Source organism: Micrasema longulum, unplaced genomic scaffold (genome assembly GCF_059751315.1).
Source record: "Micrasema longulum isolate JH-2025_06_02 unplaced genomic scaffold, ASM5975131v1 h1tg002041l, whole genome shotgun sequence".
NCBI lineage: Eukaryota > Metazoa > Arthropoda > Insecta > Trichoptera > Brachycentridae > Micrasema > Micrasema longulum.
Genome location: NW_028279209.1, coordinates 5,650 through 77,738, shown reverse-complemented (window position 1 = coordinate 77,738; position 72,089 = coordinate 5,650). Strand labels below are relative to the sequence as shown.

The 72,089-nt window shown below is 32.3% G+C and overlaps 3 protein-coding genes across 4 annotated transcripts; 1 reads left to right on the top strand and 2 right to left on the bottom strand.

Annotated features, from left to right (window-relative positions):
- Positions 1–15,305: 15,305 nt before the first annotated feature.
- Positions 15,306–22,965, bottom strand: LOC148273203 (thiamine pyrophosphokinase 1). 2 transcript variants are annotated; one of them, XM_088239025.1, is made up of 6 exons: positions 22,717–22,965; positions 22,059–22,224; positions 20,315–20,478; positions 19,015–19,105; positions 17,075–17,347; positions 15,306–16,170 (listed from the first exon to the last, which is right to left on the bottom strand). In XM_088239025.1, the coding sequence occupies exons 2-6, from the start codon at positions 22,222–22,224 to the stop codon at positions 16,010–16,012; spliced, it is 855 nt and encodes a 284-aa protein (XP_088095151.1). In that variant the 5' UTR covers positions 22,717–22,965; the 3' UTR covers positions 15,306–16,009. The 2 variants fall into 2 exon arrangements, with proteins under 2 accessions (XP_088095151.1, XP_088095150.1); XM_088239024.1 differs by having other exon boundaries at positions 19,015–19,120; positions 22,717–22,891.
- Positions 22,966–23,784: 819 nt separating this feature from the next.
- Positions 23,785–56,790, bottom strand: LOC148273201 (aminopeptidase N). Its single transcript, XM_088239023.1, has 15 exons — positions 56,751–56,790; positions 40,750–40,847; positions 39,928–40,184; positions 38,914–39,117; positions 37,420–37,578; positions 37,157–37,290; positions 35,979–36,168; positions 34,645–34,795; positions 33,385–33,596; positions 31,026–31,209; positions 30,300–30,501; positions 28,753–29,030; positions 28,085–28,281; positions 25,127–25,441; positions 23,785–24,241 (listed from the first exon to the last, which is right to left on the bottom strand). The coding sequence occupies exons 2-15, from the start codon at positions 40,822–40,824 to the stop codon at positions 23,968–23,970; spliced, it is 2,832 nt and encodes a 943-aa protein (XP_088095149.1). The 5' UTR covers positions 40,825–40,847; positions 56,751–56,790; the 3' UTR covers positions 23,785–23,967.
- LOC148273202 (uncharacterized) lies at positions 50,429–56,719 on the top strand. The gene is made up of 2 exons (XM_088239022.1): positions 50,429–52,688; positions 52,888–56,719. The coding sequence occupies exons 1-2, from the start codon at positions 52,614–52,616 to the stop codon at positions 56,677–56,679; spliced, it is 3,867 nt and encodes a 1,288-aa protein (XP_088095148.1). The 5' UTR covers positions 50,429–52,613; the 3' UTR covers positions 56,680–56,719.
- Positions 56,791–72,089: the final 15,299 nt, after the last annotated feature.

Genomic DNA, 72,089 nt, shown 5'->3' with positions numbered 1-72,089 from the left:
AGTTAAATATTTTTTTATACATTAAACGCCCATAGGGCTTTTACAATACAAATTTGCTTATATAAAACATAATACATAATAATGTTCATAAACAAAAATAGGCAGCAGTTATACGAGTACAGAGGATAAAAAAATAAATTGATAAAAACATGTTTAAGAAGTTATAGTAGAAGTAATTCAAAAGTTCGTAATTTACTTGTTACAATGTGTAGTTAAATATGTCTAAAAGAGTTTAAAAAAAAGAAATAAAAAGCATTTACACATATTTATATAAACAAATAAAGAAAAGTTATTTCATCACTATAATAATTTAGTAGCAAGGGAGTGACTAATTTAAACATTGATTTAACCGGTAACTTATTACATTGTACTTAACAAAAAGCAGGCGAAGTATTAAATATATCAAAAAGATGGTTAAGTTTATTGGCATTTAGGTGAAATCGAACTAACGGAGAGAACTAAGCAAAATTTGTTTATAATGGTTTAGTATGGAAAGCACATCAAAGCCTAGTGGTCTTAAAAGTATCTAATAAAAATATTTGCGAAATTAAGTAATTTAGGTTTGAATAAAATACGGCCCTAATTACTATAATATTAAATCAAGAAATTTAAATATTATTCTCACAGAATGAAAATCAAGTGATTTTTTTATTAAGTGCTTACAGTATTAACCTTTTTACATAATTTTTATGATTACCGATTCTTTTTTCCGTATAATTAATAAGTATGTAGGACATAATAGATTTACGATTTCATTATACTTTTAAATATTTTTTATAGTTCATTTTAGGCTTAAATTAAAATGCATAAGATTGAAAGCGAAAACCTAACAGGTGGGTCGCATAATATCCATTTTGCAGAGCTATTTTGAACAAACTATAAAACTAGTTTGCATTGACACACATTATAAGAATATACGTAATGTGCGCATGACACTGATAACATCGAAATAATATAATTTAGTGCAGTTTCTTTGCTAGCTAATGGCGCAATTATAAGCATTAACAATATTATTCACTAAAGCCTACAAAACTTCAGTGTCCAAAAGAAGAACGATATAGATAATTTGTACATGTGGAGGATCTAAAATTTCAAAATAACGATCCCAATAATTGCATTGATAAATTTATATAAAATATCATAGTGGAAATCGGATATTTAAAACTGGATTACACAAGTTAATAAACACAGTTTTTGTATTTGCAATCTGTACACGGGGAAGATTAAGAATGTCCAACATTAGCCTTCCATACAATGAGGAAGTTCAATGCAACGGGAAATTAGATACAAAAAATGTTTGCCTTCATGCGGTAAAAATTAGAGCATTCAATTGTACGGCGAAGTTTCTTGAAAATGTAAGAAAAAAAAATTAACTACTTTGAAATACATCGCAAGTTCTTAAAAATCAACCAATTATAGAGTGTTGAGATAGATTTCCGTTTTCCGGGAAGCAAACTCACCAGTCAGCAGAACTCACCGACTAGAACTTGTGACGCCACGGGCGAGTAATTTCAAATTCACAAAACTTTCAAATAAAACATATATTAAATATCAAAATGTGTCGTTGGAGAAATTATAACATCAGTTCGGGGCAAATTTTTCCATGTATTTAACGAATATATTGTGTTTTAATTAAATGTTTTTAAAAATTCAATTGAAAAAATCCAAATATGCAGGTATGTGTAATTTATTTGGGTTTTTTTTATACAAAAATGTGTAATATGTGCCACAGTTGCATTTTTACACGCGATATTTTGACTTAACGAAGAGAAAATAATGTAAAATCAATTATTTATAGAAATTCATTCATTATCATATTGCAGCTGGGTTCTGTGTTGCACATGTGATCGTCGTCTAATCCGTACATAATTTTTTTCTTCTATTTAAAATATCGATCTTATGTGTAGATACTCTAGATACTTTTTTTTTTAATATGTTAGTGCATTATTCTTTTACCTTGCTTGTAATGTACAAGATTTATATTTACTTCAAAGCGATAGTTATTTATTTGTTTACTTCAAAAAAAAAATATTATTCTATTAAATTTACTTCAATGAAAAACTTTGTTTGGTAATTTAGTTATTTTATGTAAGGATCGGTGGGATGTTTCGGCTGTGACCTGTTTCAGGAGCTTCTCCGCATTTGCTCTAGTGACGAGGAAACCACAGAACACTCGTCACGAGAAGGCGGACCGTTGTAATTCGTCAACAGATCTTCCGATCCACTTGAAGAGTGTTCAGCATTTGGTGTCCTGCTTTCATTGATACCTTTCATTGCCTTTACTATATCTGTCATGTATAATGTTACTTCTCTTGACAAGTCCTTATGACTAATTACTACATGAACATCGTGTAAATCCTCATTCAGACTTCTGCATCGCGCCTCCAGTTGCATTCTCTGCTCATTCTCTAGTACTCTAGATCTTTTAGATAGTAATTATTTGACGAGGAAATAACGAAAGAATAGAAGGCGGGTAATGAGAAAATAAAATAATTTGCGTAAAAAGAATTTAAAAAAACAATGATGAAAGAAGGTTGAATTTTTTCGAAATGCGATCTCTCGAGCGAATGTGTGGTAAAACGATATATGATAAGTGCACAAATGTCGAGATCCTTGCACTGTGTAAGGCTCAGACAAGTATTATCGACGAAATCAAAAAAAGGGCGCTGCGTTGGTTTTGACATGTAGAGCGAATGGATGGCGAACAACGGCTAAAAGGATCTACAAGGCGAATGTTGACGGATGCATAAAACGAAGAAGACAGAAATACATGGCACGATCAAAACCAACAAATAATTGAGGATGGACATGTCAAGAATAGGAATAATCAACGTGCGTGCATGATAAGATGTATGAATGTAGAGGAAGCGAGCTTTGTATGCAAAGGCAGAGTGATTTAGCGTTTTTTCCTATCTGCGTATCCCTACGGGGAAACGGCTTGATGGTTTGTTGCTGTTGTAAGATATTAATAATATAAATATATTGCGTTTTTATATTTCCTGAATATTTTAATAATGAAGCATAAACCTAAATTAAAAGAAATTACTTAAGTACTAGGCATTTAATTGTCTTTGACTTGCATATTCATTTATTCTACATATTTGTTTAAATTAGTAATGTTTATTGACAGTATTTTGAGTTTGTCCAAATTTTTGTAGACAAGAACAAAAATAATAAATACTAGATATAATAAAGTTTAGTACATTTTTAATGTTCTATTATTTTGTGTAATTTTGCTGAAATCATTTAACCAATGAAATCCTAAAACTGTGACCTTATTGACAAAATAATCCGAATGCTGAATGTGACCGCGGTAAACAATGCATCTTTGTTATAATTCTTTAAAGAACCTAACTTCTACCACTTAACATGGTGACATCATATTTTTTGAATTCTGCAAACATTCTAATGCAAAGGATTGGATGGTTTCTGCATAAGATGGTTCAGTCAATACTAAGGAACTTGTACTAAGCTTGTCCTTTGCTACATAATTTTATGTTTTTTTTTTCAGTTTCTTGTATTTGTGTTTCTTCATGCAACTGTTGTAATTGGCTTAGGCCGTATATACAGGGTGTTCATTAAACCCTGTCACATCCAAAACTACGATGATCAGTATGAGCAAGAAGACATATTGGTACATTAAAATATTTTTTTAGAATGACTAAAATAATAAAAAATAAAATATAGAAAAAAACAAATAGTTGCTAACTTCTGCAGGGGAGAAACGAGAAGGGGGAGAGGGAGTCTGAACTGCACGGCCGCGCCCCCCTCGCTTTTCCCCTGCAGAAGTAAGCAACCATTTGTTTTTTTCTATATTTTATTTTTTAAGATTTTAGTTGTTCTAAAAAATTATTTTAATGTGCCAATATGTCTTCTTTCTCATACTGATCATTGTGGTTTCGGATGTAACAGGGTTTAAATAAAACCCTGTATAATTAATAAATAAACTTAACTGCAAAATGAATACGCTAAAATCAGTTTTTTTTTGTAAGTACGCTTGGGATTCGCACGCGAAATTTCAATTACTTTACATTACACGTTCACAAATTAGTAGTCTAGAGTAATTACTAACGCAAATAATAACAGTGAAGATAATTATTAATTATTACAATTACGATTATTTTATTCACAGCGCCTCAATTAAGGTACGTAAACCAAAAATGTACCAACAAATATGAACGGTTTGAATCACCTTGACATTTGACAAAATACCGAACGGGCCAAAGAAATACCACTTTTACGCACAACAAAGGCATATTAATTTATTCATCAGTATTTGCATAAAAAAACCAAAAAATATATATTTAATAGTACCTTCACCTACTTATCTTCTATTAATTTTTTTAGTTGGACGTATAATATATATTTTTAAAAAAATATATTCGAAAAGAAAGTTTTGCGTTTTTATGATGCACAAAAATATCACAATTTCATGGCCATTTTCTAGTAGTACTAATGCTTAGTAAATGGAAATTCGGTGCTTCGGAAAATTTGATTTTAAAAATGTTTTCTTACACACGGAAAAAATTATAGCATTTAATTGTAGGGCGGAGTTTCTCGAAAATGTGTGAAAAAATAGAACTACTCTGAACTACGTCACAAGTTCTTCCGATTCAACCAATGATAGTGTTGTAATAGATTTCCGGTTTCCGGGAAGCCAACTCACCAGTCAGGATAACTCACCGATGACAACAAGACCTACCACATACAAGTATATTGGATTTATAAATAAATATTTACAATTTGTAAAATATCATAATTACATCTGTATAAAACCTAATTTTAGATTCTTTAATCCTGTCATTATTGTTATTTATATTATACTCAAATAATGTGAAAAAAACACATTACATAATATCATAAAATAAAAGATATAATAACTACACTTTTATTTGTAACTCTTATTAATACTTATTATGTAAACCAGTTTTTCTGTTTAATCGATTTTAAAGATATAATTGTAATAATAAAACTTGTAAAATCTTGTAATTATAATTACTTTACTTCATAAATATTTACAATAAATAAATATGTATAAAATGCATTTCGTATTATTTTCTCCTGATTTTTTAAAAATGTGCAAATTATAAAAGACAAAAATATAACTAAATCACCTATCCATAAATTTATAATTTCATTAAATATACACTTTTTGAATCCGAGTTTGTCAAACGAAAATTCGGCAAAATTTCTCATAGAAATATGACAGCACTGACTTCTTAAGCCGGCGACTGCGCGCCTAGGCCTGTATGTACCTAGTAGGCCTTGGATGACAACTAAAATGACGTCACGGGTGAAGTAATTTCAACATTGAAAAACTTTAAAAAATCATAGCGATGATAGTACGATACATAAAAATAATAAATTATTGGCTTAGTTTGATAGTCTATTAACAATTACTATTTTTTTAAGCACTGAATTTCCTCATTTTGGAAGGTCGGGATGTTCGAACCTCTGCCTTTGCTCTGATCAGAAATATTTATCAATTTAAATATAAATTATCATCACCATTCGTCTATCCGCATTCGTTGCGCGAGTGGTTGGTGGGATTGAGAGGTTTGTGGCTGGATGGACCGCCAGTTGATGAAGGTCCGCCTATCCTACCCATCCTGTGATTTCCCAACTTCCAATGTTTATTTATTCTCCTCGCCGCTATGGCCATGGGTAGCTACGGTTGCTATGGGAACAATTTTCTATATCCATAGCATCCAACATCAACAATCACGTTTTTTTTCTTACTTGATAATTTGTTCAGTCAACAACCGCGTGACCGCAATCCGCACACCTTTACATTTTCTGACCGCCGCGCCGCCACATTCGTCTATATATTCCGCGCATAACTAAAGTGAAAGTGCTGTGCACTGAAAAAAGGATTCACTACCCAGAACTTCCCTAAGGTAGCATGTTTGTCTGCCGTAGTTTGTTTGGTCGCATACCGTTCTTGTCCACATCTGCCATCATATCCGCATACCGCATCTTTTCTCACCCCGCAAAAATTAACACAGATCAACGATACACTCAAGTAATCTCACGCAAATTATAATCGCCACCCCATTTTATGGTCATAATTTTAGAATGTGATGATTTTCGCTGGGTATCAGTGATCATTGGTAATATACACGAAGAAAAGATGATAGACGTCGCTTCAAGCGCCAGCCAGATCTTGCTAAGAATCGAACCCGGGATCAAACGAACTAACTAGCACACTACGAGGCGGACTAATCTTCACTCGCTTTCCCTTTTCGAGATATCAACCTGATACGAGAGTGACCGTCGCGTCGATTCGAAAACGCTCGTCTAACGTATAAAAATATGTATGCATCTTTATTTGGCCATATGCACTGAAATTCTACATCAAACACAGTTAATATTATAACGAAGCATCTTTTCTATATTCTGTTATGAAAAATGTTTACATCGATATAGGTATGTAGTAAGTATTTAGACACTGTGCAGAGTGCAGACTATAAACAAATCGAGATAAACTGTTTATAAATATTTAAACTTGTGTTTATTTATAATTTTCTCTTACACCGATATTTCCAGTATGAGTTTTACATTAACCTGTTATTACTGATATAACGAATAATTAATAAGGCGCCATTTTGGTCATATAAAACCTCAAGCGCTCTACAAAAATGATTTTACGTGGCATTTGAATTAAAATGTAAATAAAACTACTTATTTTTAGAATTATGTTTTAAATTTTTATTTTCGAAACATCACTTCACTCTACACTCTACATACGCTAGGTACTACTACTACATTAGGTACTCCAAGAGAATATCACCCCCCCCCCCCTTCAGCACCCAGCGATGCATAGGGCACTGCATTTGTAAACCAAATGCAAGATGGTTCGATCATCTGTTACATAAAGGCGAGGTGATCAGTCGTACGATTCAGGTGCCGGTCCAGTAACAATGAAATATTGCAGTTCAAAGAACCTTTAAAGCAATGTTTTACATTCAGCTTGCCAGGAATCGAACCCAGGACCTTGTGGTAGGCGAATGCGTCAGCCACTTAACAGCGAGGTGGACTTATCTCCAATCAATTTACTTGGAAAGCACAGGTAATAAAAGCAATAAATGATAACAAGGGACACTAAACTTACTATGTACGTAAGGGGAGTGGCCTGAAAAATGCTAAAATGTGATATTTTGATGGGATATTTAAAGTACTTGTAGTAGTCCTAGCCAAATATTAAAAATACCTCGTCAAAATTTAAACTTTTTTCTAGGGCTCAATATCTTTTGTTTTTTTGTATTTTTATCTTGTAAGTTAATGAAAACAATTCTCAAAGATCATGAAATCACTGAAAACAGTCATCGTTCGAATAGGTATTTAACGTATTTTTAAATATGGTACGACCTTATTTTTTAGTTTATCGTAATGCTTAAATCTTTTCGAAGTCTCAATATCTCGGTTTTCTTTAAAATAAGTTTTGTTGAGTCGTTATATCGTATAAACTGTCGCTATTTTAAGGGTGCAAAACTATACAAATCTTCATACAAAAAAGCCAGATTACAATACAATACAAACGAGTATCTTACATATCTGTAGACCATAATTATCGACGGTTTTTACAATTTGTGTTCCTTGTACTTTTATTTTCTATATGTTGTGTATTTAAAAGCTGTTGTTTTTTCCCAAATAAATAAAAATAAAATACCGTGATTTCTTCAAGTGAAACAGAAGGCCTACTGTTGTATATAAATAGTCCGGCTTCTCTTGAATTAGTTTTCTGTGGTTTTCTCTTCATTAAGCAAATGCGGAGAAGTTCCTATAAAGGTCCACAGCCAAAATATCCTTTTTCCCAACACTTCTTAGATATAGATAGCCAGGCAACAAAATACACTTGTGGAATACAAACCTCGTACATTAAAAGCAAGGTCAAAAATACTGCAACTCCCATGTAATTTTTTTTTTTTTTTAAACTTAATTTCCTTATCCAGGACTTTTTACTGAGAGCAGGCATCGAGTCGAAAGCACTCGTCCGGGGGTTCTGGTTCTTTTTCACTAACAGAACTATATTTTTTACCCGCCCGGACAAAGAGAACCAACCTAACCCAGCAAAAGTACCTAGTAATTTTGCGTAGTAGATGAGGTAGCGGAGAGTAATATCGCACAGCGGCCAATTCCGTACAGCAGTTTCAAGTTGGAAGAAAGCAAGTTACATAATGTATTTTGTATTATGCTTAGTTAACACCACTTGACCTCATTGCTCCTTTTACTAAAGCTTACCTCAGAATTGCCAATACGGAGAAAACTATCAATGGCTTTAGCACTGAGGGTATATGGCCTTTAGACGTTAGTGCGTTTGATCAACTGACTGAGGAAAGAAATAATGAGCTACCAAATGAATTTATTCCTGCAAAAAAAAACAGTCAACGCAGAGTCATAGACACAATGGGTACCTATGAATGATCCATACAACGTTAAGCCTAGCACATTAAGCACGAATAACACTATCCAACTTGACGAAGCTATCGATAACTAAATTCAACGCAATTCCATTCTTCGATAGTTATTTATGTGAATTTTGCCAATGAATGTACATACGTAAAAACTGTAATAGAGGTTTTATTGATTAAGTCATTGTATAATTTGTAAAAATACATTTAATCGTGCTTTTTGAGCCTTGAAAGAATGTATGCAATTAGGCGAACGATGAACGGAATTACACGCAAGGGTAATTCCGTACTTCCTACTTTTTCAAAAACTTTTTTTTAGGGTTCCATGGTAGTCGTGTATATGACAAATGAGCTTTGGTCATGTAAAACTTAATTAGAGTAAATTGGTACGTAATAGTTCGCCTTTTATCGAATAGATTCAAAGATAATGACGTTCAAAGTTAGGTGTACGGCATTACCTTCCGTTCTCCTACCTACTTTACCGATATGAATTCCTTAATTATAATAAACATGTTCTAGTTAAATTTAATTGAACAGAGAGGGAAAACATTTTTGAGAAGGGAATATGGAAGTCTAGGCTTATGTTCTGTCCCTAGGGATGAAATCCAGCCAGTCTGCAAGCATTTGGACATACTCAAACATTGTTGAATGTTCTAGTTACCAATTATTATTTTGAATAACAAGAGACTTCTTTCAAATAACAGCCTTGTAGAACTCAGATATTTTACAATAATATTTTTATCTAGCTTCTAGACACAGCAAAACCAGCGTCGTAGGTAAAAAAAAAGATAAGCATTGCAGATAAACTATGCGGAAATACTATTTGTCAATAAATTAAATTGTATTTATTATAATTTTCTACGTTGTTCTTCTAAAATAAATATTTGTAAAAAGTTAATATGATGTATAAAATTAATACATATTTGACAGGGTTATGGACAGGGTTATGGACAGGGTTATGGACAGGGTTATGGACAGGGTAGTGGACAGGGTAATTATGAAATTATGTAATTATGAAATTATGTTGGACTGCAAAGCTGGGCCGGAATTACAATCGGAAATTAAGGTGATTCTAAACGAAAATATGAAGCTAATTATTTATAGATTGCACTTTTATCATTTTTTATTGAAAAAATGCCATTTTTACGTTTATTATTAATGGAAATTTTACAAAACTTGGTTTTCGGAAACTTTACACTATTTTGATTATAACAAATACCGTAGCGATATAATTTCGGTCCTTTTTCACAAAATGGTGTACAAAACAAAAAATAAGATAAATATTTTTTGTGCGATTGGGTGCACCGATAGTAATACGTTTTTAAAATACAATAAAAATCCAGTGAAAATAAATAAATGGGTCCAAATTACAAGGAATTTAAGGAAATAACTCGATTGGGATCGACCAAAAACGAATGAAGATTGTTAACATTAAAATACAAACTTTTTTGTGCACCAAAAATGAGTATCCTTCAATTTTTGGTAGCATATGAATGCTCGTTGAATGCAGCCCTGCTTTAAATAAACAGTACTTATAGTCCTTAAAATATCCTTAAATATTCGAGTTTGATATAAAAAACAAGCCTATTATAGTGTGTTAAACATAATTGTTCACAAAAAAATTAAACATTTATACTTTTTTCATGAACAACATCAAACGAATAATTTTTTTATTCGATCAATTTACATTGATCAATTTGTTCCATCTCTAACGTTTTTGCAAAATGATGTAACCTTGTAAGAACGTCGTTAATAATTAGGTTTATTTTATTTTTAAAGCTGATTTTATATATTAATGTTGATTTATGTTTCAAGCATTGTAATAAAAAAAAAAATAATTAACACGCCAGATACAAATGATTTTTCGTGTGTCAACATAAATAACTTCTTTGACGTTACTACAAAGTTATGTCGTCACTTTTTCTGACAACTGTCATTCTAATCATGTTACATTTTAAGGACTATAGTAACTACGGGTACGGTTTCGTGTGACTACTTTTTAAAATATTTTACTCTATATGTCTATGTATTATATGTCAATGACATGGTCCGATAAACCAAAATCTGAGTACTGGCAATGTCAAATGCAGACAATAAAAGGGCATGCGGCATGTATGGATGAATGAGCAAGTTCACAGCTACGGAAAATTGGATATAAAAAAAATGTTTTCGTACACGCGGTAAAAATTAGACCATATAATTATTGTATGGTGAAGTTTCAGTAAAACGTTCGAAAAAAAGAATAAAAATGTTTTTTTATAAAAATTGACTACTTCGAACTACTGTCACAAGTTCTTTAGAATCAACCAATGATAAAGTGTCGTGATAGATTTCCAGTCTCCGGGAAGCCACTAACCAATCAGCAGAACTCTCCGAAAATAACTTGTGACATCACAGGCGCAGTAATTTCAAAATTTCAAAACTTGAACAAATTATAGCGCTTAGTTCGATAGTCTATTAAAAAATACATAGTAAAAAAATCACTGAACCTCTCCTCATTGGTGAGGAAGAAGCTAGGATTGTATATCAGGATAGACGCATGTAGTGTTCCATCCTCTATGCATACTCTTACGGGAATGGAATGGTGGCAGTAGTAGTAGTCGAATAGAGAACAGGACAAAAAGATTCCTGATTGAATTTCATGCTTGAAAGAATTAATTATTAAAACGGCGAATTAATCGATAATGAGGTTGATTTTTTCGTATAAAAATTTCAGTCAGTAGTGTGGTAGTATGAACCAAAACCGTGGGGATGGGCGTTGTCGACTCGATGGCCAAACTTTGGGAAAATCGAGTGAAGATTAGTCCGCTTCGTGCTCTAGTCGTTGGCGCGTTTGCCTGCCATGCCTGGAGCTCCGGGTTCGAATCCCGGTAAGGTAGATAGACGTCATGAAATATGTATATGAAAGGTGTTTTTTGACGGCAATTTTTCTAAATAAATAGTTCCTTGAACTAACAGTGTACTACATTACGAATAATGATCGCTTATCCACAAAATTTTAAATAATCCCACTTCGCCTGTTTATCTGAGAGAGCTCTTCCAACCTCTATAAGAGAATGGGCTCTCTAGTAACGAGATAACCCTTTCAATACCCATTCATCGCTCTATTTTTTGCCTCCTTTTTTACAGTAGTAGCTGCTCGATTATGGATTAATCTACCCACTAATGCCAGAGACGTCCTCTCCAAAACATTCAAATCACGTATAAAAAGTCACTTCCTGAATATTTGAGTCTTTCCTTTCTCCCCCCTCTCTTCATAGTATAGTGTAGATATTTAATCAATTTTTATTTCTTAAAAAAATATAATTTATCTACAATATGTTATACGTTTATATACCACTGATTATCTCAAATTGAACGGTTTGGGTAGGTAGGAAGAAATTGCCTAAGGCAATATATCCGCCCTTTTGCATATGTATGTAAACTATATATATATAAAATGAATAAATAACCAGCAAGTACATAAATTATCGGTTTTGTATATAAGTTTAAGTAGATGAATATTCACTAGTCAAAAGGTAAACGGAACAGATAAAAGCAGGCAATGTAAATATTTGCTTGAAAATGTATTAAATCAGAACATTTTTACTCATAACAGTTTATATCAATAAAAAAGGTATTGATTTTTAAAGGAAATTGACCGGAAAGATTGTCAACAGTGACGTAAATTATGAGCATACATAATTTCTAATTAATATATAATACACTTGCTGTGTCCGGGCGGATGAAGAATACAGCTATATCGAACCCGACACATGCATGGTTACCAAGAAAAAAACACTACACCATGAAGATTATTATTTATAAAATATTTAATGCTTTATTTTATGATATAAGTAGGTACCTACTATAAATTATACCAGGAAAAATGTGTCATGATAATTATCTGTTACTTTAACTTTTGTTTATCGATAATCATATTTAAACATTAAATATATTTTATTTAAATATAAGTAGCGTAGTTATCTCAATGTCACAAACCAGGATCATAATATTATATCAATTTATATATCGGGATATTTATTCATGATTAAATAATGTATTATCCAAATGTTTCTTTAAAATTCGAAAAACACACTTGAAAAAACAAATAAACTATGTCCAAATGTCTGGAAGACGATATTTAATTGCATTACTTTTATCCAACGGATAAGACAAAATATTTGGCCAAAAAATATTGTTCGGTAGGAATATTTTCGAAAGTTGTTTAGTACGATTTTTTTCTTCGGAAAGTTAGTATGATAGTAAAATGATAATAGCTAGCAAGAAAAGAATATACCAGCATAATTTAAGCAGTATTGGGAAAATAAATACATTTACATACCTTTATCAGTTAACTGGTTTGAAGTATCGGTTGCTAAATAAACATATTCTCACATATTGAGTTCTGACATACAAAAATAACGCAAGAATTCTCTGAAAATAAATAATTTTCAACTATCGGTATGTTACAACTTGGTCATATTGAACGTAAGGCACTGCATTATTTTCAAAAATGTAAACGTATCACAACATAAACAAAACTACACGCGGTCACAATCAAAGAGCACAATAGAAATCGCCAATGACAGATGGAAAAAAAATGAATGTCGGATAACAGTGCGCGTGCGCAGTTTTGCGAAAATTAATAATTTCACACTTCGCATTAGAGTAGTGTTGGGCATAATCTTAATATTTGATCGACATAATTTGCGTCGATTTTTTCAATAAATGTATTATTACGATTCGCCCTTTGATTTTCGTATGTAATAATTAATTAATAAATGATAAGCATACAAGTATTTTTGTCAATATAAAATATATTTATTCATTCAAAATTACACTCGTTTAGATATTAATGAATTTATTAAGGCTTTAATTCAAATGAAATTATTCAAAAGAATTTACTTATTAAAATAAGCATAACATGCTTATTATTTTTGACCAATTTTTGTTTGATGGATGATGAGGAAGTTCAGTACCACGGGAAATTGGACATAAAAAATGTATTTTTGCGCACGGTTAAAATTAGGTTTTTGAAAATGTATGAAAAAAATGGTCTACTTTGCATGACGTCACTAATTCTTCCGAATCAACCAATCATAAGAGAGTTATAATATATTTCCGGTTCACGGTAAGTCAACTGTAGAATCAGCAGAACTCATCGAAAAGAAGAGAAAGAGAACTTGAGACGTCACATGCAAATTAAAAAAAATTACACTTTAAAAAAATCATAGCGCTGATATTATATATTATTGGCTTAGTTTAATAGTATATTAATAAATAAAAAAAAACACTGAGCTTCCTCATTGAAGTTTTTTGTTTAGTTGAGTAAGGTAGTGTCGCGGATTCACAGATCAGAGGTCTGAGGTTCAACCGTTTTACCACATCTTGATTTTGCTTTTCTAATAGAGTTATTTGGCAGTTTGACCTATGATACCTCGGCACATTTCTGGTAGCAGCTGAAAGTACATATTTGGGCCAATATTTTCAACGACAAATGTGATAGCATTGCTTTATGCATCTTTTCAGAGGTGACATTTATTGTTGTTACATGTGAAAAAAGTGTTACACGATTACAATCTAGATGCACAACGATTAAATTGACAGATTAAAGTGAGCAAAAGCATTTCTTGTCTTGTACGTTGATTATTCCCACTACCTACCATATTTTAGAGGGAAGGGCTGGTAATGTGAAGTAAGTATCTTATCACTCTTATCAGTGAATATATGATTTCGTATGTTGAACAATAATTTCAACATCATCAGAATAGTTACGTAGTTGAAAGAGCCCAGACTCCTTAATATCAAGAGAATGTGCTTAAATTTAATGAGCTTGATAGACATTCTAACTATAGTAGTATAAACAAACAAGAATTTTACCACACACACTGCGAACCTGTCAAACAATATCTCTTGAATTTTATTATTTTTGTAGTTTTTAAATTTTGTAATGAGAAAGTTTAAAGGTACGGGAAATTGGATTCAAAATATGTTTTCATTCGCGCAGTAAAATTTAGAGCATTTAATTTTAAGGCAAAGTTTCTCTTAAATGTATAAAAAAATAATAAAAATAATTTTGAAATGGACTCAGTGCATTTTTGCAAATTGTAGAGCATTTGCTGAACCTCATCAGTAAGTCTAAACAGCAAAATTTTGACTTAATGCTTTTTCACAGAATGCCCATGACATGATTGCTAGTTCATTGCACTTATTCTTATATGCTTAGTGGTAACACGAAAAAATTTCGTCTCAATTTAAACGTGTTGTTTTTACTGCATAAGTCCTTGGATAATGAAGCTTAGAGATAATCTTTTGTTTCCCCTTTTGCGAGAGATATATGATAATTCCACTCCCTTGCTGACCTATTTTGCCTCCAAAAAAATGCTTGAAATGAGGAAATTCAGTGCTACGAGATATTGAATGTAATAAATGTTTTCTGACACACAGGTAAAAAATAGAGTATTTAATTGTATGCGAAGTTTCTCTGAAACGTACATTTTTTTTATAAAAATGAACTACTTTAAATGACATCACAAGTTCTTCTAAATCAACGATAGTGTTGGGATAAATTTCCAGTTTCCAGGAAGCTTAACCCATCAATCAGGATAACTCACCGAAGATAACTAGTGACATCACACGCGGAGTAATTGAAAAATTGTAGTGCTAGTATACAGTACAAAACAAAAACACAGAACATTAGATCTTTTCTACACGATATTATGTAGGCATATACTTTTTTTTAATTAAACCATCAGTTTGAGGATGGATTTTATGAAATTATAATTTTTCAATGATTTAAAATTATAATTTAGAATTAAAAAAAAAAAAAACAACATTTTAACAAGTTATCATTTTTATCTTAATTTAATTGAGGTATCTAATGGATAAAAAAAATTATACAGATATCAAAAATTTTGTAACAAATTTATTAAAAATAAATAGACAATAGTTCAAACAAAGATTAATTTTAAAATTACGTAGCCTGCCAAGAATCTCAACGCTAGAAAGTGAAAATAAAAACATGTTAAAACTCGGGTAACTTTAAGTATTGTTTAAACCTTCCATTTTTTTTCCTTTTCCGCCTTCCAGCATTCCATCTTTTTAAAAAATAAACCCATCAATATAATATTCTATCCATTATCCAATTGACAGATCAATGATTTCCATTTACTTTAGACGTAAACTTGCACCCATTTAAATGGATTGAAATTATTATTTGACTATCATTCCTTTTTCTTAATATATTTTTATTTAAGAGTGAAAATGAATAAAATTATCTAAAATGCAAGACTTTTACTATAATTGGTATAATACAATTTTAATTACGGTAGTAATTATGTATTATACATACTTTTAAGTAAATATGTAAAACTATAATCATCAGAGATTTGTACTAAAAACATAGATCAATAAAACTTTGTGATGAATAATAATTTCTAATGTCATAAAAAGATATTTGAAACTTCATCTGGTAAAACTACTACTCTTCCTAATTTATGAATCATTATGTACATATAAAAATCAGTGTGTACATAAAAACATTGAAACAAACATACACATAAAACAATTTGCATATAATTCTTAAGCACCGTGTTGGGTTGATTGAATTGAATCGATTAACTGTATTCTTCCTCTGATAGTCCATACAAAGTACAAAACAATGGTATTATATTCATTGACCAAAGTATAACATCAGATGTGTCTATACAAACTGAACTTGATCCATCAAAACTGTTTGATGTGCTAACCAGCTTTCCAAATTCAAGCCTGGCACCTTCTGAAAAAAAAAAAATTCTCATAAAAATAAATCCATGTAATTAAGCAGTCTTAAACTAAATCTACCATATGACATTTCTATAAATGAGGGTATTAGAAGCGAACTTAGAAATCTCTGTTGAAGGAGTTACTGAGATATTTGTGAAAAACTTTGAAAAAAGAATTGTGAGATTTATAATTATGCTTCACTAACTCAATGGAGAATAGAGAAAAATTAAAATAATACTTATGCAGCTAATAAGTTCCCAACCTTTAGAAAGGCGGTCTTTATTTTACTTCTTTAAAATTGGTAAAGATATAAATTGTAAATTAACTTTTAACAGAGGAGAACTAGCAGTGAAATTGATGGTGGAGCTGGACAGAATGTTTTATTTTAAAAACGTTATCTTTAGAAGTGGACAATACAATAAATAAGATGATATTGTCTTGTCCCAGTTCCTTGAACAGCCCTGACCGCACAGGACAGAAAAATGAATACATGATGACGTTAATTATGAGCGAGTACACGAAAGAAAAAAAAATTATATCCAAAGATGTATTTGAATTATCAAAGGATAAAAAAAAAGGAAATATTAAAAAGTTTTTTTTGCCGCCGTTTAAGGCAGAAAATAGAAGACACGTGGACAATCAGACCAAGTGGTGGTGGGGGTAATCATTGTTTCGCAAAGATGTTCTGACCATGTTCTGACCTACAAATTGCTGTTTACACGTGGACATTGGTCGAGTTTACATTGGGACCGAACGATATTGTTTTGTCCACATGTAAACGGCCTTTAAATTATATAAAATAGATCATATGACAAAGATTTGGTAAGCTTAGTAAAGAAATGTATCATTCCCCGCAAAATGACAGGTTGAGCTATAACTTTTTACAATGGCGTTAAGATTTGATAATGGCTACTTACTAAGGTTCCATTTTAATCCGCTAGTAGTGATGCTGTCACAGTTACCGCTAAATGGAATTAAAGCACACCATGACTTATTACTTTTCAGCAGCGAATTGGGGATTTTAATAGTGCTTTCACCTTGCTCAAGTAACCAACTTAAAGAGTCATCAGACAAGAGGTAAACGGGGACACGGTTGACTAAATCACAAGCCATGCACTTGTGCATCGTGTTTATGTTGGCCATAATTTGGTCCAAGCGTCCAGAAGTTTGACACAAAACAAATATAGCATCTGAATCAGAAAAAATACAACTCTTTAGAATGACCCTATAAAACATCAGATTGATAAAAGAAATGCAAGCTTAGTACCCGGACCTGTAACAATAACATTGTGGTAAAACATAATTAAATTTATTTAATAAAACAGTGTTATTAAATTTATTTTAAAGCACTACTATAATATAGCCACACAATATTCTACAATATTCCTGTTAAATAACCCCCCCCTCCATAATCAGCCCCTCCCAGTCAGTACCTAGATTTTTTATTTCTGTATATTATCCATGGCTTTATCCCACTGAGTTTCTCCAGGGTATGCTTGGTTACAGCAGTTTGAAGACTAGAAGGAATGTGTATTTAACAACGCACTTCTTTCGATTGTTGCGCGGTATTATTGACAACCCTGAAATTATGCGGAGCATTAGCTTTTATGTTCCTGATAATTACCTTAGACAGCGTCAACATAGACTGTTTCACATTCCAATATACAGGACCAACCTGCCAATGGTTATGCCTGTTGGAAGGGCTATCTCTATGTTGAACAATATCACTTTGGACATTGACATTTTTCACGTCTCTGAGGGAGTTTTTCGTTACAAGATTCTCTTACTTTTTTAATATATTATTCTTTGGATATTATGTATACTAATGTGTTTTTTTTACATATACCTAATTTTACCTAATTATTTATATATGTATGAATTAAGATATTTTATTTTGTAATGTACATATATATGAATAAATAAATAAATGATTAAAAAAAAAAAATGATTATCATTATTATTCGTTATAGGCAGGCAGCCTTTGCTGATGCGCCTTTATCTCGTGTACTGCTTTTTGTCTGCATTCTTCTTCCTTCCAAAAATCATCCAAATGGTTTTTGAACTGGTTGACCAAAATGGAATTGACAACTAGGCTTGGAAATGTATTCCGGTCTGAAACTCCCCTACGGGAAAATAAGTTTTTCTTGGGATTGAGGTGGAATTGGGGATGATAGATCTTCCAGCTATGACCCTGTAAATTTGTGTTAGGATTTAATTGATACATGTTATGCAGGGGGCAGTCATAGTAATTATTGAGTATCTTATAATTTTCTATTAAGTCCCCTCTCTTCCGTCGTTCTTCCGATAAAATGAGTCCTAGTGCTTTTAATCTACCGTGGCAAGGCATCCTTTTGAGTAATTTGGGGATTTTAGTAGCACATCTTTGGACTTTTTCCAGTAACTTAATGTCTTTAGTAAAGTAGAGACTCTAGAATATTTCGTAGTTCCTGGACTGGCATCTGAAGCGTAAGACTGATCATCTAACCTTCATGTAGGAAATTGATTAAGACACACTGCGGTTGGTGTACCAATGCAGTGCCCTATGCACCATTGGGTGTGGAAAGAGGGATGATGATGATGACATAATAGGGAAATATCATGTACCACGAATACCGATAAAAATATATGAAATGGATTGAGAAAAATGAATTGTATATTGAAAACCAATATAGATTCTGTGGAGAAATATTTTCATACATGAGTTTAAAAAATAAATTATTAAAAAATATGTCCCTACGAAAACGCAGCATATTTGGCCTTGATAATTGTGACGTCAAGATTCGTGACGATGTTCTTTTTAAACTTAAAACAGTCACAAAGTAAAAAAACATATTACGACAATATAATAAATACCCACCTAGAACAATATTTTTTACAGAACAATGTTCAGTCAAAAGCCTAAGAGCTTTGGTGAAATCAGTTTCATTCTGATCTGGAGTGTGAATTATCTGAAAAATAGAAGACTACAACTCAATTAGTATGAATTAAAAGCCAAGCCAAGAAAGCAAAAATAGAACGGTTAGCATTCTGAGACTTAAGTCCTACGAAATTTGCGGTAGAAATCATAATCAAAGTTATTTTAGCTGGAGAGGTTCAAATGAATGTTGATTATAATAAACAGAGAAAATATTTTCTTTTTCAATATTGACAGAAATAAAAAAAATATGCATATACAGAAAGACCCAAGAAGAAATTTATTTTATTCAGAAGTCAAATCCGTGGGCACAATATCCATAGATCGATAACTGTAGTGTACATGCACTATGTGTTGGTGTGCAAGCACCAACATACTAATATGTGGATACACTATACGTGTAAGTTGCGAGCGGCGCGATACAGCCGGTTCCTTCATCCGCGTTTTGCCTTCTTTGCAATTCACACATCTTTGTAATTGTATTGAACTCAACTTAATATAGTTATCATAAAGAAGTAATCAGAGTTTGTACATATCAAATATAAGTTTATAATCGAACCTTATATATTGTGATCCCTTGAGCCTGGTGTATTTAAGGATCCAGGCCAAGGATTTCGCAATTACACACACACACGCCTAATTATTTTACCAGATATCTAGAGCGTCAAGCAAAAAAAAAACAAATTATCACACGCACGACATTAACTCGGAATTGAATGACAACTCTAGTGCAACATTCAGAAGACTGCATCAACTTCATCCCCGCTAGAAAAAAAGAACACGACCTATAAAAGAATGCAGTTTATAAAAAAGTGCAGTTCAATGCAGTTATCGCCGTTACTCTCGCGCTTCCAATCAAACTCTGTATTTTATTCAACATGTAATAAATACACATAAAAAATTAACATTGTGTCTTCAGACATATTCATCGGGTGTAAGAGCTCCCCTAACAACTAACAAAATCCTATAAATCTATTCGGAATTCCCACATTTTACTGTTCACAAATTACCATAAAATTGCAAAGCAGGCTCCCCAAAACGGGCACCTTTTTATGCCTATAAGAGTCTGCAATTACTCATAATTTTGAAATTATCAAATTTTAACAAACATAAATAAATACATTTAAATCTTAATATAAAAAAAAACAGACATTGTTATAAATACATTGGTTATCTCAAACATAAACATTGTATGTTCGTTTTTCAAAAAAAAAAAATTTTTACTCGAAACAGTATACATTACCTTAGAATTTTGATTTTCTGCTATCTTCAAACTGTCTTCATGTATCGAATCAAAGTCTCCAGAAACAATATCTATGCGTGATAAATCTTCAGAAGATATTTTGTTTTTTTGTAAATAAGAAAACCACCTGTTTGTTCCACCATCAACAGTGATTCGGAAAGCAGCTGAAAAATAATGAAAAAACTGATAATGTTTTATATATCAACGGTTTTAATCTATTTTAATGAACAAACCCACCATTGCAATCAAAAAGAAAATCTGAATACTAATGTAATCAAATTAAGCGAGGATTAATCATTTGAAAATTCAATAAAATAATGATTCAAAAGCGTGAATCTAGTTGGTTTGGTAAGGCGCATTATGGTATTTACATTACAATGTTAAACAGCATTGACATGTCTGTACCTCAGAGGCAGACGGATGCAAATCCAAACGTGAAATGTTCAACAAAAGCCTAAAGAACCTACTTTTTTCAAATGATTTCTAATAATTTATAGCATTGATTTGTATTTTCTGTATCTTAATTCATTGGTTCTTTCTATATTCACATTTCTTCAAAATCAGTGGACATGATCATAAACTGGATACCAAAATCAAAATGTCATTTCATCAAATTATGGATTTGCATCCGTCTGCCTCTGATGTACAGATATTAATACATAGACATGCTCTGAGCCCTCAAAAATTATGACACTTAACTCATGCTCAGTCATGACCAACGCGTATTTAGTCGTTCTTCGACCGCCAGCTGGGCGTAATGTTAAGAATCGAAAAAAAAAATTGTAAAAACCTTTCGGATAAACATTTTAAAAAGGATTGTTTAACCTTTCATTGATAAATATTTGTTCATGAGTTCAACAAAGCTTAAAACAATTAATACTCTAAAATAAATATTCTTTTCTGTAAACATAAAACTATGCCTAGCGGCACAATTGCAAAGCTTTTTGTAGTTACTGTGATGAACTGATAGGAATACGTTTTAAAAATTTAATAAACATGAGTCAATATTATCTTTTCGTTCCTAAAACTCCAGTGAAAATAAATAAATGAGTCAAAATTATAAGGAATTTAAGGAAAGAACCTGATTGGGGTCCTCCAAATACGACTTTTGATTATTGATGTAAAAATACATTTTTTTTATGTACCAAAAATTAATATCCTTCAATTTTTGGTAGCACATGCATGCTCGTTGAATGCAGTTCTGTTATATAAATAAACAGTAATTAATAACTATGAGTACGTTTCCATGTTTTTAACTGTTTTTAAAAATATTTTACTCTATAGGGCAGTCGTGGCCAGCATTTTGTATAGCATGCGCCAATTTTTTCACATACAATTTCAGATGCTCCATGTGGCTCAATTTTTTTTCAACTTATTACATTCACATTTGGGGTTGTAAAATAGAGATAGGAATAGGAACTGCATCGCTTATGAGAGGAAAATGAATACCTCAATCACGGAATTCAATTAATTCATTTAGGTCATGGCGCCTATTTTAAAATAATGGCCACAAGAATGCAATGCGCAGCGTTTGGTGCATGCGCCACGGTTTGGCCACCACTGCTATAGGGCATGCCTATGTATTATATGTCAATGGTTAAACGGTAAACACTTTTGGCAAGGTACAAATATACCGTGTTAGTAAATATGTTTATAGAATTGTCAGTCCGACACATGATTCGTTTAAACCAGTTCCATCCCCTTTGAATCTTCTAAATATTACTTAAACCTGAGATTTTTTTACCTTTGTTCCAAAATGGAATGATGAAATCAACTGGGTGATCAACTGGTCGATTTAAAATTAAAATAGCGTAAGACAGTTTATTCTCATCTATGGTTAAAATATTTTCGGGATCAAATGTTGCTTTGCGCAAAGCCAAACCATTGGAAACTGATGAAATGGGATTCATCTAAAATCAGTAAAAAATATCAACATAATCAAACTTATGCTCAGAAAACCTGAAGTGAAGTGTTTTGCTATATGGTAAAGGTGAGTACAAGCATTGATCAAATATTGTTTCTTAAGAATTAAGTACCTATAAAACAAAAATATACTGCCTAAATACAATTAATAACTGAATCATATACCAAATAACACAATGGTGTAAACTTGCAATAAATGTGAAACAAATCAAAGATACTTTTGATACAAAATTTGATAAAGTCTTGTCATTAATACCTAAAAGAAACTATTTTTACTAACTTTCATCACAAACTAAAAAAATCATGGCAAGAGTAAATGAGGTTAGGATCAAAAAGATACTGGTTCCACACTGATAAGAGTAAATTATGCGTTTAAAGTTTGCAAATAGTAAAAACCATTTGAATAGAAAGATCTTATAATAAATAAATCAGAGATCAAAACTCAAAACAGGAGGGGAAAAAATAGAACTGATACCTACTTTCAAATTTGAAAAAACTTTTCATTTGTATCGTAGTATATTTCAGTACACCCCGCGCACTTTAGATCAATTGACATGCACAATCATCTACTAATAATAACGGTATGTAAAAATACATTTTCAAAACAAATCCCGCGCTGACCTGACATTTTTTACGTCAATTAAAAACAAAATCAAAGATAAAGATTGCAGATAGCACGTTATTTCAAAGTTGTTTGTGGACAATAAGGATGTACATACGTCGATTATGAATTCCGAGAATCGATCTTTTTTGTATACGAAAATAATAAATTATATTTTACTATTATTTCTGCTGTTACGGTTTTACATTGGTTTCACTCCCTACCAAAATATCTATACTTATTTTTTATCTAAACGTAATGGCATTTATCTTCATGGTATTAATTATAAAATTATTTCATATTTATTCACCATTTTATTTAATTTATAAAGTTTTAAAAATATGTAATTCAAACTCAATAGTAATAAAATATTTCATCTTCAAATCATTTTTTTAACAGAATTTTTTTTTTTAAATCTAAATAAACACATTACACACAAGTTGTTTAGAATGGGTTTCTGCATTTAAATTAATCACTTAAAAAAAATAGATACAGGGCGCAGATTTTGTTTATAAATGTTTTCAATTAAGATGGCGTGTGTATTCATTTATAATTTGAATACACCACTGGAACTTGTTTTGTAATGAGGTGGGTCTTTATTAATCTAAATAATAATATATTTGACTGTCTCATAATACTGTCAATGAAAGCAAATTGTGCGTAAGTCAATAGAATTACCAGATAATAAATTACATTGAATGTTTTCTTATGAAAAAATACTTTATAACCCTGATTCTGGAGCACATAAAAATAATTATATGAATTTTTTTTCTCCTTGATCCTTCGAAATTCGTATTGATTGAACTTGTCTCTTGCATTTTTATTCTCTTGTTTTATGTTGTTTAGCATTTTTGTTATTTTATGATGTTGTTTATCATTTATTTTATTATGTTTCAGATTATTGAATTATTTTCCCCTTTTACTACGGAAATGAAATGCAGTTATAATAAAGTACAAATGCTTTATTATTACAAAGTGAAAAGAAATAAAATAAATACAATGTATATTCACAATGTGATAATGTTAAATTAAGAAATTATTTTCTTAAACCATGAGTTTATTTAGAAACCCAATCACCTAGCAATCTTTATACATCTGCAACATATCTTACAATAAATACAATTTGGGCTCATTGTTCATATCCAATAAATTTTTTGTCTTCAACTTTAACTACACTCAAGTAATTGTCGAGCCATTTTTCAATAACTGGTAAATTGTCATCACTCCATTTGGTTTCTTCTCTAATATTTTTCAGAGACTTCTCAATAATATGCTCCGCACTACCAAACTCTCCTTGGCGATCTACATACAACTTTGTGACCATATCAAGTCCTTCCTGTGTGGTAAATACGCTAGTGGCTGATGAAATAAGATTGTCCCAAAGGTTTGTTTTGTTTTCAAATCTGCAATAATGTGGGAAATGTACAAATTATTTTACAAATCACTTTTTGTTACTTATTAAAAACCGTATTTTAATAAATTGAAAACTATATATTGTTTAAAAATATTATTGTGTAGAAATATAGTGAGTTACATGAATGATTTACTTATATAGGTAACTAATTAACAAACAATAAAAGTAGTCAAAACTAAACAAAGTATTTTTCTTATTTTCTTACTTAGTAACTTAATTCTTACTTAGTAACTTAATTTACTTAATAAAAAAAATCATTTCAATTAAACAAGTTAAATGCTGTGTAAATTTGAAATCTATGAATTTGTTTTTTGTCTGGTGTGATCATATTTTGGTAAAAAGCTTTTTGAAAGAAAAATAACATTCTGAAAGATAAGAAAATGTGTATGTGGGTAAGTACGCACATACTTCCAATTTATTTTCAGCTAGTAAGTATATAGGTAGTTGATTAAATTCAAATAAAAATTTAATTATGGAGTTCACAGAAATTCAATCAAAAGTAATGTTGAAAGTATGCCTACTCATCTTTTGCACTTTGTGTACTCAATTTTTGACAAAACCATAGAATTAAGAATAAAAACACTTAATGCAAAAATTTCAGCTACCTAATAATATTATAGAATAAATAAAACCTTTTATCATTTTTGTTTTTGTTTTGCTTTCATGTAAATTATTCAAATTTGGAATAAAATAAATGAAAAAAACAAAAATATTGATAAAACAATATGTTTTATTAGTTTTCCAGTTTTGAAAATGAGTGAAGTACTGTAAATTGTATAAGGGATTGTTGTATGAATAGTAAAGTGTTTGGTTTTTAGTTTGCATTATTACTTCAATAAATGTTAAATAAGTCATTTTTGTCATCATAAAATACCTTTGCTTTATTGTATCCCAATTATTTTGAAGGAAATCAAACAGTGTAGTGTAACCTCTAGATCCTCCAGTGAGCATACTAAATATGAGATAAATGTCATTTTCTGTGAAATTGCCATTTTCTTCCAGAATAGTGATATTGAGCAACTTTTGTATTTTCCAAGATGTAATTGGGCAACCTGCAAGAGTCTTTAAGAGATAAGTCCTTTCACTGGCCTTTCTACTAGCAGGGAAGTTAATAATTCTTTGCAGACCAAAGATCCATTCTTCTTCAGTTCCCCACTTGAATACGGGGCAAATGTATTGGTTCGGAACTCTGAAAATAAACATTTTAATTCAGCTATCTTGCATGGGATTCCATGTTCAACTCTCAACATAAAATTAAATTGATTTAAAGCAATTATTTTTTCAGAATTATGATGTAATTTTCCTGGACCGGTATCTGAATGATGACCATTTAATGACTATTAAACGAAGTCATTTTTTTATTATTATTTCCAAATATCGTATTATCAGCGCTATGCTTTTTTAAAGTTTTGTATTTCTAAAATAACTCCGCGTGTGACGTCAAAGGTTCTTCTCTGTTAGTTCTTCCATTGGTTCTTTTAAGGTAAGCTAACCGGAAATCCTTCAAAACTCTAATTTCATTCAATAGTTCATATAAACCAGTGACGTTGTTCAAAGTTGTGGGTTATATTAAAATATTATCTTTTTTGTACATTTTCAAGAAACTTTGCGGTACAATTTAACTCTCTAATTTTTTCTGCGCGCAAGAAAACACTTTTTGTATCCAATTTCCGGTAAGTCTGAAGTTGCTCATTGTAGTGAATGACTGATCACTTTACATTCAGAATAGGGGAATGAGGACAACATTGAGATGTGGCAGATATACAAAAATTCAACATATGTTGACGCTACTGAACATGCTTTCGGTAAAGCAAACAGTAATTTTAAATATTTTAGTGTTAATATTTGGATTAAAAAAATAATTATTGCCCAAATACATGTTTAGTGATGTTCTGCGTTATAGTGAAATTCATCGCTAACGTACGAGGGGAGGTGAAGGTTCAAGACTCCCCAAAACAAGAATCAGAGCAACTCAAAACAATCCGTATTATAAAGGACTTAAGATGTTCAATGAGTTGCGATGCTGGGTCTATCACATCGTTTCGTGGGATGGCAATGATCTTAGTTAACCTAGCCGGATCGAAGCGGGGGACTCGACTCCCCCAGAAATCACATTTAATTCAATAACTTGAGTATTAGTGGAGCGAATTATTTAATATTTTCTGTTATCCTTGGAGAAAAATTTTTTTTTTGGTAATTTCAATTTTTCAACAACTTAATTGAATAAAATAAAGGTAAAAATTAAAAATGAACAAACAATATAGATAGATAGTGTCATCAGAAAGCGTCTGGATTTTATAACAATGTTTTATTTTTGAAATTATTGTCATAAATAAACAAAGTGTTAATTTTTTGTTTTTTTACAACTATCTAAAATAAATACATTACATTACGTTCATGGGAAAAATATTGAAACGCTCTGCAACACAGAGAGGGGAATAATTTAGTTGGAAGTTTTCTTCATTTTAATTACCCTTATCCATATCAAATATAGTATGTGTAGGTATATATCTATATAATATTCTTCAGAAGCTAGTTCAGAAATGTGAAAACATATTTTTTTAATCAACAACTGCTGCTCTGACAAGGGTGAAGAGTGGGGAAAACAACATTTGTGCACCTATCACACATTCGCCTGAGAGATTGCATTTTGACAGCATTCAGCCTACTTTTATTTTTTATTTTTATTATATTAAATTTTCACGCCTATAAGACTTTTACATACAATGAAGTTATATAAAACATGAGTATATAAACAACATAATTTTTTTTAAACACAATATGAGCAATAAAAGATAAATCAGTGTTTACAAGTAAAGTTGGTATAAAAAAAGAAGATGAGTATATAAACAATATAAATTTAAAAAAATAGAATATAAATAAATAAAAGATAGGAACAGTGTTAAGAAGAATAGTTGGTATAAAAATTAAAATAAAAAGATGAGTGTATAAACATAAATTTAAAAAATACAATATAAAGAAATAAAATATAGAACTGTGTTTAGAAGTATGGTTGGTTTTAAAAAAAAAAAAAAAAGTTGTAGAAGCTAAATATTAAAAAAAAAATAGATACACAAATAAAAAACAAACATATCAAAGAAATGCAGTTTAAAGGTTTAAAGCAGCTAGGTACATAGTTATAAAATACAATATAAACAGAAGATTAAGTTCTATTTGATATGGAACGTATACATTTATTTATTCCTGTTTTACCAATTCCATACTTCGCTCCCATACATAAGGGTCAGCACCAGTATTCAAACTATTAATTTTGCCTCCTGCAATAAGCTTTTTTTTTGCACCACAACAGGCCAGGTGGCCCAATTACAGTGGTGAATTATAACACAAAATACCCAGGCTTAAGAAAATCACATTATTTTTTTATGTTCTCACCGAGAATCGAACCCGGAACCTTCCGGGCGTGAGTCAAGAGTCTTGACCCCTACACTACGAAGGCCGCCATTTATTAGCTAAGTTTGATTTAAGTGCACTATTCGCCCTGTTTCCGACACTCACCCGCCTTTCAATATCTTTCTCAGTATTTCCATCCCTTGTAAACATACTGCCTAGATATACAAATTCTTATACCTGATTCGGAAAAATCTTCATTCACAATGACGTTACATTAACTCATACTATCATCCCTTTCAAAAGCCACCACATTTGATTTATCAACAATCATCAGCAAATCGCTCCAGTTACATACATCATAGCCCTTTATTACCAACAATTTCAGGCCTTGATTGAATATAATATATTATATAAGACATTATTTTACTAAATTGTATTATTTAACATTATTTATCTGTCTTTTACATTGAATTTAACTTACGGATTTCCGTCGTCGGGGTTCTCAGCATCCATCCATTGCTTAAAAGCAGTTTGTGCTTCTTCAATACACGGTCTGTATCCCGCTCTACAAAGGAATGTCTTGGACAAGCTTCTAAGGTTAATCTTCCATCCTTCATCATCATTAGTTTGGATTCCAAGCTCTTCATATAACGGAGTAAGAAGCATGCGGACATATGTCTGTAAAAATACATAACAAATATTCTTAATAAACAATTTTGACTGTGCTGTAAAAAAAAAGAAAAACTTTTTTACAAACATGAATATTTATTCAGTTATCCTAAGATTTTCAATAAAGCAAATAATTGTATACCGTAATACATAATATCTATATTTGTGTGTGGTTTATTTATAAACTATGAAGTTTCTTGCTTTAAGCATCGTTTAAAATTAGTGATATTTCATGGTAGTAGTTAATTAAAATTTTTAATACAATCAAAAGATTAATAGTCTACATGTGGATCAAGATACGAGTATTGGGTAAAAGTTCAGATTTATAATAACTGCCTTGTAACATGAAACAAGTGTTTATTAACTCTATAATGTAACACCAGTCTACAAAGGATACAAGACTTGATATATGGCGGTTTAGTGGTAAGGCACTTGACTTGTAGAGCAGCCGGATTCAGTCATTATTATTAAAGTAGGCACCTCAAATTTCTTGTGAACTTCAGAAGAATCAATGTGTCTTCCAATGTGGTCAATCATTGTGAATACTGGATCCCACACAAGGTGATTTCTTTCTTCTTTCAGGAATAGCGTCATGTTGAGAGCAGTGCCGAAACTGAGATCTCCTGCATAAGCAAGATTCCAAGCATCGTGAAGTAGTTTAGCTCTGGTGTACACGGGAATTTCAAGACGCGAATCCGAGGATAGATACTTGGCCAGCATATTCCAGTTCCTTACATCATAATTCACTGGGAATGGTCCTGTAATTCCAAACACCAATAAATATTACATCAATTTTATACTGGGACTTGTGACATTATGAAAGTTTTAAAAAATCTCATAATATGATGTCTCTTGTTGCAACATTTTTTCAAAACTATTGTTTTTTATAGTTATGTATTACGCGAATTTCGTTTGTATATCTGCATCTAATTGCGTCTAAGTTGATTCAACACAAATTCATCACTATTTTTCATAGCTAAAATCTGGGTCGCCCGCTAAGCGCATAATATTCTAGAGAAATAATGTTTTAATCATATTTACATACCTAATTATCTTTATTTATTATTTTTCAGACAACTTTCAAACCTTATGGAAGATGAAAATTAATTTAAATAAAATTCGTTTGGGTTTTGTTTCTTGTGTTGCATTATTTATTAAAAATCTTTAAAAAGAAGCCCTATTTTCATAAAAAAATCACCCACCTCAAAAGTGTGTGGGCACTGTGCTTTATACATACTACTTACATGGTGATGTAAAACAGAATACTGTTATTTATTTATCAATTTATTTTTTGAACAATAACAGATTTCCAGCAATATGTTCTTATGTAGAAACAGACAAATCTAGATACCACTGGGCCAGTAATCCTTTATAACGGTCCACAACATGCAAGTTGCAGGAATCATAAGACCGAGAAAAAATTAAGTGCAAAATGAACTAGGACAAAAATAGTAAGTTTTTTTTTAAAACATAAGTTAACAAAAATGATCTACGTTGACAATGAGGAAGTTCATAGCTACAGTGAAGTTTCTCAAAAATGTAAGAAAAAATTAATGAATGTACATTTAAATAAAAATGTACAACTTTAAAATGTCACAAGTTTTAGTGAACAGCTGTTAAGATAGCCAATCAATTACGTATTTTGACATATTTTTAGTTTCCGGGAAGCCACGTTTAATATGTTTATATACCTACAGGGCTCTCTTTTTAAATGTCAGGACAACCCACCGACGACAATCAATGATGTCATGTCAGAAAAATTTAAAAATTACAAAACTTTGAAAAATCATAGCTTGAAAAAGTATTTGGTTTAGTTTGGTCTATTAATGAACATATTTTTTTTATTTTTATAACCACTGAACTTCCTCATTGTAAGTCCCTTCTTTTGAAAACTCAAGTCTCAAAAATATCAGTGGTTTTTGCGGTGTCTTTACATTTTAATTAAATTATATAAATAGTTTATATTATTTAATATTGTGGAATTTTTGAATTTACATTATGTAATATTGTAGAATTTTTTGATTTACCTATTTCCTCTGGATTGACAATTATAAATTTGTCATTGGGCGGCATTTTGGTGAGCTTAATTTCTTTTTCCTTTTTCATCCACACTTGGGGAGTTGTGTCCGAGAAGTTTAGGTTATCTTCCTTTACAATCACCAATGGAATCCACCAGATCAGCTTGTCTTGTCCGGGGACATCATGCGGACGTTCGCGCAAGTAAACTCGCTGTTGAAATATTGGTTATCGATTAATATCTAGCTCAAATTCTTATAGAACCTTTTTATATCAGATAAAACATTAAGTTTTGCGGTAAAAATTGACATTTCTATTGCAACTACATTTCAAGATAGTCTTTAAGAGGTTCAAATTTTTTGATTACACACCACTTTCTAATGCCATTCGATTCATAGACCGTTAACTAAATATAATCCTTAATTTAAATAAATATCTTTAATTAACTTTCCTCAGTTTGATTGTTCAACAAACTTTGTATTCTGGTGAAATAATTGATACGTAAATACCTTATTGGTATTAAATGTGTGAACAGTTTAAAACTATCAAGTTGAAGCATTTTGGGCAAGGAAAATTGTAATAGTGATGTATGATCAAAGTTTTAATATTTTTTTTCTAGCAGTTTAGAACAGTGTGATTTAGAAAAGCAAAAGTCTCTAAAATTAATTTGTATTTTTCTTCTTTAGTTGTAAATAGAAACCGTGATAGGTATTATTAATTATGAACTCTGTACTTACTTGACGAACTATGGCAGTTTTCGACTCATAATTTCGTTCAACAGATATGACTGGAAGGCGATCTTTAGTAATCCAAGATGAGCCTATATCTACAACACTCATGTCTTTTGAGATTGACTTTTCTTCATGAGCAATATTATCTAGCGCTTTCCAAATGTCATCCGATGTAAAATTGGCATATTTTCTAAAATGAAATAAAACTTTTGAGCTAACTTAGCTGAAACCTATAACAATCCTTCTAACATAGTTTCTAGATTGGCATTAAACTAATTTTTAGGTATGTCATCATAATTAGTTAAGCTAAAGAAGTTAACTTATCCATAAATGGAATCAAGCTTAGATAGAGTGAGCTATAATTTTAGTGCTGAATTTCCTTTTTGTAATTGAGTTGATTTGTTTGCCATTAAATGGTTTTAATAATACTTAGATATGCAAGAACTAACTGATTTTTTTACATTACTTTGATTTACAGGACCTCGACTCACATGTTTTATACGTGTATGATTCATATCATTAATTGTAGTGCTTTCACACTTATAGATTACGCATACAGGGTAAAGTTTAAGCTTATAACCGAGTTACACAGTTTAAACCCGCGCTGTGCCAGCGGGTACCCTGCAAGACATCGGACCCTTACAAATTATAATAGAGATAGAGAACATTTTAGAGAGGGATATATGGAAGTCTAGGCATTTACAGGGCTGACGACCTGGTTTAAGTGGAAACTTTACACACTGTGTAACATTCACCATTTTGCCTATGTTTAATTATCGATATTTCTTCAATTCTTTCATCTATTTTTCCAATTTTCCAACTTTTAAACTCTTGGACCAGTTGGTTTCATGTATAAAGTGCTATCAGCCACAAAGGCACAGGCCTCGACGTCCATATTTTCCTCTTTAAAATGTTCTCTATCTCTGTTGTTATTTGGATCACGGGGGGTTCCGAGAGTTTATTTAAGTAAAACAGTGATAAAATTTATTCTTCACTTTATATTCATGCAGTTAAGATTTTTAATTCAAAGTTTTCTTTTTCTTTTCAAGTCGAATATTATAACTTGCAAGCAATAAGGTGTCACGGGTCTTAAAAATAACATTTTTGTTAATTGACATGCTCAATTTTTTTCACGACTACAGCTCTACTCAGTCGCTGCCACGCCGTTGAAGATTGAGTATGTGTACGCTATTGTCGTCGGATTTTAGTTTTAACCAAATGACAGAAAAAGTTAAACAACGTTACTGCATCAAATTTTGTTTAAAGCTTGGTGATTCTCAAGTGGAAACTATCCGCAAAATTTAAAAAAAGTCTTCGAGGCCGAAGAAATAGGCACCACACAGATAAAAGAGTAGTACAACCGCTTTAAAGATGACCGCTCATCAGTGGAGAGTGAAGCACGATCCGGTAGGCCCTCAACATCCAAAACTGATGTTGTCATTGATCAAGTAAGGACCCCGGTCATGTAGGATCGACAAATAAAGATCAGAAAACTTGATGATGAAGTGAACATAAGTGTTGAATTCATTCATTTAATTTTAATTGAAGATTTGGCCCTTAGAAGGGTCTCAGCAAAATTTGTGCCAAAGTTGCTGACAATTGAGCAGAAGCAACTTTGTGTGAAGATCGCACAAGACATGCTGGAGACTGTGATCAATGATTTCAATTTCAAATTATTTATTTTATTTAATATACAAAGATGGTAAAATAAAAATACCCAGCAATTGTAGAAAAGGGATGCTCTCCTCTCTGAACCTTTTTTCACTAATATGAAAAATGTCGATATCTGAAAAAATATGGTTAAGTAAAGACATTGCTCTGATCCCAACTTTCTCAAAATAGTGATTACTGGTGATGGCTTTCCCCCCAGCTGAAAATGCCTTTGGAAGGGACTAGATTTCAGACCAGGGAAGACATCATGAACATTGCGACGGACCACCTGCGCGCCATACCAAAAGAGTCTTTCCAGCGTTGCTTCCAGCAGTAGCAGAACCGTTGAGAGAAGTATGTAGCAGCTCAAGAGGACTACTTTGAAGGGGATTAGTTTCATTTAATTGTATCTAAATAAATGTTGTTTTTATGAGTAAAAGTCGGATACTTTTTGAACAGTCCTCATATATAATACTGATCAGGGTGATATAAAATAAATATGTGAATTGGGTTGTGGTCCCATGGCTAGTGTCGTAGACAAACGGATTAGAGGATCAAGGTTCAAATTGCGCTCTATAATAACTTGATTCCCATTTTACAAAGATCAGTTATTTACAACTCGTTGAAAATGCATTGATAAATAATACAAACACAAATATGTTTTTCGATATATATATATATATATATTACAATAATTGAATATTAACTATCTTACCTCTCACTGATGAACTTCTGTAACCCTTTGGAGAATGTTTTCTCTCCGAGAGTATAGTTAAGCATACGGAATACAAGCTCAATCTTACTGCAAGTTGTTTCTTGCTTCATTCCCGTGATTCTGGAGTGTGGGTAGCGTTTGCTGAACTCATAGTACAAAGAGTACAGAATTGTCATTGGCCATTTTCCATCCATCTCTAAACCATTGTCAATCTAAAAAAATTAATCACCATATGAAAATAGGATAATATATTATTGTAAATTTATACAAACCCTGAAGGCTTCTTTTGCTATAAAGAATTGTTAGTAAATAAAAAAGTACAAACAAATAAAGATTGCAGTTATGCATCTTACATCTCAGTAAAGTTAGTTAATGTAATGAATTGAAAAGATATATTGTTTTAAACAAAATACAACAAAACTTATTGTTGATAAAATAGCAGTTCCTGCGCAATACCAAACCAAAAATATATTGATTTCATTAGTTTTGGTAACTTCAATATCTTGTTTCACAAAAACTTACTAAGTTGACACACCTAAATCTGATAAATATAAATAATATTTATACAATAAAAAAATTGCATTAATTCAACTTCCAGGACAAATGCATAATATTACGTATTTCTTTTTTGAGGATCAGTGCAAAATTTTCAAAATATATTTTAATTGATTATGAAAATAATTTGTAATTCACAAATAATGAATAAATTAATTCTATTTTAAATAACAGGAATAAGATACTCATTTTTATTTATTATGCAACTGAATTATTTATTATATTAGATGTTTGATATGTGTATTATTTTAGTGATTCCACGGCTAGGTCAGAGGTAGGGACGAAGGAGCATAAAAAGCAAGTGAGGCTGAGCCTCACTAAGAAATCATTGCTATTCACCAGTGCCTAATATGTATTTTAATTCGCATTATATCAACACATTATGAAGATAAAAAACTAGGAACCTATATAAAAATGCTCAAAGATTCCTACAAACATGGTCCATACTGGGTTATTTACTATGGGTACCTACTTAACATTTACACATATTATACTTATCCTTAAAATCTGAGCTTTAATAGAAACTTGGTATCAAAGACGCCACTAATCAGAGGTCCAAGGTTCGGACCCGGTTTTACCAAAACCTGATTTGCATTTTTTAATAGTGAGCTATTTATTTTCTCTTTTTTAAAAAAAAGTGTGTTCTCAGTTCGATACTCATAAAATAAATCAGATCAATAAAATGACAAAATATGATTACAAAACCTTTATAACTGTAGCTGCAGACAAATATCCAACTAGAGCCTTGTTAATATGAGCATCACTCCACCAGGCTGGAGTAACCAGACCCCCTAACCATTGATAATTTAATTCTTGAGCAATCTGAAGGTAACCTCTGGCAGCTAATTCACTTTCCCTAAAATAAGACAATAAATTCAGTTCAATAACCTGCCACTACTTATTTAAGTACATTGGTAGTAATATTAATTTTACTTTCCAGAAAAAAGAAAAATGAGAACTTAACGTGTTATGATCTTTTGAATAGTGAAAGACAAGAGCAATTAGTTTCAATTCCTCCATTCACTTAAGTAATGAAATGTCAAATAAATAATATTAATTTGATTAACATATTATTGAAACAGAGATGGAGAACATTTTTGAGTGGGGAATGAATAAGTTTAGGCATTTACAGGGCTTATGACTTATCATTAACTGGTTAATGTGGCTACTTTAAACGTTGCACAACATTCACCATTCAAGTGCTGAAACATTTATTGATGTGGGTAAGATTTATCTAATAAATTCATTTAATGTTAATTTAGTCTTCATGATTATTAATATTGCTGTTTGAAAATAACTAAAAAAATATGTATGTTTGTTTATGTGCGCACATTCTAAGTGCTCAACTTCTTTTTTTTTATCATTATGTAGCTGCACATTGAAATTATAAAAATATTATTTTGCAAAAATATACACTTTGGGCCTTACTTATAAACTTGCTATAAAGTTACGCCAAGGCATAGTGGTAAAATAAGTGGTAAAATAATTATAGTTGTAGAATAAGGGTGGTATTCCTATCCTTATTTTACCACTATGCTTAGACGTAAATTTATACCAGGTTTATAATTAAGGCCCTTTTAGTAATAAACCACGATGTGCATGTTGTGTTATTGACTACATATTTATTTATATGCACATTAAAGCACACCTGCTAATCACAATGTAGGTAAATTTAAGTATTTAAAAAAAACATGCTAAAAAGAACATTATGGAACAATCAAAGGTACAGCTGTTAATCCAGGCATGGAAAATATCCATCTCTCTTGGTAGGTTGTTCAACAGATCGATAATCCTTCTCACAGGCATCATTAACGGTAATTGATCCTGCATTTGAGAACAATAAATCATCTGTGTTGCCCAGTTCTTAAGGAACTGCTCCTTGTTCATAATTTTATGCACTCCAAAGTGTTGGGATTATAAATGTAATCGTTCAGAAGTTTAAAGGCCACCATCAGCAGGGCAATGCTCCTTCTGTCCCGCAAACTAGTGATAGCATACCTAAAAGGCACAATGATGGGTACTGCAATGTATGTACTTACTTAAAGATGATAAGACCCCAGTTATCAGCAGGCTTAACTCCTTGGTAGTTTGGCAAAGCTACAAGGTCTAGTTTGCTCATGGGTAAGGGCAGCTGCCAGAACTCTGATATTTCAGTAAATGTACGTTCTATCTTTTCAATAACTCCCTCTAAGGCAGGAATAAATTCAGTTCTGGCGTAAACTGTTATGTCTGTAAGAGAAAAATTTGATGCTCTGTCAAGTAAGCCCAAAACAAAACATTCATTTTGTAAAATGGGTATGTTTATTTTGAATGAGAATTTGTTTGGGCGAATGAGACAATCCATTTTACTTCTACCCACCTCCACTATCCACGTTTTTAAAGCCTTTTGGAACATTTTCTCATTACTGATCCTTTTAATGGACAGTGGTAGTAGGTTATAGATTTTAATTGCTATTATTCAAAATCCCTTCGTCCGGAAGTGGTCTCAGTTTATATTTGTTTAAATTGTCTTTGTGTTGAGGATCTAGATTACACTAGTGTTTATATTATTTGTATGAATAAAATGAAAGATAATTATTTATTACAATGTTATTTGTAGTTTTAACACAGTGGGTAGAACCTTCAAGACTGTAATATTATATAATACACAATTTATAAACATTAAAAAAAATATATACATATTAAAACCTTATTAAAAGACAATTGAATTATGCCCTTATAGAAAGGTACATGTGTTTTTTTTTTTATTATAGTAATCCAACAAAAACTCTTTCAATTTAATTTTTAATAAAAACAATGCTTATTCCTCAAAATTCAATGATTGTCGATAGTACCTTGTTGCCATATATAATTTTACGTTGAAATAAAACTGATTTTTTGTCTTTTGTATGGTATAATATGGCCTTCTACGTGGGCACAATTCAATTAGTGTTCTAGTATGTAATATGTTGTTAACAAAGTGTTTCTTAGTTTATTATAAAATAAAATGATAAGTATTTGTAACTTTGTAAATAAAATGATAATATATATTATAATCATTTTATAAAACAAAAAAAAAAACAAAAAAATATAAGCCACAGGCAAGCTTCAGCTTTGCGGGAACAAAACATGCTACATGTATGTTAGTTTTAAGGTATTATTTTGGATATAAAAAAAATTGAAAATTAAAAAAAACACCTCGAAACTAATTTAATATTATTTACTTATTTAGACTTACTAATTTCCTGGCCAAACATGGTAATCTTTGTGGAATTAACTGCTTCAACATCTGCCATAACTAATCCTACAGAAAATGTAGGTATTGGCGGCGTTCTTTCAAAGTGGTCCCACACATAAACGGAATCTTCATGTCTAAAACATTCATAAATTTTCACAATTACTGGATCAAGTTGCTGAGATCATCAATCAATTGTTACGAAACAATAAATTTAACAACTAACAAAATGAAAGACATGTAAGTCAAATATCTAGTTAACTTACGTTTCATCGGTACAGCGAGCGCGGGGCATATTGGATAAGGTTGTCATATGCGCTGGTCTTAAAATGCTAATATCAAATGGTGTTTTATATGCAGGCTCATCGAAACACGGGAATACTCTTCTAGCGTAATTAGGTCTTAGTTGAAGTGCAACAGTGGATCTATAATTTAATTAAGTGTTTACATCTGTATAATTTATTTAAAAAACCCAAATAAGCGTATGATACAAAGAGATTAAAATAATTTATTTATTGGCGTTTGTAAAAAGTAACATTATGCGACAGAACGGATATGGTGTAGGTACCAAGAATATCTTTTAATTATAGTTAGTTTAAAAGACATGCTTACAAAATTTAATTTTATGATCCAAATAAATGTTTTAATATATCCAAAAATTTCATAATAATGTCATAAGTAACTTTGTACGCTAGTAAAAATAAATCGTATTGTGATGAGTCCAGGACTACCACGGAACCATGATCCAGTTAATACAACATCATCATCATTCCTCTTTTCGCACCTAATAGTGCATAGGGAACTGGATTTATATATCAATGGCAGCATAACTCGATATTTTTTCCCATTAAATGAAGGAAAAAGTACTAGTCTAACGCTTCAGTCCAGGGACAATAAAACATTTCAGTGTAAAAAAGACATTTTAAATAAATATTTTATGTCAATTATGTCGGGAATCAAACTCGAGACAAACGTATGCTAGACAAATGCGCTAACAACTAAACCATGAGGCAGACATACTCGTATATTATTATCACACCATATCTATTCGTAAAAAGCTTGTCTTTCCATCAAAACGTGATAACAATTTCTCACCATGGTTGTTTATCGTATTCGCGATCACAATGCAACATCCGTGAACAATGTCAAAATATTTACAATATTCTAAAACTGCTATTTCTATTTATTTATTTATTATTTATCACGCTGTTTATTGCACTTACCCGGCGTTTGGCAAGCCAAATGTCAAGAAAAGCAGTCGCCATATAAATTTTAATTTCATTTTCACTTTTTTGTATTAGATACTCCTTATCATTTTGCAAATGCAATATATTGTATTATTTTTTATAGTAAATGCCGATTTTTCACCAATGAACTGTATTTATTTACGAGGAAAACAAAAAACAAATCGACAAGAGCGTTGACTTAGAGATTACACACGCGTTGACTTATGACTGCGATAACTTAAGCATGTTCATTATTGTTCATTGTGATTGCTCAAATGCTTAGCGTATTTTTAAGCACGTCGATAGTTATTTCTGATTGAGCTACAGACGTTGATTAATTTGTTAGCATCCATGCTAAAATGATTAATAAAATATAAATTTTCTACGTAAAAATGTAAACATTCTTTTACAATTCAGAGTTTTCTTCATTGGTTACATGTTACTATCGTAATTTTATAAAAACATTTAAAAATATATTGTTAATAAAACACCATCTTAAAATACAAACTCTGACACTAGACTAAGTTAACTGACCTGCTAAGTTTATCGTCTGCAACTGACGGTGCTCTGAAGAAGGCCTCAGACTTTTCCGTTTCTAGTTTGCCCTCAAAGGACATTTCAATATCTCCCACTGTCCCCTTGACGATTTCTTTTGATAAATGTATTACATATATTGGTCGTTTTGGATTCCTATCCGCACGAGTTACAGTAAGAGAAGTCATGTTCTCATTAGGAATGCTGCAAAATTGAAAGAAACATATTTATTATAATTTTCGTCACCTTCAAATGTTTGTCTCGCCGGGAATTGATCCCGAAACTTTATGGGCGTGAGTCAGGCATCTTAACTACTACGCCACGGAAGCCGCCAACTGTTATCAGTTACCACATAATAAGGCAATGAAATACTAAAGTAAATATAAAAAAAAACAGAGAGAAGAGTAAGAAATATATTTTGATTTAAAAATATTTTTAAAATTTCATTGATGGTATTGATCGTAAACTATAAAAAGCTGAAATGCACTTTTTTAAACCCTATAATAACAATTATAGGCTAACATATTATAAAACAAATCCTTGAGGTACAAAAAAAATCATGTGAGAGATTTTAATACCTATGGAAGACATGCTAATTTCCCTGTCCATACTCGGTGGTGCACTGGGCACTGCATGCCTTCTCTAACTGCAGCTTATTGATCATTTTTGATCATGGAAGGTAAAGTAATCAGTTTTATTCATTAAGTACCAGTCCAGTCCAATGTAATATTACAGTATTTTTTAAATCAATATTTCACGCAGGGTGCCAGGAATCGAACCTAGGACCTCAAGCGCGGTAGGCGAATGTGCCAACCACTACAATACGAGAAGGACTTATTTTCACTAGATTTCTTTATTCCGGATTTTTATCCAAGAGTAGCCATCGAAAGCCAGTGAAAATCGCTAATTTAGGGTTCTGGTTTTATTTCACAATTAGAACCATAGTCTTCTTTTGCCCGGACACAGAAAATGTAAAAGTTGTGTTTTTAAATGAATAATGAAAATTTAGCATACTTCGGATCATTCAGCTTAGCCCGGACTTCTGTGAAAAGGATCTGCAAGTCCTGATGAGCGTGAAGGGAGATCTCGTCACTGTCTTTAGTCCATGTAATGTTAATGAGGACAGTCCCCTTAAAGATACCATCTCCAATATATGGTTGGAGATCCAATTTATATCCAGTAGGAACAACTTCCCCATCCAGCTTTGGCTCATTGATCAGACTATGTGCCGCGCTGAGATCTATACTGCGTGGCATTCGAATTACATTTGGCTAAAATCAAAATAATAAACAAAATTAATTTTCTAATAAATGACATCGTCATTCCCAAGATGCGCAAGATGAAACAGTTCTCCACTATTATTTCCACTGCAGACCTTTTCTCGAAGCGAGGAACATGTGAGGACAAAACGTAAACGATGATAAAAAGAGGCTTAATATCAAAATGCGATCTTTCAGCCAAATGTAATATAAAACTATCTACGACAGGTGCAAAAATGTCAGGATCCGTATACAATGCAAGGCTGACACAAGTATGTATTATGTATAACTAAAAATCGAAAAAAATAATTATGTGGTTTAGCATTGATTTGAAAAAGGAACGGACAGCAAAAAAACGTAAAAAAATATATAATGCAAATGCACATAAATGCAAAAAAAGAGAAAGACATAGCAGAATTAAATCCAAGATATGATTGAAGATGTACCTGTGAAAAGTAGGAATAATGAGATGTATGCATGTAAAAGAAGCGTGGTTTATAAGATTCGTTAAGACAGAATGTTATATTTATATTTTTTTTTTCATATAAAAAAAAATATATATATATTATAAACTTACCCTATTAGCTTTTAAAACACTGCCTAATGTGCTAGCCAAGCACAATAAAACAAATATTAGACGCGTTAACGTCATTTTCGGGATGATCTTCCTTTCTTCTGAAAATAAATTAAAAAATTACTCCAATTAACAATTTGTTTATATTGATATAGAAAAGGTACCAAAAAACTTGTAATCTGAACCTTTCCGAGCCTAAAACAAGGAAACTAGACCCCTACCAGGGCCGCGATTACAAATGGATATCTTCATCTGTATTACTGAGACTGTATAAAAACTATTTTGTCGTGCCGCGAGAGTGGTTCAGAATAGCACCCCTGGTAGCAAATTTGATAAACAATTAGACATCCTTGTCAAAAATAACGCTGATGTTTTGTGGGTATGTATGTGCATACCTATCTTATAATATATGTGCATATTAAAATATATGGCGGCGTTGATTAATCTCTTAAAAGCTTCCAGAGTATCAACCTGCCCATCCATTTTATCGTGATGTTTTTCATTGAATAACTGTCATCTTTAGGAGTATTTGACACCGATAGTCGCTTTCAATCGTTTTGATCAATATCCGATAAGCGAAAATCAGAAGTTTCAAGTAGATATCATTAGCGGTGTTTACGCTAGGTATTTTACCAATTCAGCTTTCGAACTAAAAGCTCAACAAAATGTCGGCAACCATGCTTTGTATAAGATATTGCGTGTGCGTGATTTGAACACAACACACCGAGTGCCCCAATAAAGGTCATATTCATGATCAACATCCTGTCAACACATAACAGGACACTAGAGATACACAATAATAAATTGACATAGTAAAAACGGTATTTGGACGAGTACGTACGTTGTTTATTGACTTTTACCCTTTATGTTTGTTCGCCTACCACTCTTGAGGTCCTAGGTTCGATTCCTGGTAAACATTAATTTTAAAGGTTGTTTAAACTACAAAATTTCACTGTTCCACCTTACATCATATAACATATGATCCAAATATGCTGCATTTGGTTTACAAATGCAGAGCCCTATGCACTTTATACAGCACTGGTTGCCGAAAGGGGACCAATGATAGTTTTAATTTTATTTAACAACAGTATAATAACGAGGAGTTCGGTGTTTTTAAAAACCTGTTTTATTTGTTTATAGACTATCAAACTAGACCAAAATATTTAAAAAAAACATGTATCGTATTATCAGCGCATTGATTTTTTAAGCTTTTGTAATTTTGAAATTACTCTGCGAGTGACGTCACTATCACAACACTCTACCATTGGTTGATTCGGAAGAACTGGTGACGTCGTGCAAAACCGTTTTCATGTGATGTTTAGTAACTTCGCCGTACAATTTGATGTTCGAATTTTTAACGCACGTTATTATTCTATCCACTTTATTTATATCCAATTTCCTGTGGCGCTGAACATCCTCATTGAGATGTTTTTCTGGGTTGACGTGTCGTGAATTGTTTCTCCTTCTTGCTGACGCAACATTTCGGACTGCGTTACAGTGTCCATCATTTGGGCTTCAAATCCAGGGACAATGAAATGTTGCAGTGTAAAATCCCCTTTAAAACAAATGTTTCACCTCGACCCTGCCAGGAATCGAATTCGGGACCTCGGGCATAGTAGACGTAAACGAATGTATCAACCACTATACAAGGCGAATTTGCCGTAGAGAAAAAAAATTGTACCCACTGAAGGATATTTACAACATTTTCACCATGGCTCAGTAGGTAGCAATGAATTTAACACAGCAACCTAGTAAATGTGTAACATATACTATAACATAATACATGTGGCGCAACCAAACGTATTCCCAATATTTATCCTTGGATTACTGCATCAGATCAGTAATTATTTTTTTAATGATATAAACATTTACCATTTTGTCTCGATCAGTTTGCTTTTCTCATAAATTTAGGTAGGACCATAAAAAAACCCAAGAAAGCGCCCTGCTTTATCTGCTGTCTTCGAACATATGGTATTCAAATATGATAAATAATTTTGAAAAACTGAAAAAATACCCACACAGGAAATTTTATTTTGATACTCTTTCTTGAAAAATATAACCAAATCGGTTCAGTTTTGGGGCGCGGGAACGGGACAGCGAAACGTCGATTTTGTCGCTTTTTGCTAAGCAAAATTAGTCCGATATGGAGGTATTTTTTTGCATAGTATCGGGTAGGCATTGGCCGATTGCAGAATGTTGTATACGTTATAGCTTTGATCACATAACCGAATATCACACTCAACTACAATGGCACAGAAAACAGCCAGCCCCAGTAAAACTGATGTATTTTTGTCTCATTGTGTATTGAACATATTCTTTTATATATACGGATATTAGGGTACTTAATTTTAAAAATCACTCAATAAATTTGTTATAATAACTTTAGAAATAATGTCATTATGTGTTACTGGAATTTTTGTGTTTTTTAAAGTCTAGCTGAAATCATTATCATTCCCTTTCCGCACCTAATGGTGCATAGGGCACTGCATTGGTGGAGCAATCGCAGCGTATCTTGACCATTTTTTGTCACACGAAGGTTAGATGATCAGTCTTACGCTTCAAGTACCAGTCTAGGGACTATGAAATATTATAGTGTGAAACACCCTTTTTATGTAAATATTTCATATCAAACATGTCGGGAATCGAACTCAAGACCTCGTGCATAGGAGGCCGACAAAACACAACCTAAAATATGCATTTTACAGAAAACAGCTAGATCTAATATTGAATGATAATTCAAACTTTGAATGCGTGAGGTGACATTCTGTATTAAAACATGTTTTTTATTATAGATATTTTTAAATAAATAAATTTATAAAATTAAAGTACATATGTGTTTTACTAAATACAATAAAATATTTGTATTTAATCACTTATTGAATTTTCTATGTTTAACGGTTTCGAGACGTACCCATCTCTTCGTCAAGACACCAATTAAACCAGCATGCAAAACCCACACACCTTCACCTCACTTAATTAAACTCACGCCCTTCCCTTCATCCCTTCCCTCTTTTTTCAAGTATTTGTCCCGCAACATAAATTACTTTAATAACCCACTAAACACCTTCACCTCATTTTATTAAATTCACGCCCCTCCCTTCATCCCTTCCCTCTTTTTTCAACTATTTATCCCACAACACAAAATATTTTCATAACCTAATCAGTGCATGTAAGGTTTGCTTATTAAAATGTATGTCGTGTTGGTTTTATATTTTTGTGCAACAACTATGGTGAAGGTTTTCATGTTGGTTTAATTGGTGTCCTGACGAAGAAACGCGTACGTCTCGAAACCGGTAGACACAGAAAAGTCGGTAAGTGGTTATAAACAATAAAGAATAGAAATATGCCTACTGCCGGCTGCGACACAGTACAAATTACTAGTACATAAACATAATTATTCTTTCCTACAAAACTAGAAATGTGCCTACTGCTGACTGTGACACGGTACAAATTACTAGTACTTAAACACATACATTTCTCTATAAAACACACAGTTTTCCTTGAAGATGGCTCCTTCAATGGTAGCCGAAACGTCGGATCAAATCCAACATACACGGTATCACCCAAAAAAGATACATAATATTGATATTTTTTATTGTTCTCTAAAATTTTATTGGACACGCGGAAACATTGATTGACGCAATAGAGTAGATAAGGAAAGGGTCATTTAATAAAAGTAATTGAATGAATGAACTTTGAACTAAAAAAATGTAAAAAAAAATATTTTACAAAAAGCTAATATTTTTATGTCAAGTTAAATAATATATGATGAGAAAAGTAGCGTAAAAAAATTGATTACCCTGGCAACACTAACAAAATGTCCATTTTGTTTTATTTGACAATCTGACAGATGGAAAAATATTTACATTTTTAAGTGATGCATTTGCTACTTACTCGTGCATTTGTTACCTACACATGAAATGTGATCCCATCCTGTTTCTTTTTGATCCCAGCAGTATTTCTACACTTTAAAACGACACAACACGGCATAGTTGAACTCGAATTGGGAGTTGTGTACAGAGCGACGTTTACAAAGAAACTTATGGGTCAAAACTCAAAACATAAAACTACTCCTTTAAGAGTAGTTACTACCCGTATGCAGAGACAAAACTTAAGGTGGGGAAAGCACATTCTAATTTCAAATGCAGAGAATAACCCGAAGGTGAAGACAATAGAATGTACTTTCCTCACCTTAAGGTTTGTCTCTGCATACGGGTATTAGTCGCCTTCTGTTTGATGCGCGTGGGCGGTTTCTGGACTATTCTTAATTCTATGGTCGTCGCATTGAAAACATTAAAATATTCAAATTAAACACTCTCTAGGGGGTAATGAAGATCCAGAATATCACCCCTGAATGTTTTTAGCAGAACATAGAATTGACCTTACTGCACCCGAAAACATCAGCATCTCAGTTTTTCTAAATCGTGTACTCCGGAAAACCACTCAATTATTTTACCACTAGTTGATAAAAAATGGTTTTCTGGAATTATTCATTCACAAATATCTTATCTTATATAGCTTCACAGAAGTGAATTTTTGTGTATGGCGAACATCAATTGTAATGCTTACATTATCATACCAATCGGTTACAATGTTGTATGTTATTATATCACCGTATTTAAGCTTTACCATGGCTAAACCTAACTCTGTCGCCGACACGCAATACTAAATAAAATAAAAAAATATTTATAAAAGCACACGTTACATGTGTATTAAATGCCAGACATTAGAATATATTTTGGCTCAGTACTTCATTTTTATCACATCTCCGGATAAGGTAATAAAACAATGTAAACATGTATAGAGATTTGTTATCTAACACAGGAGTACTCGGATCTCGGAACACTACGATACATGGCACCTCCCATTACAATGGACACGGTCAAACTATTCGCCGGCTTTTTAAAAAAATTCAAGTAAAAGTGAATATCAACAATTCGGGCTACAAGACAAAGTGAAAATTAGCATCGGGATATCTTTAAAAAAAAAAGGTACGAATTAAAATTTTTGAACCACAGATAGTTCAGGATCAAAATAAAGAATTATACGGCATCAATTATAATGTTTTGGCTAGTAAATTATGTAGAACATATGTTTTTCAGTTACACGCATGAAAACTTAAATTATCATTAAATAATAGTCAAGATTGTGTTTTAAATGATGCAAATTGGGAACTCTTTAGTGGTTTTATAAGAAAATTTACAAATCAAGTAGTTGAGCTTTTCCCTTCTGTGTTTATCACCATATACCACGTGGTTCATAGAGCACTGCATTGGTGTATTAATTAAAGCGTATTTTGAAAAATTGTTCCATTGATGTGAAATGATTTTAAAAAATTAGGTGTTCTCATAACTGTTTTTTTTATTTACTCAAGTTATGTTTCTTTTTTACTATTACTTTCGCTATGTACATTATTATGTCGTTCATTTCTTTTATTTTTTTGTTTAATAATTCTTAATCGAACAAGCGAAATTCGCAGAGGGGCCGAGACCAGTTAATATGGTGGCTGGCGCGCCAATGCGGTCTGGGTATTTGTCAGAAAGTCGCAAACGAGCCGGAAGGTGTAAAATAACTATCTATTTAATGTAAATTTAATGCAACAGAGAGGGAAATCATTTTTGAGAAGGGAATATGGATATCTAGCCATTTTCAGGACTAATGGCCTGTCATTGACTGGATTATGTGGCCACTTTACACACTGTGTAACATTCACCATTCTGCCCAAGTTTGAACAACATTTCTTTTCTTTCAGACTTTTTTTATGTAAAGAAATCTACAATCGTATACACAATGATGCAGTTATAATAGATACTTAATGCTAGACTAAAAATGTTTTTGAACTTATAATTAGCAATGTACATAATCTGTCATTTAAACTTTAATAAAGACAATTTTAAGACATTTCCATCAAAATCCTGATAGACATAATGACGGCCAACAAATTTACGACACTAGGCAAAGACAAAAGACAATACTTCTGCTCCCAAAGAAAAAAACAAATTATGGACAAAGGCATTATACTTTTCTGGCCCCTAAGCTTTACAACTTTTTAAGCAAGGACATATTGGTGAACAAAATGAAAAACAATATTTTCAAAGCTCGAGTCCATGAATGGATTTCTAAAAAGACTAAACAGGAAGCTGAGGAATATGTTTCATATATAAGAATATAATTTTAGTTTCTTGAAAATCCTTTTTCGTTTTATTGATGTAGGTATGTTTTAATTTTTTTTTTAATATTTCTTTTGAATTTCTACCCATCGATGTGAAAGAATGTACAATTATGTATTAAACAAATAATACCCTGATACTCCGGAACGTGCCTGTGGGCCAGTGCAGTGGCTATATCCGTATGTAAAAATAAAATTGTATTGGATGTACATACCTAGTGTATAAACATTTTTGCAAACTATGTATTTTGTATTGGATTAAAAAGTTTAAAAAAAAAACTTTTGTGAAGTAAAGGAGCTAAAACCTTTATCATGTGAGTGAGATCCATCCGGCTGAACCAATTCACCTACTAGGCAACGCCTGAAAACAATTGTTTCATTGTCTTTCTTATATTCTATACCGGTAAGTTTAATTGAATTAACAATGTTTTAAGTATGTCCAAATACATACTCAAAACATTATTGATCTATTTGATGGTTTATAATAATTGTGATTCGAATAATCTGATAATCAAACAATAAAATTATTTAAGCGATTCAGTATGTCTGTGCACCTAAAATTCGTCAAATTCCATAAAGCGGTATTTCTTTATCCAGGGCCCAGTAATAATCTATTCTACCTTGGCGATGAATTCCTAAAATATTTTGAAGATTCGTATATTTCTTCTCGTAAATAGTTCATACTGCAGATATAACTGCGGTTAGAATAAGTAAATATAATTAGTACGTCATAGCCATATAGGTATGTGTACCTATTTGATCAAGAACGATTTATCAATGAAAGTAAGAGTTGTGATAAAAATACGTAGTGCTAATGTTTAACGTTTTCATGAATCAATAAAGCCAAATTATTAAAGATACGTATTTTGTTTCTATTTCAAAATAATAACGCTAGTGAGAACATTACAAAAAATGCATTCAAATCATCCTCAATCCTTGAATAGATAAATTAAATTTAAAAAAAGGCACGTAAAATTAACTTACATTACAATTTGAAAAATTGCTTTCCTAAGAGAAATCCCCCAGTCATAAAATATACGAGGTATTTGAGGCTATACGAATCACAAGATTACCAGCTTAGTTCTGCGCGTGGTAGATAGAACGACCTTTGCCGAAGATAATCAGGAACAAATATATCTAAGGCAGGAAGTTGGGTGGTTTTTTTTAATTTGTCAATAGACTATTAAACTAAACCAATTTTTTTTATTATTAATTTTTGTATATCGTAGTATTAGCGCTCTGATTTTTTAGAGATTATTTTTTCTGAAATCACTCCGCATGCGACGTCTGAGGTTCTCTTCTGCATTTTTTCTGTTAATTGCCGTTGAAGGTAAGAGTACCTTTCATAGTTCTCTTATCATTGGCTGATTCGTATGAACTAGCGACGTTGAAAGTGGTTCTTTTTTATAAAAAAAAATCATGACTTTTTTCGTACATTTCCAAAAAACTTTCCCGTACAATTAAATGCTTTATTTTTTACTGGACGTAAGAAAACATTATTTGTATCCAATTTCCCGTAGGGCTGAAGTTTCTCCTTATGTATGCGGCCACCAAATTAATATCCCTTAACTTTCACAATGATTGTTAGATCAGCAATTGTTCTATTGGTCATTTGTTAAAATATAACCAATGATTTTTTTTTTACATATCATTGTAGTTCCGTAGTAGCGTTGCGGGATCCGGGTGCGAAATTTGAACTATGCCTTTTCACAGCGATTTTTATTAGTCACGACTGTTAACCAAATAGATAACTTTGATATTTATTTTTAATATTTATTTATGAATATCGCAATTGTAGTCAGCATTACTAACATGTTATTTGACCAATAACTTAACTTAATGATTGATCGTGAATCTTAATAATTACAGTTAGTGAATACACAAATATATGTATTGTATAGTGTATAAACACTTAAACAAATCTATAATCAACAATGTTTGATTATGTCCAAATGCTTGCAGACTGGCTGGATTTCCTCCCTAGGGAGTTGTTCATATTTAAATTTATTTCAACAGAGAGGGAAAAAGTTTTCGAGAAGAAATTTGGAAGTCTAGGCATTTACAGGGCTTATGACCTGTCATTGGCTGGTTTAAGTGGCCACTTTACACACTGTGTAACATTCACCATTCTGCCCATGTTTGAACATCCACATTTCCTCAACTCTTCCATCTGTTGACTTTTGTGAAGTGAAAGAGCTGAAACCTTTCTGTAAATGCCTAGACTTCCAAATTTCTTCTCGAAAACTTTTTCCCTCTCTGTTGAAATAAATTTAAATCTATAATCAATTACATAGAAAAAAAAATTATTTTACCACATATTATTTATTTGATCACAGACCGGTTTCAGAGCTATTACGTGCTCCCCTATCAAGGCACAATTGGGAAAATTTTCTGCACTATTAAATCATATAAATAATAAGTGATTTTAAAAGATTTTTTTTTGTTCTAATTATATATAATGAATAACTACAAACTTAGTGCTTTACATACTAATTTTATGATTCTGCTTAACAGCCTTATGTACAGAAAAATATGCATATGGGCATATTATTTTAGAAGCCATACCACAAAGAAATTTAGTTATTGGTAAAATTTTTATGTATTTTTTTAAATACTACCTACAACAGGCACACTCCGTCGTATAGTAGTTAAGACGCCTCACTTACGCGGTAGGATTCCACGCTCGATTCTGTGTCGTGTATAATAATTTTAAAAATATATATTAATATGACAGAAAAAAATCTGCAGAAATGATTTATTTTTTCGAGTTTGTTCAAATACTTGTAAACACGGACTAGATTTCACCCCCTTGTGAGTTAGGGAGTTATTAGCATAAGCATATAATGTGTGGGGTATCTCGAAGGAAACTAAAACGTTCATAGTGCATACGCTTGTGTTCCCAATATTCTTATATGGTGCAGAAACACATGAACAGGAGATAATAGATGCGTACGACATGCGGTGATAGCGTCGAATGCTGAGAATACCATGGACAGCCAGAAGAACAAATGTCTCCATTCTGGAGGAACTCGATGTAAAAGTTCGCCTGTCGGCCATATGCTGCAGTTCTCCAGAGATATAGCTAGACGTGACCCAGAAAATCTGGAGAAAATAATAACCACGGGCAGTGAGCCAGGACGAAGAAGCAGAAGCAGAGCGGCAGCTCGATGGATCGACCGGGTGAAAACAACGCCACGGGTGACCCTATACGGTGGAGATGCTTTGTCAATGGAATAGCTGGAGAGAGTACCAATGATCACGACCCTCAAAACTGAGGAACGACAGAGAAGAAGATTATGTGTTATTTATAACAGAGTGTTAACCTTGTTTGAGCCGGGTTGTGGTCCCGTGGCTAGTGTCGCGGACTCTAGGATCAGAGGTTCAAAGTTCGCAATTTCGCACCCCGCTCTACCACAACTTGGTTCCCATGTTCTAATAGTGAGTTATTTAAAACTCATTGAAAATGGCCCCAAAATTGAAATATTTGGGTAAATCAGAACGCGAGTATTTTTTTTTTTTTTTTTTTAAACCCATACGGGTAAAACCTATTCTACGAATATTGACCACGAAATTAGCTACAGATTACAGCAATAGAATCATAGAATTGAGAATTTAGAGAATTGCGAGCGCTAACGGAAACCGTTAATTACACGTTTGTTGTTAAACTAAAAACCAAACCAAAACCAAATCGAAAATTTGGAACGCTTCTGTTCAGAAATGGAGCTTATGGGCTTCTCTAAAGAATATTTACTCTGAGGTTTTAACTAATATTTTCAGGGGTTACCCAGTAGGGGGGTGAAATAATTCAATCAGATGAATTGCACCCCCATCAGTGAAGGTTTCTGCTCTTTAACATCACAAAAATCAACAGATGACAGGTCGAAAGCTATGTAAATGCCCAGAATTCCATCTCTGTACATGTTTATTTCTGTTTAGTTCAATAGATACAACGAATCGTCTTATATCGGGGAAAACGCTTTGTCATAGTGATTTTTACTACAGGGCCCGTATTATTATGGAAAGTTAACATTTATCTTCAATACGCACATGTTTTTTTCTCTTAACATGTTCAATTACAGGTTACCGACAAAGATATTTAAATTTTTCATATAAATATACACGTTTTCTTAGATATATACCGATTTTACTTCATACTTTATATCGTCTCGGTATGTACCGACTAAAATTGCATTTGAAATCCCGGCCCAGATTTATGTAAAAGTAAACATTATGTACCGAATTGCATATTTTACTTATTTTGCACAACCAAAAGCCAAGATGACAGTCGTAAATTCGCCATTCTCAATTTCCACTGGCGCAGAGACCACTCCATTTGAACTTTTATTCAATACAACGTATCTTAATCATTTGATAGACGAAGGCAAAATGATCTGTTTTGTACTTTAGAGCCAGTCCGAGGACTTTGAAATATTGTAGGGAAAATCACTTGTTATTATTTTCCATGTAAACTCTTCCGGAAATCAAATCAGTTAAAGCATATTGAGTAAACAGACGAATCCCCACTAGTTTTCCCCCTTCAGATTTTTTTATCTGAGAGCAGCCATCGAGTCGAAAACACTTGTCCGGGGTTCTGGTTTTATTTCACACATAGCCTGTATTCTTTATTCTGTCCTGACTCGGGAAGCACAGCACATAATTTTCCAGGCATATTAAAAAGCACGTAATTACTGTGATCTATCCGGAAACTTCGCGATTAAGGCAAAGGTCTTGGCCACTACGCCAGTGAAAACACTCCTTCCAGAAAACTCAGCCCCGCCCCGAAGTGTATTTTCAGAGATGAGAAAATTGGTGTAATTTAATGTACAAAAACGGGAATCTTTGAAGTGTGGAATTTTCTTGCAAAAAACGTCTGGTTATAGACAGGGTATCGGGAACGTTTAAATACACTAACTTTCACAAGGTATTTTAAAGCCAGAATGCTGCCAGTTGAAGTTTTTTTTAAAGTGTTATGACAAGTACCTACGTCTCAAGGAATGTCAAACAAACGCAAAATTGTGTCACTCCTACAGCAAGGCCATTTGTGGTGAACACAACGTTTTACACAGATAATGTAAGAAGAGTTTTCAAGTAAATTTAACTGCATCTTGTCTAACGCGAGAGACTTTTTCACTAATAAATAAGTAACATAAAAAATTTCAATTCATTTCATCATCTGGGTCTCTCAGATTAATATACAGTGACGCTGTCACTTAAAAATATGATAAATAACGCAGGCATAAGACTCACTTACTTATAAAATTAAGTACAGTAATAATATCAATGTATTAAACAGTGTATTTACCCATATTAAAAAAGATAGAGTGCTCCCCACTCACTTTTATCAGTTAAATGATAAAATTATAGGTACTCTGAAAGCTTTCACATTTTGTAGCTAGCTTTACTTTTCAGGACCTAGTTGTAAATAGAGTACCTCTAAACAAAGCAGATTTACCCAGCAATGTAAAAAAAAATACTTCTGTATCAAATATACATATTTTTAAATTGAGGTAGGAGATTTCCCCAAAACCAATGTTTACATATCGCTTTTTATGCTTACCTTTATCTGTTACTCGAGCATAGAGTACTTCGTATTTATATCATTTGCATGGTATTTAATAATGTATTACTGTCACCCAACAATCATTTGTAAAAAATATGCCTTTTCGCTATTTTCAATATTATTTTATTTATTTCAGAAATGATCTTTCCTAAGAGTTCTCTTATTATCATCATACTGGTTGGATGCACTTTGGCAGATCTGGATACAATCAAGGTCAGAGTACATATTGCGCAGTAAAATATAGGATTTTAGCAACAAATTACTTGCGTTTAACGTGTACAATCATGATAAGATCGTGCCGTATTAGATAAAGGAAATCAGATGCATTACCGGCTGGGATTTGATATAAATTTACGTCAATAAATAACTGTGATATTGCAGAGTATGTATTAATATCTTTATCTTTTTGTAGATCTGTGCTGAAGAGTCAACAAATGAGAAAAACCCCGTTTTGTGGCCAAGCACGATTGGTGATACCGATAAATTAGTTTCTTCGACTCCGCTTTGTATATCGGAATCACAAGAACTCATTACTCGATCCTGTGACCTTTCAGGATGGAATCCTAAATATGACGAAGTCCCCGATTGCTTTACGACCCAATCGAAAGCCGCTTTAGAGCAATGCTCACCAGGATTTAGTTCTATACTTAACGATTACGGAAATATAAGGTTTTGCTATCAATTGTCAGAGCCAAATAGTTGGCAATATCCTTGCTTCAACTCAGGGTCATCATTTACCATATTTGACCTAGAATCGGAAGACCAAGAAGCGCTGCTCAGTAAACTGAACTTCGAAGATAGAAAACTTGTTTGGTTACCCGCTCAAAGAATTATTCCGTTCGGACCTCTCGTCTGGACAATCCCCGGAGATAAGTGGGGAGATGACGTAAAAACAGGAAATACGTATTTTGGTCGCTATCCCATCAATCAAAACTGTGTACTATTGGAATTAGACAAATTCACGTTAAAGACAGAAAATTGTTCGTTTAAATATCCTGCGTTGTGTTTATCTAAAAAGCAACATTTGCTACCTTTACATTGCCCAAAAGGTTACAGAGCCACAAAGTATGGGCACAACGACGGTTTGTGTTACGGTCTCGAGATACAACCCAAAGGTGCAACGTGGAAACAATTTCTGGATTCCAATTGTTCAGAGCCCTTGCAAATATTAAGTAAGGTCGAAAGTCACTTAGCTGGTGAACTATCGAATATCTACGATTATAAAATGGCTGATATGTGTTGGACCGGTCTGTCGCGATCTGAAAATAAGTTTGTGTGGTACCCTAATATTACTTTATCTTACTATGATTGGGATTCTCAAACAAAATTCAAAAATACAACCCATATGAAAGGTGTACTAGTAAAAGATAATAGATGGTTACTTTTAAACGAAAATACGAAGGTGTCGTGTATGGCTTGTCAAGTTCGAGCTGATTTCAAAGAGGCAGAAGTATCTCTTCAAGTGACCACAGATCCTGACATAATTCGTCTCACTATTTACAGTCCAAAAAGCCTTTGGAAAGAAGATGACAAAGATCCAGGTGTGCAATGTTTTACGAACGCTAAAGGGTTCGTACATAGAGTTGAGATTGATGACGAACCATACAGAAAAGTGAAATTACTTTTCAGTAGAAATTTAGAGGGTAATCGCACTTACGAAGTGGAAAAAACAGTTTACGAAATAGAAAGGATTAACGAAGAATCGGGAGAGTATTGGTGCGAGGGGCATAATTCTAATAATTTCAACCCCGTATTTTCTCCGCGAATCATTGTTCCTTCTAGAAAAACTGATAGGCACGATTTTGTATTGAATGTAAAAATGTATTCTATTTGCTCAGAAATATCAACCTGCAAGCCGGATTGGGAAAAGGAAGCTGAAATCATAAAACAGTTACTAAATGTGAGAAGCGTTAAATTTATGACAATAAATTATATCGACGCCGATTTGTCAATAGACGCAACGTTACATTTAAGCGTTAAATTGATTAACAGTAATAACTGTGAAGACAAACAATGTAGGATAGTAATAACTCACTTATTTTTATTGGAAATGTGTAAATCGATATTTTTTCTGCACAGTGGATATGACTTTATATCTATACGAAGTACAGAGTATTGTTTACCGTTTGCTGATAGCGAAGGATGCTTACTCCACTGGGAACTAACTTCGATCGGGGAAAATGTGGCACCCAAGGAGTTTTGTATGCAGAGTAATGGACTACCAGTGACAAGAATGTGCACGGGAACTTTCTTAGATGGTGCGTCGTGGGGAGTTGTCGAAGGAAACTGTAGTACAAATTATGAACCGACTAACAGAACAACATTCTTGTACAGTCTCGCTATGGGGAATACCGACATGGAAACGGCGTCTTTATTTCTAACGAATGATCTCTTAGTACTTTTTGAAGACAAAGATGATCTTATTCCGGCTGACATATATTTTTTGGCAATGTCACTTAAAACAATAGTACACATGTCGGACTCTAATAATAGTCTCATTGAATTAGGCGACTCGATGAATATTGCCAAAGTTATAGACAGTTTAATGGACATCGACGAGAACTATCTTAATTTAGCTCAAACAATGAACTCTTCCAATATGCTTCTCGATTCTGTAGACGTAATTTTATCCAAAATTGCACTTAACGGTTCCGGGTCGGAACTCGACATGACGGGTATCGATCTTGCAGTTACACCCCAGTTTTTAACACATATATCGTGCCCGTTCATAAACAATATATCAGGCGTGGCCCTCGCTCGAAGACCCGGGGTAAATTCATCGCTTTTTACCGATTTAGATGTTATTTCGTTGCGATCAAACTTATCAATATTTGACGTATTGGCTATTCCTAATTTAGAAATTGCAACTTGGATGTCTCAAGATTTACTCGAATCTATTCAACAATTGAATCAATCAAATAACACATTTGACGTCATAACACATCCTAAAGTTTTAGTGGAAGTATTTTACAACGACATTATCTTTCAAGAAATGAAATCTGAAAAAGACATTATTAACAGTCGTATAATAAGCGTTACCGTTCCAGGGTATGATTCGGATCTACCGCTACCCGTGTTGATGATATACAAACGATTTGATAAAAGTAATAGTACAGAAAGAGCATGCGCATATTGGGATTTTGGAAATCGCCGCAATCCTGGAGGTCAATGGTTAAATCACGGTTGCTATCACTTGGCTAGTCACGAAGATCTCGATGTTTGCGCGTGTTTACATCTCACTCACTTTGCGCAGCTGGTACTCGGATATCGCGGGGGCGGAGAAACTCCGGGGGAGATTATCATCCTTTACTACCACGGCCGGGCTCTAAACGCTATAACTTTAGTAGGATGTTCACTTTCTTTAGTAGGAGTCGCCGGAATTGCAGCTACTGCGGTAGTATTTCCAGCCTGGAGGCAAAAAGCTGGATCGAAGGTGCTGCTTCAGCTTTCTGCCGCTATAGCGTTACAGTCTATCATGATGGTATCGCAGGACGTACCGCACGAGAATGATACGGAATGCATCGCTTTGGGTGCAATGCTTCACTATTCAGTACTAGCAGCATTCATGTGGATGTTACTGACTGCGATCTTACAATTCGCACGTTATGTGAAAGTCTTGGGAACACAGCGTCCTGTTAGGTTTATGCTGAAGTTTTCGTTGGCGGGTTGGGGACTTCCTGTGATCCCGGTGGCGATTCTTCTTATTATAAATCCTCTGGCTTATTTGCCGCCAGAAACGATTTCTTCACCCGAAAGTATAACTCCCAAAAGCGAGGTTCCTCCAGAAATGGCTCGAGATCCATCCGCTTTGTGTTATCCTCAAGGCCTGTATCTTTATTTCACGGTACTAGTTCCTGTCGTGTGTATCGTAATAACGAATCTAATAGTGTTTGTGATGGTGATGCGTTCTATTCTTCGTGGCCCAGATGGAAAAAGACGATCTACAGATCCCGAATTGGTGATCTCTCAGCTTCGACTATCAGTTCTGCTCTTTTTCCTATTGGGTCTATCTTGGATATTTGGATTATTGGCCGTCACGGGGAGTCAAATACTATTTTCCTATCTGTTTTGTCTTACGGCAACATTGCAAGGATTTGTTCTTTTTATTTACTTTATTGTGTGTGACCCGGCGACTCGTGTACTTTGGGTTTCTTTAGTTAGGGAACGATCTCGGACATCGACCACTAAAGAAGTCAGTGGTTAGGACAAGGAAGCTTTTACGCGATAAAAGTACAAATAAAGGAGACAATGTAATTAGTTAAATATTGACAATACCTCGAGAGAAGGATCAGCAGCGTGTGGCAGTTGGCGGCCTAGTGAGAGCGGTAGCGGTCGCAATAATCTGGTCAATCAAACCAACTATAATTATCATTGTGGTTCCATCTCATCCCTCTACAGGGAGACTGAAAAGTCCTCGATTGGTATCCCAAATTAAAATGACAAAACATAATGTATATATATTTTGAAATTTTATACCCGTAGCAATTTACTTACTTACATAATTAGGAATGCTAGTGAAAAATTAGTCAGTATAATTTAACTAAGAATTTTTAAAATAGTCGTTATTCAGGTTTTTTTTTAAGAAAAATAAATATTTTCGTTCTTATAATTTACCCAAATATTTAATTTTGTGGGCCATTTTCAACGGGTTGTAAATAACTCACAATTGGAAAATGGGAATCAAGTTGGAGTAGAGTGGGATTCGAACCATGGACCTTTGAGCCGTGAGTCTTAGACACGAGCCACGGGACCACAACCCGATTCAAATATTGTAACCAATATTCTATAATTGCCATGTTCCTACCCTCTTTATTTTATAAATAATCATATTTTTAACAAAGTATGTATTTATTTAATTTATTTATTAATTTGAACAAAATGTTTATATGAATAATATATTTATGTAATAACAAAGTTTGTGTGTTTAAAAAAATTATATAATAAAATATTAACAAAAACACCTGGTCATTTACAGATTTAAAGGTTTTACTACAAATATGTTTTCGAACAATAGAGATAATCTTCTTAAATCTATAACAGCACTAAAGTTATGAAGATTTGAAGACAGTTTTTAACACATATGTGCAGCAATCATATACCTAATTAAACAATGAAACATATAATTTACTTCAGCTAATATTATCAAAAAGTTTACTTAGGTATTCCAATCCTATTTCTTTTTCTTCGTCCTTCTGAATGTATATCTTATTTATTCGGAGTCAGCCCTCCCAGTCCTCGGTCTACATATCCAACTAGAAGATCTGTTGTACGGCCGTTTGCCACCTGACGCCGAGACAGCAACCCCTCTTGCTGACTGGGACATAGGATGCCACCGTTGACTGTTGTTCCTCCGCTGCCATCCTCGACACACCGTCCAGCCCGATGCCGCTGTCTCCCAACAGCCCACAGCCCGAAGTATGTCCGGCTGGCCTGAGAGAAGATTTGTGTCCCTTCCGCCTGTTCCGCCGAACAGATGCACTTCATCTCCGCCATCACACCCGTTGAGGTCTTCACCCGTAGCTCTGGGCAAGGGATCGCGTTATACTCCGCAATACTGGGTCCTCACCCAAACTTAGCCACCTAAATACATCGGTCTTTTGAAGCGAAAGGTGCCCACTCCCTCCATCTAGCCCTATTTAAATAAATAAAAAAATTGCTACAAAATATAATTTGATAAAATGCCTTCTGAAGTAAATATGGAAAAAAGATATTGCCAGTCAGTCAGAAGCAACGATAGTATGCACATTAGTGTTGTAGAGCATGCTCCAAAATACAATTTTCACTTCATTAGAAATTTGTAATATTTTCTTTATTTTTACTTTATTTTGCTCGTGTTTTTTCTACTCCATTATTCTCAGTGATTAAATATTATCATTATTGCCATACAGATTTTTTTGCTTATTTTTTTTCTTGTGATTCTTGTATGCCACGCGTTGTATTTTAGGCGGTAATATTTTATTTTGTACATTTATAAGCATTTAGAAATCATCCTTCTTAGGATGGATTGCCTAAATATAAAAAAAATTATAAGCATTACTGGTAATCTATAATTCTTTCTTAAATAAATAAATAAAAATCTATTCTGCAACTACAAATAAATTAATTATGTTCTTTTTACAAAATACCCTGTTTTTTAAGTGAAGAATCACTTTTAAAATCAAAAACCTCAAGCAAGGTAGGCGAACACGCCAAGCACTACACCAGGTTTCGGAGGAATATGTCAGGATTGGCTTAGTCAGAGTTTTGTACAGTTTTATTTTAGTGTTTTTTTGTATTAGATAATAAAACGTCATTACTTAAATAAATAAGAGAGATATATCAAATCTTGCAATCTGGATGCATTCGTGTTATACGTTACACCACACCACTACAAGAGTTAAAATGTCTTTCAAACGCCCGTCATATCGTAACCATATGTGTGTCCAACTTTAGGATTCAAAATAAAAATAAAAAAGCATAAATACATATAAATATATCTCCGTTATTTTAATACTTCGAAGGTTGACAATTTTTCGGGTATGTTCAGATCATTGAATACACGTCATAAAATCAGTAAATGTCTAAAGTTCCATATCGGAGGTTGACGACACTTTGTGTTCGCCGTGTTCGCAAATTCCGCTGTATGAAATCAGATCATATAAGCACTCTTTTCATTGAAAGAGTATGGAAATTGCCCAATCATCCCATTAGATTGTCCGAGGGGACAACTCTCGGTACAATGGGGCAGGGGCCAGAGGTCCAGAGTAAGGAGAAGTGTACGTGAGAAGTTGAGGAGATAAACAAGACTATTGCCCGCTATCCCATCATCAGGGATGACAAGAATACAGAAGAAACTGTTTCTAGTTAGACAGATATCTACTTTTTGTGACCTTTTTTCTTCTGATTTTTATTTATTTATTTTTACATAAACGGCATAAATTGCCTTTAACGTATATTGAACATAAAAGTGAAAATAACAAAAAATTATAAAATTGCATACCTTTAGCAATAGTAACAAGTGGGTAAATACACATAAGCAACGAAAAATATCAACGAAATAAATACATAAATATGAAAAAACAAAAAAAGGAAAAACAATACAAAGAAAAGTTTAAAAATAATACTGCGAGAGAAAAACAGAAATCAGACTCGTTTTATAACTATCAAATCCAGAACCAAGTATATCAGCCTTGTCCTCATAAAAAAAAAACAATGTTTTTATATTCTTCTTATTATTATACGTATTTGTACACAGTGGGGGTGTTGTATTTCCATGCAATTTCACATATCAAATGGGGGGTTTCCATGCTTTTATTGTTTGTTTTTAAATAATTAAAATATTGCAATGATAAAGGTACTAATATTTTTTTTGTGGAACGTTGGATAAATTTCCTAGAAAGGTTTAAGGTATGCATATTACCCGAAAACGTGACGTTTCGCGCCCTGTAGAACAAACGGTAGGCACTTAAAAGAATTCATTTAATTGTTGGCTTCCGTAGTGTAATGGCTAAGACGCTTGATTCACGAACAGAAGGTGCCGGGATCGATTCTGGACGAGAATACCGATTGTATAATAGAATTCACCGTATAAATAGATTGTACCGAATAATAGATTGTACATGTTTCCTCACTTCTTAAGCCCAACAAATGCTTCTAATTGTTTTTTTTTGCTTTTTGTACATAATATAATATTTGTGCATTAGCGGGTTTATTACCAATTGTCAATTCCTTCCAAACAACAAATTGATTACAGGTGTGATTGTGTGTGACACATATGATTTAAATTTCAAAACGTAATCGAGAGAAAATAAAATAGACATAAAAATAGAAAAAGCAATATCAATACTAATACTATAAATGTAAAAGTGTGTTTCTTTCACGTTTCAACGGAGCGACCGATTGGCATATTTTTTGGTACAGAGATAGCCTCTAGACTAGAGGTTGGGCTTATCCAGAGACCTGTATACGTATAATGAGTTAGAAACTACCTTGAAAATATCTTCTCTTCAAGACCGTCGAAATAAATTCGACCTTATAGTCCTATTTAAAATTCTCAACTCATTTTTTGATGCGCCTGAACTACTGAGCTCAATAAAATTAAATATCATAACTAGAAACCTCAGACACAACTTACTCTTTTATACCGATAACCATAGAACTAACTATGGTTTTCATTCCCCTATGCCCAGAATTCTTAGGTCTGCTAACAAACATACCAGTCTTGATTTTTTTTATAACAATTTGTCTTCTTTCAAACGATCACTGAATCAAATTCAATTATAAACACGTCTCTCCCGCTTCCACTCCCACAAAGTTAACTATAAACCATTGAGTCTTTCTACTTTTTTTATAATAATTTTCTATGTATAAATGTGTCCATAAAAATGCCCATTGGGCGTATATATAATCAAATAAATAGCCGAGAAGGTGAAAAGTAAAATAGGATACTTATTTTCCATCCCAAATTTAAAAAATACAATGAAAAAATATATCATATTTCAACAGTGAGCAATATTATTTGAAAATTAGTAGGCGGTAAGGTCATAAAAATAATAAATTAGAAATTAATTCTTTAAATTTCTACAATTGATTTGCCAAGTTGATTTTGTATAGTATTAGGATTTGTGAAGTGAAAAGGCCAAAAAAAAAAGAAGAAGAAGGATTTGTGAACAGAATAACGAAGCTACGTCACCATCGATTAACGGATCTGCGTATTTCTTGCATAGCGATAGTTGTATCGGGAAAATTCTTATTGATAAGCGACACAACTAATTAATTACTAAAATAATTTCTCCTTAATACCACGTGAGCACTGCTTCGGGAAAAAATTAGTTTGTATTTATATAAATTAATTTATATTAGTACTGACTAGTCCAACTCGTTAGCGTCCACGTCGTGAACCATGGGCAATAGGATCACACTCATAACGGTGTGATCGCAGCAGATAACGAGAGGATAAAATGCGAGTTTTTGGCGCCTCAAAACCAAAACCAACCTGCTAAGGGAAGGTAACACCGACAGAAAATCCACCAGAGAAGGCAACGGGAAACCACTCTGGTCATCTTTTCCCAGGAATCACTACGGCGAGTACATCAATAAGCAGTCGTCCTGGCTGCGAAATGTAAAATTAGCGCAGGACAGATACATATGTTTTCGCTGTAGTGATCGCCAACGTCGGGGGACCCGGCAAGGCACTAGAAGAAGAAGAATTAATATTATACTAGTCTTCAGTGGGAAAAGAGAATAATGGGAGAAGAAAGAGGAAGAGTTTAAGGAAGGGTAGAGAGGTGTTTCTGCCATCGTGATTTAAACAGAGATACTGTAGAATTAACTTTTCAAGATTTAAATGATTAGAAAAATAGAGAATGATAGACGATTTCACAGCCGAGCCGCATGGACACTTAACTGTATACGTTAGAGAAGAGAGAGGAGTGGATGGGAATTAAAGGGGTGCTTTGAGAATAAGAACGAAGAGGTAAATCTTGAACAATAGCGTTGAAAATTTGCACGAAGATGTTACAGGTACGAGTATATAAAGGCGTTAGGACTATAAAGGCGGCCTCCGTGATGTAGTGGTCAAGACGCTTGACTCACACACGATAGGTTCCGGGTTCGATTCCCGGTGAGAACACAAAAAGTAAAATATGATTTTTCTCAAGCCTGGTGTTCTTTGATATGTAATTCACCACTGTAATTGGGCCTCCTGGCCTGTTGTGGTGCAAAAATAAATAAATAAATAAAGTACAACGGTGAATCGAAGAGAGGGGGTGTGATAGGTTTTGACAAAAACGCAACAATGACATATTTACATATTACATATAAAAATATAACTACATTGAATTACGTCACAAGTTCTTCCGATTCAACCAATGATAGTGTTGTAATAGATTTCCGGTTTCCGGGAAGCCAACTCACCAGTCAGGATAACTCAACGATGACAATAAGGCCTACCACATGCAAGTATATTGGATTCATAAATAAACATTTACTTTACATATTACAACAGAGATGAAGAACATTAAAGAGAAGGTAATATAGAAATCTAGGCATCTACAGGGCTTATGACCTGTCAATGGCTGGTTTAAGTGGCCACTTTACACACTGTGTGACATTCACCATTCTGCCCTATACATCCTTTATGAACATCTATATTCCTTCAATTCTTTCATCTGTTGATGTTTGTGAAGTTAAAGAGCTTAAACGTTTATTTATGCGGGTGAGATTCATCTAATTAAAATATTTCACCTACATACCCGCATACATAAAGGTTTCAGCTCTTTCATTTCACAAACATCAATAGATGAAAGAATTAAAGGAATATAGATGTTCAAATATGAGCAGAATGGTGAATGTTACACAGTGTGTAAAGTGGCCACTTAAACCAGCCATTGACAGGTCATAAGCCCTGTAGATGCCTAGACTTCTATATTACCTTCTCTTAAATGTTTTTCATCTCTGTTGTAATATGTTAATATAAACAGCTCCCCAGGGAGTTGAATCCAGTCCTTGTTAACAAAAATTTGGACAAACTCAAAATACTGTTGATGACATATTTAAGTGATCCAGGGTCTACAGTACTCTATAGTTAAGAGAATTGTACCAGCAGAGATTTACGGACAGAGAAGTGATAATGTTCTCCTGTACAAAATACTTCAAACTCTGCCTATTCGAGGATTACTGTGGCTTTGCATTTAAAAACAATTTAATAGTGAATCTTTTTAAATTCCTCTCAAACTGAACCATAATACACGCTTCACGTATAGTAATGGTTTTATAGTACCAAAAGTATGTAGTAAGTATGGTAATAGAATTCTCAATTATTTAATACCTAGCAATTTTAATTTATTGCCGAAAGAACTTAAATTTAACACACAATGTAACAAGAGCAAAATAAGAAAGTGGCCACTCGATCAAAAGTGTACATATGAATAGTAGCTTACATAATATGCTAAATCTTTTAATTTTTCATTTATTTTCTTGTGTTTAAAAAAAACATTATTTTTATTTGTATTAACATGTAAATTACTGATCTTTCCGTCTGTTTGTGATATATGTGAATTCATTGTTTTTATAAATTGAGATAATATTATACAAGTTAGTATAAATATAAATCTCCACCAACAAGCTACATTACATGCATTGACTTGGTGGGATTTCAATTTTAGTAAAAAACAAGAAATTTGAAATATTAAAACTATAAGAATGTTTAATTATATTCATAAAATATAAAAATATAAAAAAGGTTGAAATATTTTTGACTTAACTTTTTTTAGCGCAACTGGCTTGAAATAAATAAGAAGGTAACCCTAATATGATCGAGAAACATCTCTAAGTAATACTACTCGTACATGACATGTGGCGAGTTCTAGTCACGGATGTTGACCACATCACCACTATTCAGTGTAAATAGGTCCTTATCTATTTATTAAATATTAAACAATACATTACCGACAAGTATTCGGTTGATCAAAATATTTGCAAGGCTCAACTTCCGTTTTTCATGACCCATTACGTCACAGGAACTTTGATTGTGACGTAAGCACTTTGACAATATTTGGAAAATATTCTTTTTCGTTGCAGCATCTTCCATCCATTTGAATTTGCAGCAACTTTGTTTAAATCACATCCGAAGAAACATTTTTAATATCATACTCCTCTTTAGACTAGTAACAAATATATGTATTGTAATATATGTTACCAATACTCTACAGACAGACTTTTTATAGAATTTCCAGTACTAGACATAAGACAAATATACATAAAGACAATTTTAAGACATTTCCATCAAAATTCTGACAGACATAAAGACGGAAAGCAAATTTACGACACTAGGCAAATACAAATAACAATACTTCTGCTCCCAAAGAAAAAAACAAATTACGGACAAAGGCATTATACTTTTCTGGCCCCTAAGCCATGCAACTTTTTCAGCAAGGACATATTGATGAAGAAAATGAAAAACAATATTTTCAAAGCTCGAGTCCATAAATGGATTGCTTAAAAGACTAGACAGGAAGCTGAGGAATATGTTTCATGTAATATAATTATAATTTTAGTTTCTTGAAAATCCGTTTTCGTTTTATTGATGTAGGTATGTTTTAATTTTTTTTATTTCTTTTGAAATTTTACACAATTGATGTGAAAGTATGTATAATTATGTATAAAATAAATAATACACTGACACTCCGGAACGTGCCTGTGGGCCAGTGGAGTGGCTCCATCCATAAATAAAAGTAAAAATATATTGAATGTACCGTACCTATTGTATAAACATTTTTGTTCACTATGTATTTGTATTTTATATTGGATTAAATAAATAAATAAAAATAAGAATAAATCAATAAAAGTATTTATTTTATATAGTTTTACAAATAAAATGTGAACGCCTACAACATACAGGAAACAATATACAGGCTGGCCGGAGAAGTGACGTCCAAAGGTAAAATGGAGGTGCCTGTTATTAAGGCGTATCCGAATCACCCCTATGTATTTTCTGCGATTTTGCCTAGTTTTTGAGTTATGATTTTTTACTGAGTTTTTGTAAATTTTCGACCAGTTTGGTTTTAATTTTTTATTTTAATTTCTCGAAGGTTTTTTCAGTATTGCTTTTTGTAAATTTAAATTGTACTCACACGCATAAAATAATAAACTTTGTAACATTAATGGAAGCTACAAAAGTTTTGTACTAAAATGCAGAATTTAAGTTCGAGCGAGTCAGACTTGAACTTTCAACTTAAAATTAAAAATCTAAAAAAGCAATTTATTAGTTTTCGAGTAACTTTAAAAACTGCGTTTAACTTTAAGCTTTTGTAATATACAACAAAAATAGTACTTAATAAGCTTAATATACTCAATTCGCTGAAATCAGCCTTCAAAGATACTGAGGTGGAATTTTTACTCGAGAGTTGCCATACGTTTATAAACACTTGCCCAGGATTCGGGTTTCATTTTACTTGCAGAACTCAATCGACAGACACTAGGCAAAGACAAATAACAATACTGGAATATGATATAAATATTTTTGTTGAACTCTTTGGGCATACATGTTTGTACATTGGCAAGCGTATTGCCAAATGGCAATTCTTTCCAACCATCCGATAAAATAAGAGTTGTTATTTGCATAATTTAAGTTTCTAAGCGTATGCGAATTTTTTCAAAAAAAAAATAGATATGAAAGTAGAACTAGCAATAATAAATTAAACAACATCTTCAATGAGAAGAGGGAATAAAAAGAGGAGAGATTAAGGAAGAGAAATGAGATGCTTAAGGGCCCCAATTACAATGGGAAGTTTACTTCAATTTTATCTTATTTATTTTATTAAAATGTATTTTTTCTTAAATGTTAATAGGGCAGAATCTAGCAACATTATTTTTTGCATCTAGGCGCTCGTTTTCTAAACTGACAGTAATGTGAGAATAGTAATTAAAGGAAAAATTTCTCAGTGGAATAATATTTTTGTCACTTTTAATGCGTAGATAAACGTATCGAGGAGTTCTAGACCCGTCGGTACAAATCGATATTCTTGCATCAAAACTTGATGGTAGAGGTATTGGTAGTGTATCTTTGTAGTCGGTCAGGAGAATTTTATCTTCAACTATACCGTCAAGGTGAAGGTATGACGACTTTATCATCCCATCATAATCGAGGCCCTGGTCTGATACTGTAGAAACATCTTTGATGGTGGATGGGAGGTAATTCTACATTCGAGTCGCATGGACACAATATGAGTTAAATAAGAAGGGGGAATTATGGATAGGAATTATGAACGAAGGGGAAACCATGAACTTCATTTATTTACAAACCTAAGGATTTACATAAATAGAAAACTTATGTATCTTTTAATTTAATAGACATACAATTTTTCACGTGTACATACTGTATATGAGAGACATCTAGCGAGATATTTATTAAGCCAAAAAGAAAAACATTGAAAAGCTTGAGATAAACACGATGAACGAGGGCCAGTTACTGAAATAATGAATATTTTTTGAACTCTTCATGGATATATTTTTTAATGCCCTCAGGATTAAAAATTATTTCAGAACTTAGTTCGTCGACAAATACGTATTTGAAAAAAAACTAGATAAAGTCCGAAAGATCTAAAAAAATGGTAATTAAAAGCGCCAACAACGGCACGAGAAAAGTTTGAAAAAATGATCTTGAAAAATTCTGAAAAATCCAAAGAGATCTCATAATTATAATTACAAAAAAGCTCAGTTGATGTGTTCTAACATAGAAACTGTTACCGATAAAAAAAATAATAAAAACCTCGCTTTTCCATAGACGATACCGACAGGGCGATGTCGTTTGTCTGAGAAAATAATTATATTTTTGTTGTTAATAGTTTAATATTCTTTTGAACATATTTTGTAAAAAAAAATAATCTCCCCAATAAACTGAAAACTGATAAAACTATATCACTAAATAAATCCAAAGTACCTAAATTTAAAGCATTTTTTGAACCGAAAAAGTATTCGATTTTAATTACTATTACTGTATAATCGGGTTGTGGTCCCGTGGCTAGTGTTGCGGACTCACGGGCCGGAGGTCCGAGGTTCAAACCCCACTCTACCCCAACTTGATTTCCATTTTCTAATAGTGAGTTATTTACAACTCGTTAAAAATGACCACCAAAATTGAAATATTAGGGTAAATTATTAGAACGCTAATATTTCTTTAAAAAAAAAAAATACATATATTTAAAAAAAAAATACATATATTTTCTGTTTTTCTCTTTCTTTCGTTTTTTTTCTCATGTATATTCGAAATTATCTAACTTGAAATTGCTAAATAACTATAATAGTGTAAGTCATTCTCCAGGCCCAAGAGCTTTTCTCTTTTTTGGAAAGTTTCATTTTTATAAGATTAATTAAATAGTATAAAAGTAGATTGTTATAGAAAAAAAACTGTATCATTTCATGTAACTATTTTAATTTATAATAAAAAAATTATATCTTATTAATTAATAACTATTTGTATACAAATCCAATAAAATGCTTTTTTTCATCTATAGATATATTTTACATGCCCCTTAATTTATTTAAAAATAAATTAAGACTCCTTATTTCTAGCTGCGATACGATCCCACTTACTATTTAATGATGCTCACACTTACACACACCTGAACACTTACTCCTACACTAATACACATAAACACACATCTACACTAACTCTCATACAAATACACGTAAACGCACCCTTTTGTTGTAACACAATTTAATAATATGTATGATTCTTATTTAGAAACTTTGCTGGTCTGTCTTTAAACTGTGTTTTTTTTAATGTTACTATATCATTGTCGACTGTTTGTTTCTTTAAAATAAATAAATAACAGTTAATTGAATAAACTTGTTGATTGGTTAATAATGTTTTCTTATTATTTAAAAAAATCTGTTAGTTGATTATTTTTTTTTAAATTTCATATTCTAAGTTGTCAAACTTTACATGCTAATAAAAATAAATGTTTTTAAATTATCTTCTGGTAATTGCCTTCACTAAGTAAATGTTCTTTATCAATCCATTCTAATTAGAATATATTCTTAGTGGCTAAAATTATTTCATCATTATCATAATTTCCTTACCTCACCTAATGGTGAATAGGGCACTGCATCGGTACACCAATCGCAGCGTATCTTGATAATTTTTGTTACATGGAGGTAAGATGATCAATCTTACGCTTCAGATACCAGTCGAGGGGCTATTAAATACTCTAGTGTGAAAACACTATTTTATATAAATATGTCATATAAACCATGTCGGGAATCAAACACGAGACCTCTTGCATGGTAGGCAAACGCGGTAACCATGACACCACGAGGCCGATAAAATGATTTAGTCATGGATAAAAGAAAATGGTAAAACGCAAGCGTTGTGACCAACCAAAACTAAATCTTCAGCTGAAACCGAATCTGAATTCGAATTTCGGCTCCTGTTTTGGCCGAAAAAGAAACTTTGAAAAATAAAGTAAAGGTCGCTATATACCCCTAAGTGAGGTAATAGTTTGAGTGTGTCCAAATACTAAAACCTCTCGTTGACAGGTCATAAACCCGAAAAATACTTACCTGTACTTTCAATATTTAATCTGTTATCCTTGTAAATAAAAATCAAACAAAATTGGCAGCATTTATTGTGAAACATCAATCTATCGAATGTATAAAGAATTTAGTCTGTGTACGAAGAATGCAATTCTGTGTATTAACCCTCGACGAGTATTTTTGAGGTCCTAAGTTCAATTTCTCGCAGGGTGGACGTAAAATATTGATTTTAAAGGTTGTTCATCAGATCATCGACAGATCATATGATCCGCAAATAACTAGATCTCATTTAAAAAATATATAATATTGATAGCTTCTTAGAGTTTTAAGAATGGTAAATATAAAGAGCACAGAAAATAAAGGATGGATGTCAATTTTTATGTGTTTTAAACTAAACTTAATCTGACGGCAGTTCACATAATCTACATTTCTGTTCAATTCAATTTGACATAAAGGCTCTATTTTCTAAGAGAAAGGAAAAAAAAACTTTTTGAAACACTCTAAATGAAACATTTGTCAGTGTGTAATTAATTTATATACATGGTTATATTATCATCGTCAATAAATTTTGAATTGATCAATTATATTATCCCTATCAACCCTTCTCCTTCACTACTCCACTCCTTTTCCTAATCTTAAACCTTCGTACAGTGCTTTTCTTTTCTTTTCTTATTTAATGTTTTATATTATTTACTTTATTGTGTAATATGTTTTATCATTATATTTGTGAAAAACTTTATCCGGGTGTATGCTATTTATTACATTTTATTGTGTTTTATATAACATCTATTGTTTGTCCTAATAAAAATAAAATAGCATACAATAAAGGGTGGATGTTCCACAAAGATAAGACTCTCAGGTCATTGTGAGTCATGCAAACTCAACCAGGAGTACAGTAAGAAACGATTTGGTTATTTCAATAGCACGTACAGCAGTCCCCTTTTTCAGCTTTCAAAGACAGCAGCTGAAGGCGCGATGCAGAAGCCTGGGTGAAGATCTTTGCGGCATTCCATCGGTGATAGGTAATAAAGAACTCACACGAGAGGTAGTATCACACATGATAAATATAGTGCAGACAATTAAAATAAACCAAAGTAGGGAACAAAATGCCGAACACTCTTCTAGTGGAACGGAAGGCCGGTTAACAACTGTGAACAAGCCGGCTTCTCCTGAAGAGTTTTAAGTGGTTTCCTCTCCACATGAGCAAATGCTGAAAAGTACCTGAATGGCCCACATTAGAATATCCTTCCTGATCCCAACAGTTTAGATAAAATAATGTAATACAATAGCAGAAAAATCATTTTTTTTTAAATATAAACCTTGTACATTATAAGCAAGGTAAAAAATAATGCAACTAACTAAATAATGTAACCTTAATATTATGCAATTCCATTTAATCATTTAATATACATATATTTAAAAAAAATATATATTCGTAAACTGAAAAAATATTTTTTCTCTCTAAGGGTAATAACTGTTTTTCTATTTCTTCAATATTATTTTTATTTATAGGAAACATATTAAACATATATAACAAATCGGTTTCTTAGAACAGTCATTTGCCCACATAGAAACCGATTGCAACATTAGGCGTACTAATATTTCTGGCTTGCCGACCCTTCATATACTGAGCCTACTCGTAGTACAAGCAAAATTTGTCATAGTGTTTTTTGTGCCATTTTGTAAAAAATGAAATGTATGTAAAAATAAATAAAAATAAGATATCACTTGAAAAAAGTGATACTTTAATATTATTGAAAACCGTTTAAGGATATATAAAACAGTATAGGCTATTTACATTAAGCAGTTTCCTTAAGTTTATTTTAATATTCATGAGGTTTGAAAACTTAAAAACATTATATCTCAAAACGTCCTATATCGTTTTATATCCTGTACTCTTCATATTACAAAGACTGTTAACGATAAAACAAGAGGGTGACTTGATAATAAACATGATCATAACAGCTTGATCTCTCTTTAAAAAAAGTTTGTTAATATCCCACCCGGGAAACATCCAGAATGTTTCAAATATATTGCTAAATCTCCCCCTCCAAGCACCGGGGTGTAATAAGGATTTTTTTCTATTCCCAAGAGAGTGATTAATTTGGGAATATTTTTTTTTTCCATGCGACTAATTTTTGCTTCATATATGGCCACACTGATGATTGAACGTCAAAAAATATGAACACGTGACCTCAAACATGATGATTTTCATTTAGAACATTATTGCGACCTTAAGCATTACCCAAAACACATAATTAGGTTGAATTGACCAAACCGTATTAGTTTTATTTCCGTTTTTGAAGCAGTTTTACGTTTTTTTAGTCAGTGAAGACGTTTAATCATCAGTGTGGCCATTATATGAAGCAATAAAAAAATTAATATCTTCAAATTATTCTCTCTCTAGGGGGTAGAGAAGATTTAGAATATAACCACAGGTCTTTGAAGTATTTATTTATTTTATTTTATTTGGGAAATCAACAGTTCTGCATACCTATATATTTTTAGTAAACAAACAGATATAGTGCATAAACTCAGAACTAATAACAGATTTCCACATAGTATACAAAGTTAGTAAAGAAAATATTACATATCAAATAAATACATACAATTTATACATTTAAAAATGTCTTTTCATGTACTGAATAATCAAGGATTTTTTAAATATTTATTTTAAAAACATTAAGTTAATGTTAATTGGGCAGGATAAGGACAAAAATACTTGAAGAGAGGATAAGGAGGGGAGGGGAGATGTACATATTTATTATTATAATGTCTACTAAGTTACATAATACATTTTTAGTGTAAATTTTAAATCTGACAGAGTGATGTTTGTGTAATCTATATTTTTAAATTTCGTATTGTACATTGAAAAGACAGTAAAGTAAAGTATTTTGAAGACTTTTGGTAGGGAGCGAGCGCTCTCACATCTCCGGGATCTTTTTCATAAAAAAAAGGGTTTTTTTACGATAAACAAAAGAGATAAATCAGAGTATTAAAAAAGTAAAGGATAATAACGTAGCAATGAAATACATATTAATAGTAAAAATAATAAACAAAAAAAAAACCCACAAAGGCCTGTTCGTGAGTATACTTAAACATACTTATTTTATTTTGTTTGGGATTTTTACAGCTATTACTTAAAATAATAGTAGAAATACATTAACAATACTAGAGCCTATTAAAAAAATCCACTCTAAATCTAATAATACATAATATATAAGAGAAAGAGTTTACGTAATTGTATGTGTGTGACATTTGTATTCATGTGTGTGTATGTGAATGTATGTGTGTGTGAATGAATGAGGGAGAGGGTGCATATGCGTGTGTGAATTAATTTTTATTTTATTTAAATCTTAAAGTAGGGCACACATATCATACATATTGTTATGTGTGTTCTAATAATAACATTGCAAATATATTTAATTTATAAATTGTTTATCACATATGTCTTGACCATTATTTTAAATTTTGATATGTTTTTTTCTTTAAAGATATTTTTTTCCATTTCGTAATACTTTTTAATTGCTTTAAATAAAATTGAATTTTGTGACATTGCCTTTTTCCTAAATGGAAGTCTAATTTTGTTCTTTTCTCTAG

Excerpts from the sequence above, each read along its gene's own strand:
- LOC148273201 (XM_088239023.1), bottom strand. The coding sequence starts at position 40,824 with ATGACGTTAACGCGTCTAATATTTGTTTTATTGTGCTTGGCTAGCACA. Across the intron at positions 39,118-39,927 it reads GCTAAGCTGAATGATCCGAA|CATTCCTAATGAGAACATGA; the intron begins GTATGCTAAATT and ends TCAATTTTGCAG. Across the intron at positions 30,502-31,025 it reads AAACTGCCATAGTTCGTCAA|CGAGTTTACTTGCGCGAACG; the intron begins GTAAGTACAGAG and ends ATATTTCAACAG.
- LOC148273203 (XM_088239024.1), bottom strand. The coding sequence starts at position 22,224 with ATGAATCCCATTTCATCAGTTTCCAATGGTTTGGCTTTGCGCAAAGCA. Across the intron at positions 19,121-20,314 it reads CAGAAAATCAAAATTCTAAG|TCTTCTATTTTTCAGATAAT; the intron begins GTAATGTATACT and ends ATTGAGTTGTAG. Across the intron at positions 16,171-17,074 it reads CGGATTAAAATGGAACCTTA|AAGGTGCCAGGCTTGAATTT; the intron begins GTAAGTAGCCAT and ends TTTTTTTTTCAG.
- LOC148273202 (XM_088239022.1), top strand. The coding sequence starts at position 52,614 with ATGATCTTTCCTAAGAGTTCTCTTATTATCATCATACTGGTTGGATGC. Across the intron at positions 52,689-52,887 it reads CAGATCTGGATACAATCAAG|ATCTGTGCTGAAGAGTCAAC; the intron begins GTCAGAGTACAT and ends ATCTTTTTGTAG.